The 72,089-nt window shown below is 45.4% G+C and overlaps 1 protein-coding gene across 2 annotated transcripts; it reads right to left on the bottom strand.

The window, feature by feature from the left end:
- Nucleotides 1-35,150: 35,150 nt before the first annotated feature.
- Nucleotides 35,151-70,964, bottom strand: trim65 (tripartite motif containing 65). 2 transcript variants are annotated; one of them, XM_029684862.2, is made up of 8 exons: nt 70,802-70,952; nt 56,820-57,294; nt 56,456-56,551; nt 45,147-45,377; nt 40,897-41,065; nt 40,019-40,108; nt 39,571-39,788; nt 35,151-39,437 (listed from the first exon to the last, which is right to left on the bottom strand). In XM_029684862.2, exons 2-8 carry the CDS (start codon nt 57,252-57,254, stop codon nt 39,129-39,131), a joined length of 1,548 nt encoding a protein of 515 aa, XP_029540722.1. In that variant the 5' UTR covers nt 57,255-57,294; nt 70,802-70,952; the 3' UTR covers nt 35,151-39,128. The 2 variants fall into 2 exon arrangements, with proteins under 2 accessions (XP_029540722.1, XP_029540723.1); XM_029684863.2 differs by having other exon boundaries at nt 39,257-39,437; nt 39,534-39,788; nt 70,802-70,964.
- Nucleotides 70,965-72,089: the final 1,125 nt, after the last annotated feature.

The following is a 72,089-nucleotide window of genomic DNA, read 5'->3' as shown; positions in this document are numbered from 1 at the left end:
AAGCTTATTTCTCTAAAATGTTGTGTACAAATGTGTTTACGTCCCTGTTAGTGAGCATTTCTCCTTTGTCAAGATAATTAATCCGCCTGACAAGTCTGGCTGATTAAACAGCATGATCATTACACAGGTGCACCTTGTTGTGGGGACAATAAAAAGACACAAAAAATGTGCAGTTTTGTCACAACACAATGCCACAGATGTCTCAAGTTTTGAGGGACCATACAATTGGCATGCTGGCTCCAGGAATGTCCACCAGAGCTGTTGCCAGAGAATTGAGTGTTCATTTATCTACCATAAGCTGCCTCCAACATTGTTTTAGAGAATTTAGCAGTACGTCCAACCGGTCTAACCACGGCACACCACATGTAACCACACCAGCCCAGGACCTCCACATCCGGCTTCTTCACCTGCAGAATCATCTGACACCAGCCCCCCGGTCAGCTGATGAAACTGATGAGTATTTCTGTCTGTAGTAAAGCCCTTTTGTGGGGAACAATTAATTCTGACTGGCTAGGCCTGGCTCCCCAGTGGGTGGGCGTATGGCCTCCCAGGCCCACCCATGGCTGTGCCCCTGCTAATTGATGTTAAATCCATAGATTAGAGCCTAATTAATTAATTTCAATTGACTGCTTTCCTTATATGAACTGTAACTCAGTAAAATTGTTGAAATTGTTGCATGTTGTGTTTATATTTTTGTTCAGTATAGTATTTTATTAACTTAAGATTCTCACCAAGACAGGCTGACAGTTCAGACAGACAAACAGTACAGTAGGCTATACACTGCACATGAAGAGTACAGGCTATTTTAAGAGATTTAGAGAATGAATGCAAATGTATGCTGCTAATGAACAATAACTAGGCCCAATCGATTACCCTTGCAACTATCCTCTTTGAACTGCCAGATCTGAATAAATGGTTTGGATGGATGGCTTTGATTATCCAGCAATCGAAATGCAAATCGTTCATAAACTAATAATCCAAATATTCTCCTTAAAAAGACCTTGCACTGCTACACTCAGCATTCATTATTCTTAGAGGTACACAAATGACCACAATGACAAGATACACTGTCAATGACATACTGAAATCAATAAAACGAATGACCCGTGTCTTAAAGCAACCAATAGCCAGGGTTGGGGAGTAAGGGATTACATGTAATCCGTTACATGTAAGGGATTACAAAAAAACGGTAAATGTTCCGTTCTGTTACCAGCTAAAATATTGTGGGTAATCAGATTGCCGATACTTTTAAAAACTAGATGATCACTTTGAGGATTACTTTTAAATTCAGAAAGGATGTTTGCGAGAAAAAAATTGAATGGACACATGCTCAAATTTGCACACTTTTGATATACTTAAAGGGGCAATCTGTAGTTGCTACATCCATTTTTGGACTTATAAATTATATACACCCATTGATTCTTGAAGAATATAATTTATAAATGCCCTAGTTTTGAGTTTAGTTCAACTGCATACTCCATGAGAACCCAACTGCATACTCCATGAGAACCCAACTGCATACTCCATGAGAACCCAACTGCATACTCCATGAGAACCCAACTGCATACTCCATGAGAACCCAACTGCATACTCCATGAGAACCCAACTGCATACTCCATGAGAACCCAACTGCATACTCCATGAGAACCCAACTGCATACTCCATGAGAACCCAACTGCATACTCCACGAGAACCCAACTGCATACTCCACGAGAACCCAACTGCATACTCCACGAGAACCCAACTGCATACTCCACGAGAACCCAACTGCATACTCCACGAGAACCCAACTGCATACTCCACGAGAACCCAACTGCATACTCCACGAGAACCCAACTGCATACTCCATGAGAACCCAACTGCATACTCCATGAGAACCCAACTGCATACTCCATGAGAACCCAACTGTATACTCCATGAGAACCCAACTGTATACTCCATGAGAACCCAACTGCATACTCCATGAGAACCCAACTGCATACTCCATGAGAACCCAACTGCATACTCCATGAGAACCCAACTGCATACTCCATGAGAACCCAACTGCATACTCCATGAGAACCCAACTGCATACTCCATGAGAACCCAACTGTATACTCCATGAGAACCCAACTGCATACTCCATGAGAACCCAACTGCATACTCCATGAGAACCCAACTGCATACTCCATGAGAACCCAACTGTATACTCCATGAGAACCCAACTGCATACTCCATGAGAACCCAACTGCATACTCCATGAGAACCCAACTGCATACTCCATGAGAACCCAACTGTATACTCCATGAGAACCCAACTGCATACTCCATGAGAACCCAACTGCATACTCCATGAGAACCCAACTGCATACTCCATGAGAACCCAACTGCATACTCCATGAGAACCCAAAATAGAAGCTTGTTTTTCTCCAATGTTTGTAAACATTATACATGTAAACAAACACTTTATAGCCTCAAAAACATGGTTAAAACAACAGTTGTTATATCATGGATGGTCAGTCCTTGCATCTGTAGCTCTGTCTATTCATCTGGGAGTGGTAACATTTCTCCAGGCTCATCCCTCAGTTTTTTGGACTAAAATAGAGGTGGGGCATCTGTGGATGTGTCTTTTAAACATCAACATATTATCAATATATCAAAGTGTCACCAACAGAAAGGTAAACAACAGGCCTATAGCAAATGCAGCATATATGGTATTCTTTTTTACACATGTAAATGGCACTTTTCATTAATGCTCAAAGCATGCCATTCCATGAGCGCAGGACTTATTTTTCCAACTTGAATCAATGAACCCAATCAGTCCATGACAACAGAATCATAAACAACAGAGTAGGCTAATAAATCATTAGTCTTGGGGTTTTTCTCAGGTAAAACAATTTGGCTAATCGATACTTCCATATTTCCAAGTTCTATCCTTGAAGATCAAGGGGTATAACTTGTATTGGAATGACTGGAATTCTGATAGACTTTGGTTTTCAATGTGAAGATATCATTCAATCGTATTATTATATGTAGTAAAAAGCGATGGGTTAGAAGAAGCCTTTTACGTGGGGCAGAGCAGGTGAACCCAAGTGCAGACTTAGACGAGGAGACAGGGATAAGGTTACCAAGGTATTTATTGAAAAGCAGGGGGAGATGGGGTGCAGGCAAGGGGGAGCTCGGGCGGTTAGCAGTGAACCAGGAACTGAGGCTGGGGCAAGGGGAGTAGGGGCAGGGTAAGCAGGTCTGGAGCGGAATCCAAGGAAGCAGTAGAGAGGGGGTCCAGGGCAGGGAAGCAGTCAGCGGACGGAAATGTAGCGGAGAGAAAAGCAGCGTTAGGCTAGGGAAAACAGGCACCACAGGATAATAAGATCTATGCAGAAACAAACGGCTTGAAATGCAGACTGACTGAGCAGAGGCTATCATCAGGCAGTGTGGAAGTGGCACGGCTGAGTATTTGTAGAGGTCTTGATATGGAACAGGTTGCAGCTGGTGGGGATCTGCTCTGACTCCAGCACACCTGTCTCCACTCACACGATCAGATACACCCACACAGAGAGAGAGAGAGGGAAAGAGCACTGGGGGAGTGGCGGCAGGTTAGGGAGACACAGGATGAGAAGTAGAGGGCATGGCAGGGGCAGATGTAACAAAGCCTACAATAACAACCCATAAAGTAAAATGTAACATCCATATATGGCCAGCTATGTAAACTTTAACATAGATTTATCCTGCAATAGATGTAGTTCAATTGGTAACATACATTTTTGTCTTCTTCTAATGCCTCTTAAGGGGAAAGTAATCTAAAAGTAACAGAATGTAATCAGATTACGTTACCGAGTTTGAGTAATCAAAAAGTTACATTACTGATTACAATTTTGGACAGGTAACTAGTAACTGTAACATATTACATTGAGAAGGTAACCTACCCAACCATGAATATGAGATTGTTAGGTCACGGTCATTCCCTTTCTCACCCCCCTCCTGAAGGGAGGTCCTCGACAGCTGTGCTGGACTGTGGAGGCCAACGAAGCCTTTCGTGCGCTCAAGGAACGTTTTACTAACGCATCTGTTCTGGCTCACCCTGAACTGTCTCGGTTGGAGTAGGGGCTGTTCTCTCCCAACGCACTGGATTGCTGCCTAAACTCCACCATGCGCCTTCTACTCACGGAAGCTGTCTCCAGTGGAGTGGAATTACGACGTGGGCGATCGTGAGTTGTTGGCTGTCAAGAAGGCACTGAAAGCATGGCGGCACTGGCTGGAGGGTGCTAAACACCCATTTGTTGTCTGGATGGACCACAGGAACTTGGAGTACATTCAAGCAGCGAAGAGGCTGAACCCGCGTCAGGCCTGGTGGGCCCTATTCTTCATCTAGGTTTGATTTTACCCTTTCCTACCAGCCGAGATCAAAGAACGTTAAGGCCGATGCGTTGTCCCGGGTGCATGACACAGAGGATTGGAGGGAGATAGTGACACCCATTATTCCCCTGTCCCGCATTGTGGCTCCTGTGATGTGCAATGTGGACGCGGACATCCATTGAGCCCTGCCACAGGAGCCCTCACCTGCCCACTGTCCCGAGGGGCATATCTACGTGCCCTCTGATGTGCAGGACCGTCTCCTCGCCTGGGCACACACAGCACCTGTGTCGGGGCACCATGGTATAGCCTGTACTATCGACTGTCTCTCTGCCTTGACCCGGGACGTCCGGGTTTACGTCTCTCCCTGCTCCACCTGTGCACAGAGCAAGACACCTAGACACCTCCCCTATGGCAAACTCCACCCGCTGCCGGTTCCTCAATGACTCTGGTCCCATGTTTCCATGGACTTTGTCACAGACCTTCCCCCCTCGGAGGGACACATCACCACCCTGGTTGTTGTGGACCGGTTTTCCAAAGCCTGTCGTTTGATTCCTCTGCCTGGTCTCCCTACGGCCCTGCAGACCGCGAAGGCTCTCTTCTCTCACGTCTTCTGGCACTACAGTATCCCAGAGGACATTGTGTTTGACCATGGTCCTCAGTTCCCTTCCCGTGTCTGGAAGGCCTTCATGGAATGACTGGGGGTCATGGTCAGCCTCACCTCCGGGTACCGTCCCCAATCAAATGGGCAGGTGGAATGGGTAAATCAGGAACTGGGTAAGTACCTTCATAATTACTGTCAGGACCGGCCGGGGGAGTGGGCTGCATTTCTGCCTTGGGCAGAATACGCACCAAACTCCCTCCATCACTCCTCCACTAACCTCATACCCTTTCAGTGTGTTCTAGGCTATATGCCGGCCCTGGCACCCTGGCACCAGAGTCAGATCGAGGCTCTTGTGGTGGACGATTGGTTCCGGCGCGCCGAGGAGGTATGGAACACCCGTCTCTAACCTGTCATACTCTGGTTAAAGGTGCAGGCCGTTCGACACAGTAGTGTGGCCCCGGTCTTTCACCCGGTGACAGGGTCTGGCTTTCTATGAAGGGCCTGCCCCTCCGCTTGCCCTGCCGGAAGCTGAGCCTGCGGTTTGTGGGGCCAATCAAGGTCCCGAGGAGAGTCAATGAGGTGACGTACAGATTTCAACTCCCCGTCAATTACTGTGCCTTACCCTCATTTCTATCTCTCCTCAGGCCGGTGGCAGCTGGTCCCTTGGCTAATGCTGGACCCCACAATGCACCTCCCCCTCCCTTGGACGTCGTGGGGGCCCTGGCGTACTGTGTCCGCAGCTTGTTGGACTCACTGCGTCGTGGTGGGCTTCTCCAGTACCTGGTCAACTGGGAGGGGTACGGTCCCAAAGAGCGGTGCTGGTTTCCGGTGCAGGATGTCCTGGATCGTTCTCTCATCCGGGACTTCCACGTTGTCCCGATTGACCCGCACCATGTTTCCGGGGTCATCCCTAAGGTGGCGGTGCTCTGCTGCTGGTGCAGTGTCTCGGGCATCGCCGGCCTTCTAGCTGCTGCCGAACCCACTGCTGGCAAACGCCCTTCACTCATCAACCCCGGACTTGTCTCGTCATCAGTTCCAATCCCCACTCTATCACTGTATATATACTCCCTCCGCCATTTATCTTTGTCGGTCACTGTAAATGTTACTTGTTTTCCTGAGAGGAATCTCTCCTACTATTTCCTGAGTACTTAATATTTTGCACTTTAGGTTCGCCCTATGCCTTTTTGTTTATGAAGATATATTTTGAGCACAACAGTGTTTATGTTTCATCCTGCTTTGTTCTATGGAGCTTAAATAAATTCAGTAGTTCTAAACCTGCGACTGCCTCCTGCCTACACCTCTCAACACCTGTGACACTATGCATAATTACATGTGCAAAGAAAAAAACAATGTCTGATAACATGATGATTCCCACTCTCTCTTTGCCTGACTCTATGCCTTCAGGATACTTTTCAGCTGGGTTCCACAAAAATGAAGGCCCTAAAAAACCTTATGCTTTCACCCAGTCTTCAGAGAGGTGTTCCCAAGCCATGTTATTTTCACTTTCCTCCCCTTCTCCTCCTTCCTCCATAGCCACCCAATATACACGTGCAGTAGCCTTAATCCACTTTACCTCATCTTGAGGTAACTCGGCACTGTATTTACACGTTCCAACCTCACTGCCTTCAGAAAATGATATCCCAACAATGCTACTAAAGTAACCCCTGCTACTACTAACACTGCCCATGACGTGTACATCAAAATCCCTCATTTGCACCATAGCCCCATTCCATGTCGTTACTCTAGCATCCTTCAGTTACTGTCCCTACAGTGACTGCCGTGAGAACAACTACTGCATGGAATCTGTCTCCTGCTCTTCTACTGTTCGTGGTTCACTAATAGATTTAGGACGGACCCTTTCATATCTCCCAACTCATACCCAGTCCCCTAGCCACCAACATCTCCAATGACCTCCTGTAATTCTGCTACAGTCTACCTGTGGACAATACTTTCTTGTTTTATTTTAATTTGATTTATTTCACCTTTATTTAACCAGGTAGGCTAGTTGAGAACAAGTTCTCATTTACAACTGCGACCTGGCCAAGATAAAGCAAAGCAGTGTGACACAGGCAACAACATAGAGTTACACATGGAATAAACAATAAACAAGCCAAAAACACAATAAACAAGTCAATGACACAGTAGAAAACAATAAAGTCTATATACAGTGTGTGCAAAAGGCATGAGGAGGTAGGCAATAAATAGGCCATAGGAGTGAATAATTACAAATGAGCAGATTAACACTGGAGTGATAAATGAGCAGATGATGATGTGCATGTAGAGATACTGGTGTGCAAAAGAGCAGAAAAGTAAATAAAAACAGTATGGGGGTGAGGTAGGTAGATTGGGTGGGCTATTTACAGATGGACTATGTACAGCTGCAGCGACCGGTTAGCTGCTCAGATAGCTGATGTTTAAAGTTAGTGAGGGAAATAAAAGTCTCCAACTTCAGCGACTTGTGCTCAGGTTGTGAACACATCGCTCATCCCAAGTCCGATCTACACCCCCACCCCTTTGTGAACACCCTCTTTATAGTGTCAACTTTGTGTCCCAACAGTTGATAAACAGCCACCCTTCTGACACTTTCTGTTTACCGTCACTCGGTCCCAGTCTTCTGGGAGAGATGTCAAGTGTTTGCTCGCTGTTAGAAATGGGTGAGAGATTAGTGACATTGGAAGAGTATCCAACCTTACACAACTCTGTGTCACATGTTTCTTATTCCCACTACTAGGAGATGTGCTGCTATTATTACAGCCTTCCGGTGACGTGGCCTCCTTTATCAGGAATCGGTGGCTAATCTTCAAAGCATTGTCTTCTTTGACAAACCCATAATTGAAATGTGAAAACAGTGTCTGAAATCTGATATGACAACACTATCTCTGCTACTCTCACCGTGATGTGACGTTCAATTTAACGTCATAGTAGTCTATAGTGCACAGTTAGCTGTCGTCTCTCTCCTACGATCTCCTGTAGCAATATACATAGAGGAGTGGTATCATTCCCCACAGACTATCACCCCGTCCTTCATTTATGAGCTCCACATTCACATTCCATTACGCTTTACACCCTTATGTAAACATTCGGTCTCAACCACAGGCCTCGTGTGTACCTCGCCTCCTGCTACAAATACATTTGCACATAAATCATTCCATCTAACCCATAACACATTAGTCACTACTATAGTTATAGCCATACTAAAACATTCTCAAATCAATTAGTCAATACACACCAATCCCTCCTCTGGAACAATGATCACTCTTATGTTCCACCACACCTAAACACATATGGACTTGAACAGGGAAGAGAGGCGATACATGTTTAATCATTTCACACCACCGTTGATGCGACCAAGACAGGGGGAAAAAATGTCCATCCGTTCGGTTCTATGCCCATGTGATGCTGGTCTTCATGCGCGTCTCCTTCATTTTCATCCTTGGGTGTTGACGAAAGACACAGACTATGAGCCTTGTATGCAATTAATTGTACCGTATCATCCAGAAATGTTGATGTATTGATGCAATTTAACATAAAAATTCTGATGACATGGTAAAACAAAACAACCTTCATGGTTGACTCAAGCTATCATCTAGTGTTCTCTAATAACCTCACTATCGGAGGACACGTAAAGAAAAGGTTTCTAGGGAGAAAAAACCTTCCTTAGACCAAATAAATGCACCCACCCCTCACAGTTTGAGAGCAACGCTCTCTCTCTCTTTCTCTCCTTTCCGAATCATAATTTAAAAATTTGATAAATTATCCAACCCAAATTTAGAATGACAGTCCATAGTGCTTTACATTGAGTTTGTCACATCTGCTCCTGCAACGCCCTCTACTGCTCATTCTGTGTGTGTGTGTGTGTGTGATTGTGTGGGCGGAGACAGGTGTGCTGGAGTCAGAGCAGATCCCCACCAGCTGCAACCTGTTCCATAATCAAGACCTCTACAAATACTCAGCCCTGCCACTTCCACGCTGCCAGATCGTAATCTCTGCTCAGTCAGTCTACGCCTCTAGCTATTTGTTACTGTTAGATCCTGTTTCCTTGCCTGACACTGTTTTCCTCTCCACTACAGTTCTGCCCGCTCTGACTCTGGTCTCTGTCTCCTGTCCCACGTCTCGTCACCCTGCTACTCTGTCCTGGATTCCCCAATCTACTACACCCTTGGATTCCCCCTTGACCTGCTTACCCTGTCTCAACCTCTCAGCCTCTGCACCTAGTTTCCAGCAACCCGCCCGAGTTTCCTCTGACCTGCACTCCATCTTCCCCCTGTGTTCCAATAAATTCCTTGGTTACTTCGTCTCCTTGTCTGAGTCTGCTCTTAGGTTCCCCCTTCCCCTCCGCGTAACAGAGTCTATCACTCAAATTCAAGCCCCTCAACTTAGCACACATCATCACGGTAAGAATGTACATTTACAAACGGGACCATATACTACCGGTAATAACTCCTCTCATTGTAACCCCTGTTTATCCCTGTTTTACTGTCGCGGGTGGACTGGTAATTAGTGACAGATCAGTATCTCAATGCTGTCTTAGTCTTCATTACTATAGATTTCAGTGTGCAAACTTCCTCAATAAACCTGACATTCCTTACTAAACTATTAAAGGCACGGTTGAACCCCCCCCCCTTCACGCTGCACTCATCCTTTCAGTGTGTCTTTATTTGGTTCTTCTTCAGACAGTGTTACATCTTCCCATCGGCACATATGTAACTCATGCCTATCACAGTTGATGGCCCTTGATAATGTCCCGATTTCAATATACAAAGAAATTAATCCAAGTGCACAAGTCTCTCACCTGAGCAGCCACCACCATTCTATCTGGTCCATTTTCCCCACCAGTACACCAGCAGCATGAGAGAAGTTTGAACGTGATCTCTCTCCATGCTCACTCCACATGCGCGGTCTCAGGACTCATGGCGCACTCCTGCCGCCCGTACCCAGGTTGATGGCCTGGACTCAGGTCACAGGTGTTAAAAGTCACGGTCATATTGAACGCCTTTGTCGCTCTTTCATCAGCCAGTTAGGGAGGGTTTTTGAGGTTCACACACTATTCGTGGTCAAATGATCCCTTCCATTCATCAAGACACCATCTGTGGTCACCTTCGCCATAACTTGAGTGAGAAGAGAGCAAAAGAAGACACTTCTGAATCTGGAACTCAAGACCATCCATTCACCGTATGACAAATTATTACATTCCCAATTCTCTTAATATTCCCAAAAACTCTAAGACGAATGTCACAGAGCATAACCACAACTGTTGTAACCATTGTCACAATTAGCTTATACACCCTCATGATACTGGCAACCTCTCCGAAGAGCTACCGGGTCAGGGAGTTATAGCGCTAACCCATCGGGAGAAATCCCAACAATACAGCAGACCCATTCTGGTGAGATTTGTATCGAAACAAAGAAAAGAACGACAACAACAGCAATACACACATCACAATCCATTTGGGATAACTCTCAACCATTATTAACATATATTTTTCCTTTTATATGCAGACTGAACTAAATATTTACCGAAGGGCCAGGGCCACAGGTAACAGGTTTTTTACTTTGAACAAGTCTCACATCGTGATTCAAAAACAAACAAGACTGCAGGTTAAATCAATAAAGTTAGAATTACAACTCTCAATAACTCCATAAGGAAATAACGGTATCCCATAACGTAATGGTAAACTAGACTAGAGACTGGTGTCCCTCATGTTATAATTAAATCCCACCTGTCTCGATAATTTCTAGTGAGGTTGATTAGGCCTCACTGTGAGAATGCTATTCATTGACTACAGCTCAGCGTTCAACACCATAGTGCCCTCAAAGCTCATCACTAAGCTAAGGACTATGGGACTAAACACCTCCCTCTTCAACTGGATCCTGGACTTCCTGACAGGCCGCCCCCAGGTGGTAAGGGTAGGTAACAACACATCTGCCACGCTGATCCTCAACATGGGGGTCCATTAGGGGTGCATGCTCAGTCCCCTCCTGTACTCCCTGTTCACTCATGACTGCATAGCCAGGCATGACTCCAACACCACCATTAAGTTTGCCGATGACACAACAGATCACCGACAACGATGAGACAACCTATAAGGAGAAGGTCAGAGACCTGGCCGTGTGGTGCCAGGACAACAACCTCTCCCTCAACGTCATCAAGACAAAGGAGATGATTGTGGACTACAGGAAAAGGAGGACTGAGCACGCCCCCATTCTCATCGACAGGGCTGTTGTAGATCAGGTTGAGAGCTTCAAGTTTCTTGGTGTCCACATCAACAACAAACTATCATGGTCCAAACACACCAAGAAAGTCGGGAAGAGGGCACGACAAAGCCTATTCCCCTCAGGAGACTGAAAAGATTTGGCATGGGTCATCAGATCCTCATAAGTTATACAGCTGTACCATCGAGAGCATCCTGACTGGTTAAATCACTGCCTGGTATGGCAACTGCTTGGCCTCTGACCACAAAGCACTGCAGAGGGTAGTGCGTACAGCCCGGTACATCACTGGGGCCAAGATTCAGAGCGCATCTAACCCGGAAGCCAGCCGCACCAATGTGTCGGAGGAAACACCGTGCACCCGGAGACCTTGGTTAGCGTGCACTGCGCCCGGCCCGCCACAGGAGGTGGTGAGACAAGGATATCCCTACCGGCCAAACCCTCCCTAACCCGGACGATGCTAGGCCAATTGTTCATCGCCCCACGGACCTCCCGGTCGCGGCCGGCTGCGACAGAGCCTGGGCGCGAACCCAGAGTCTCTGGTGGCACAGCTAGCACTACGATGCAGTGCCCTAGACCACTGCATCACTGGGAGGCCCTTGTTGCTGCTCTTTTGACAAATATGCAAACGCTTGCATGACAGCATTTCCTCCGAATGCAGCAGGCTCCATTCCCACCTTACACTCCCTTTTCTAATGACCAACAGCCCCACTGTTGCGATATTGTATTTAGAGGTAGGTGAAGAAGTCAAGCACAGGAGAGCAGAGATGTCCAAGTATAGTTTTTTAATAGGCAAGTCCACAAGAACAGGATCAGGTACAATACCAAAATAAATGGCCACGACAAAAGAGAACACAGTTACTCACGGAAGGAAGAAAAACAACGCTCCTTAAACTTATACACACTCGGTATGTACCTGAAAATCTCATTTATTTATATAGCACTTCTTACATCAGCTGATATCTCAAAGTGCTGTACAGAAACCCAGCCTAAAACCCCAAACAGCAAGCAATGCAGGTGTAGAAGCACGGTGGCTAGGAAAAACTCCCTAGAAAGGCCAAAACCTAGGATGAAACCTAGAAAGAAACCTGGCTAGTCCTTTTCTGGCTGTGCCGGGTGGAGATTATAACAGAACATGGCCAAGATGTTGAAATTTTCATAAATGACCAGCATGGTCAAATAATAATAAGCACAGTAGTTGTTAAGAGTATCTGTACCGCTCCTGCTGTCTCTAGAGAGTTGAAAACAGCAGGTCTGGGACAGGTAGGACATCCGGTGAACAGGTCAGGGTTCCATAGCCGCAAGCAGAACAGTTGAAACTGGAGCAGCAGCACGGCCAGGTGGACTGGGGACAGCAAGGCGTCATCATGCCAGGTAGTCCTGAGGCATGGTCCTAGGGCTCAGGTCCTCCGAGATAGAGAAAGAAAGAGAGAATTAGAGAGAGCATACTTACATTCACACAGGACACCAGATAAGACAGGAGAAGTACTCCAGATAAAGCAGACTGACCTAGCCCCCCGACACATAAAAACTGCAGCATAAATACTGGAGGCTGAGACAGGAGGGGTCAGGAGACACTGTGGCCATATCCGATGATACCCCCGGACAGGGCAAAACAGGCAGGATATAACCCCACCCACTTTGCCAATGCACAGCCCCCACACCACTAGAGGGATATCTTCAACCACCAACTTACCATCCTGAGACAAGGCCGAGTATAGCCCACAAAGATCTCCGCCACGGCACAACCCAAGGGGGGCGCCAACCCAGACAGGAAGATCACGTCAGTGACTCAACCCACTCAAGTGACACACCCCTCCTAGGGACAGCATGGAAGAGTACCAGTAGGCAAGTGACTCAGCCCTTGTAATAGGGTTAGAGGCAGAGAATCCCAGTGGAGAGAGGGGAACCGGCCAGGCAGAGACAGCAGGGTGGTTAGTTGCTCCAGAGCCTTTCCGTTCACCTTCACACTCCTGGGCCAGACTACACTCAATCATATGACCTACTGAAGAGATGAGTCTTCAGTATAGACTTAACGGTTGAGACCGAGTCTGCATCTCTCACATGGGTAGGCAGACCATTCCATGAAAATGGAGCTCTATAGGAGAAAGCCCTGCCTCCAGCTGTTTGCTTAGAAATTCTAGGTACAATTAGGAGGCCTGCGTCTTGTGACCGTAGAGTACCAAATCGGAGAAATAGGTAGGAGCAAGCCCATGTAATGCTTTGTAGGTTAGCAGTAAAACCTTGAAATCAGCCCTTTTCTTAACAGGAAGCCAGTGTAGGGAGGCTAGCACTGGAGTAATATGATATTTTTTTTTGGTTCTAGTCAGGATTCTAGCAGCCGTATTTAGCGCTAACTGAAGTTTATTTAGTGCTTTATCCGGGTAGCCGGAAAGTAGAACATTGCAGTAGTCTAACCTAGAAGTAACAAAAGCATGGATGAATTGTTATGCATCATTTTTGGACAGAAAGTTTCTGATTTTTGCAATGTTATGTAGATGGAAAAAAGCTGTCCTTGAAACAGTCTTGATATGTTCGTCAAAAGGGAGATCAGGGTCCAGAGTAATGTCGAGGTCCTTCACAGTTTTATTTGAGACAACTTTACAACTATCAAGATTTAATTGTCAGATTCAACAGAAGATATCTTTGTTTCTTGGAGCCTAGAACAAGCATCTCTGTTTGGCCGAGTTTAAAAGTAGAACGTTTGCAGCCATCCACTTCCTTATGTCTGAAACACATGTTTCTAGTGAGGGCAATTTTGGGGCTTCACCATGTTTCATTGAAATATACAGCTGTGTGTCATCCGCATAGCAGTGAAAGTTAACATTATGTTTTGAAGTTAAAGTTTTGAAAAACGTATTTGTTATTCAAATTAAAAGCCCAATGTATACTCGCCTTTGTGTAATGATTTAACTCCCACCGTTTATGGGACATTTATTTTGAAGGCACGTATAAAATAACAACTGCACAAGGACAGACAGTGACTGACAGGCTGACACACACGTCACAGTTACAAATAGTAGCTAGCTAGAAATTGCGCAAAAAATATTTTTTCAAAGATTTCAAAGGAAAGTAGACAATGAATGGTGTTCCAGCATGAGTGGACATCAAAATATTTTCTTTATTGAGGTATCAGGGAAAGCTGTGTGCAAAGAGAGCATTGTTGCCTTGAAAGACTACAACTGAAAAGAAAAACTACAATAGTCCCGACACTTCCAGATGAGGCATGCATAGAATTTTAGGAATATGTCTTCTGAGCAGAGGGCAAGTGCATCGAAATATTTGCTTTCTCAGTTGCAAAAGCAGCACGGACTTTTCACAAAACTGTATTCAGCAAACGACGGAATTGCGAGAGATAGCTATGTACTGTCCCACAAAATTGCTAAACATAGCAAGCCATTCACTGAGGGCGAATTCAATAAAGAATGTTTAATTCACTCCGCAGCAATACTTTGCCCCGACAAGAAAGAGCTGTTACAAGGTAAAGGATTTCACCGATTTCTTCTTGGCCCTGGATGAGAGCAGTGATGCACAGTTGTTGATATTCTTACGAGGCATAACTCCCAGACCCTAAAACAGAGGAGCTTGCCTCAGTGCAGTCAATGAAGAGCACAGTCACAGGGAAAGATTTATTGGAGGAGGTTAATAAGTGTGTATCAAAGCTGGGACTGAGTTTTGAAAAGTTCTCCAGTGTGACCACTGACGGGTCCCCAAACTTGACAGGAAAAAACGTTGGCCTTTTGAAAAGGATACAAGATCAGGTAACTGAGCTGAAACCAGATCAGAAAATGATTTTCCTGCATTGCATTATTCATCAGGAGGTGCTCTGTAAATGTGTTCTGAAAATTAGCCATGCTGTGGATACAGTCACTAAAGTGGTAAACTTCATAAGAGCAAAATCTTTAAACCATAGGCAGTTTGTCTCACTGTTGGAAGAGACTGTCGGGGTCATGCAGATCTTCCCTACCATACAAATGTGAGATGGTTGAGTTTGGGGAAGGTGCTTAAAAGGGTGTGGGACCTGAAGTCGGATATTGCTGAATTTTTGTAAATTCAAGGAAAATATGTGGATTTCCCTCAACTGCAAGATAAATAATTGTTGACTGATTTTGCCTTCACCGTTGACATCATGGCCCTCATGAATGAACTGAATTCTAAACTACAAGGGAAGGGCCTTTTTGCACATCAGATGTACAGCCTTGTCAAAGCCTTCAATGGAAAATTACTCCTCCTGACCCGCCAAGTAGAAGTCAACAATCTCACCCACCTTCCGACACTACTAGTCTGTTCCCTATCAGATGACAACAATCTCACCCACCTTCCGACACTACTAGTCTGTTCCCTATCAGATGACAACAATCTCACCCACCTTCCGACACTACTAGTCTGTTCCTTATCAGATGACAACAATCTCACCCACCTTCCGACACTACTAGTCTGTTCCCTATCAGATGACAACAATCTCACCCACCTTCCGACACTACTAGTCTGTTCCTTATCAGATGACAACAATCTCACCCACCTTCCGACACTACTAGTCTGTTCCTTATCAGATGACAACAATCTCACCCACCTTCCGACACTACTAGTCTGTTCCTTATCAGATGACAACAATCTCACCCACCTTCCCACACTACTAGTCTGTTCCTTATCAGATGACAACAATCTCACCCACCTTCCGACACTACTAGTCTGTTCCTTATCAGATGACAACAATTTCACCCACCTTCCGACACTATTAGTCTGTTCCTTATCAGATGACAACAATCTCACCCACCTTCCGACACTACTAGTCTGTTCCTTATCAGATGACAACAATCTCACCCACCTTCCGACACTACTAGTCTGTTCCCTATCAGATGACAACAATCTCACCCACCTTCCGACACTACTAGTCTGTTCCTTATCAGATGACAACAATCTCACCCACCTTCCGACACTACTAGTCTGTTCCTATCAGATGACAACAATCTCACCCACCTTCCGACACTACTAGTCTGTTCCTTATCAGATGACAACAATCTCACCCACCTTCCGACACTACTAGTCTGTTCCCTATCAGATGACAACAATCTCACCCACCTTCCGACACTACTAGTCTGTTCCTTATCAGATGACAACAATCTCACCCACCTTCCGACACTACTAGTCTGTTCCTTATCAGATGACAACAATCTCACCCACCTTCCGACACTACTAGTCTGTTCCTTATCAGATGACAACAATCTCACCCACCTTCCGACACTACTAGTCTGTTCCTATCAGATGACAACAATCTCACCCACCTTCCGACACTACTAGTCTGTTCCTTATCAGATGACAACAATCTCACCCACCTTCCGACACTACTAGTCTGTTCCTTATCAGATGACAACAATCTCACCCACCTTCCGACACTACTAGTCTGTTCCTTATCAGATGACAACAATCTCACCCACCTTCCCACACTACTAGTCTGTTCCTTATCAGATGACAACAATCTCACCCACCTTCCGACACTACTAGTCTGTTCCTTATCAGATGACAACAATCTCACCCACCTTCCGACACTACTAGTCTGTTCCTTATCAGATGACAACAATCTCACCCACCTTCCGACACTACTAGTCTGTTCCTTATCAGATGACAACAATCTCACCCACCTTCCGACACTACTAGTCTGTTCCCTATCAGATGACAACAATCTCACCCACCTTCCGACACTACTAGTCTGTTCCTTATCAGATGACAACAATCTCACCCACCTTCCGACACTACTAGTCTGTTCCCTATCAGATGACAACAATCTCACCCACCTTCCGACACTACTAGTCTGTTCCTTATCAGATGACAACAATTTCACCCACCTTCCGACACTACTAGTCTGTTCCCTATCAGATGACAACAATTTCACCCACCTTCCGACACTACTAGTCTATTCCTTATCAGATGACAACAATCTCACCCACCTTCCGACACTACTAGTCTGTTCCCTATCAGATGACAACAATCTCACCCACCTTCCGACACTACTAGTCTGTTCCCTATCAGATGACAACAATCTCACCCACCTTCCTACACTACTAGTCTGTTCCCTATCAGATGACAACAATCTTACCCACCTTCCGACACAACTAGTCTGTTCCCTATCAGATGACAACAATCTCACCCACCTTCCGACACTACTAGTCTGTTCCTTATCAGATGACAACAATCTCACCCACCTTCCGACACTACTAGTCTGTTCCTATCAGATGACAACAATCTCACCCACCTTCCGACACTACTAGTCTGTTCCTTATCAGATGACAACAATCTCACCCACCTTCCGACACTACTAGTCTGTTCCCTATCAGATGACAACAATCTCACCCACCTTCCGACACTACTAGTCTGTTCCTTATCAGATGACAACAATCTCACCCACCTTCCGACACTACTAGTCTGTTCCTTATCAGATGACAACAATCTCACCCACCTTCCCACACTACTAGTCTGTTCCTTATCAGATGACAACAATCTCACCCACCTTCCGACACTACTAGTCTGTTCCTTATCAGATGACAACAATTTCACCCACCTTCCGACACTACTAGTCTGTTCCTTATCAGATGACAACAATCTCACCCACCTTCCGACACTACTAGTCTGTTCCTTATCAGATGACAACAATCTCACCCACCTTCCGACACTACTAGTCTGTTCCTATCAGATGACAACAATCTCACCCACCTTCCGACACTACTAGTCTGTTCCTTATCAGATGACAACAATCTCACCCACCTTCCGACACTACTAGTCTGTTCCCTATCAGATGACAACAATCTCACCCACCTTCCGACACTACTAGTCTGTTCCTTATCAGATGACAACAATCTCACCCACCTTCCGACACTACTAGTCTGTTCCTTATCAGATGACAACAATCTCACCCACCTTCCGACACTACTAGTCTGTTCCCTATCAGATGACAACAATCTCACCCACCTTCCGACACTACTAGTCTGTTCCTTATCAGATGACAACAATCTCACCCACCTTCCGACACTACTAGTCTGTTCCCTATCAGATGACAACAATCTCACCCACCTTCCGACACTACTAGTCTGTTCCTATCAGATGACAACAATCTCACCCACCTTCCGACACTACTAGTCTGTTCCTTATCAGATGACAACAATCTCACCCACCTTCCGACACTACTAGTCTGTTCCCTATCAGATGACAACAATCTCACCCACCTTCCGACACTACTAGTCTGTTCCTTATCAGATGACAACAATCTCACCCACCTTCCGACACTACTAGTCTGTTCCTTATCAGATGACAACAATCTCACCCACCTTCCGACACTACTAGTCTGTTCCTTATCAGATGACAACAATCTCACCCACCTTCCGACACTACTAGTCTGTTCCTTATCAGATGACAACAATCTCACCCACCTTCCGACACTACTAGTCTGTTCCTTATCAGATGACAACAATCTCACCCACCTTCCGACACTACTAGTCTGTTCCTATCAGATGACAACAATCTCACCCACCTTCCGACACTACTAGTCTGTTCCTTATCAGATGACAACAATCTCACCCACCTTCCGACACTACTAGTCTGTTCCCTATCAGATGACAACAATCTCACCCACCTTCCGACACTACTAGTCTGTTCCTTATCAGATGACAACAATCTCACCCACCTTCCGACACTACTAGTCTGTTCCTATCAGATGACAACAATCTTCACCCACCTTCCGACACTACTAGTCTGTTCCTTATCAGATGACAACAATCTCACCCACCTTCCGACACTACTAGTCTGTTCCCTATCAGATGACAACAATCTCACCCACCTTCCGACACTACTAGTCTGTTCCTATCAGATGACAACAATCTCACCCACCTTCCGACACTACTAGTCTGTTCCCTATCAGATGACAACAATCTCACCCACCTTCCGACACTACTAGTCTGTTCCCTATCAGATGACAACAATCTCACCCACCTTCCGACACTACTAGTCTGTTCCTTATCAGATGACAACAATCTCACCCACCTTCCGACACTACTAGTCTGTTCCCTATCAGATGACAACAATCTCACCCACCTTCCGACACTACTAGTCTGTTCCTTATCAGATGACAACAATCTCACCCACCTTCCGACACTACTAGTCTGTTCCTTATCAGATGACAACAATCTCACCCACCTTCCGACACTACTAGTCTGTTCCTTATCAGATGACAACAATCTCACCCACCTTCCTCACTACTAGTCTGTTCCTTATCAGATGACAACAATCTCACCCACCTTCCGACACTACTAGTCTGTTCCCTATCAGATGACAACAATCTCACCCACCTTCCGACACTACTAGTCTGTTCCTTATCAGATGACAACAATCTCACCCACCTTCCGACACTACTAGTCTGTTCCTTATCAGATGACAACAATCTCACCCACCTTCCGACACTACTAGTCTGTTCCCTTATCAGATGACAACAATCTCACCCACCTTCCGACACTACTAGTCTGTTCCTTATCAGATGACAACAATCTCACCCACCTTCCGACACTACTAGTCTGTTCCTTATCAGATGACAACAATCTCACCCACCTTCCGACACTACTAGTCTGTTCCTTATCAGATGACAACAATCTCACCCACCTTCCGACACTACTAGTCTGTTCCTTATCAGATGACAACAATCAGATTCCGACAACTAATCAGATGACAACAATCTCACCACCTTCCGACACTACTAGTCTGTTCCTATCAGATGACAACAATCTCACCCACCTTCCGACACTACTAGTCTGTTCCTATCAGATGACAACAATCTCACCCACCTTCCGACACTACTAGTCTGTTCCTTATCAGATGACAACAATCTCACCCACCTTCCGACACTACTAGTCTGTTCCTATCAGATGACAACAATCTCACCCACCTTCCCACACTACTAGTCTGTTCCTTATCAGATGACAACAATCTCACCCACCTTCCGACACTACTAGTCTGTTCCTTATCAGATGACAACAATCTCACCCACCTTCCCACACTACTAGTCTGTTCCTTATCAGATGACAACAATCTCACCCACCTTCCGACACTACTAGTCTGTTCCCTATCAGATGACAACAATCTCACCCACCTTCCTACACTACTAGTCTGTTCCCTATCAGATGACAACAATCTCACCCACCTTCCGACACTACTAGTCTGTTCCTTATCAGATGACAACAATCTCACCCACCTTCCGACACTACTAGTCTGTTCCTTATCAGATGACAACAATCTCACCCACCTTCCGACACTACTAGTCTGTTCCTTATCAGATGACAACAATCTCACCCACCTTCCGACACTACTAGTCTGTTCCTTATCAGATGACAACAATCTCACCCACCTTCCGACACTACTAGTCTGTTCCCTATCAGATGACAACAATCTCACCCACCTTCCGACACTACTAGTCTGTTCCTTATCAGATGACAACAATCTCACCCACCTTCCGACACTACTAGTCTGTTCCTTATCAGATGACAACAATCTCACCCACCTTCCGACACTACTAGTCTGTTCCCTATCAGATGACAACAATCTCACCCACCTTCCGACACTACTAGTCTGTTCCTTATCAGATGACAACAATCTCACCCACCTTCCGACACTACTAGTCTGTTCCCTATCAGATGACAACAATCTCACCCACCTTCCGACACTACTAGTCTGTTCCTTATCAGATGACAACAATCTCACCCACCTTCCGACACTACTAGTCTGTTCCTATCAGATGACAACAATCTCACCCACCTTCCGACACTACTAGTCTGTTCCTTATCAGATGACAACAATCTCACCCACCTTCCGACACTACTAGTCTGTTCCTTATCAGATGACAACAATCTCACCCACCTTCCGACACTACTAGTCTGTTCCTTATCAGATGACAACAATCTCACCCACCTTCCGACACTACTAGTCTGTTCCTATCAGATGACAACAATCTCACCCACCTTCCGACACTACTAGTCTGTTCCTTATCAGATGACAACAATCTCACCCACCTTCCGACACTACTAGTCTGTTCCCTATCAGATGACAACAATCTCACCCACCTTCCGACACTACTAGTCTGTTCCTTATCAGATGACAACAATCTCACCCACCTTCCGACACTACTAGTCTGTTCCCTATCAGATGACAACAATCTCACCCACCTTCCGACACTACTAGTCTGTTCCTTATCAGATGACAACAATCTCAGTCTGTTCCCACCTTCCCCACCTTCCGACACTACTAGTCTGTTCCTATCAGATGACAACAATCTCACCCACCTTCCGACACTACTAGTCTGTTCCTTATCAGATGACAACAATCTCACCCACCTTCCGACACTACTAGTCTGTTCCCTATCAGATGACAACAATCTCACCCACCTTCCGACACTACTAGTCTGTTCCCTATCAGATGACAACAATCTCACCCACCTTCCGACACTACTAGTCTGTTCCTTATCAGATGACAACAATCTCACCCACCTTCCGACACTACTAGTCTGTTCCTTATCAGATGACAACAATCTCACCCACCTTCCGACACTACTAGTCTGTTCCCTATCAGATGACAACAATCTCACCCACCTTCCGACACTACTAGTCTGTTCCCTATCAGATGACAACAATCTCACCCACCTTCCGACACTACTAGTCTGTTCCTTATCAGATGACAACAATCTCACCCACCTTCCGACACTACTAGTCTGTTCCCTATCAGATGACAACAATCTCACCCACCTTCCGACACTACTAGTCTGTTCCTTATCAGATGACAACAATCTCACCCACCTTCCGACCTACTAGTCTGTTCCTATCAGATGACAACAATCTCACCCACCTTCCGACTACTAGTCTGTTCCTTATCAGATGACAACAATCTCACCCACCTTCCGACACTACTAGTCTGTTCCTTATCAGATGACAACAATCTCACCCACCTTCCGACACTACTAGTCTGTTCCCTATCAGATGACAACAATCTCACCCACCTTCCGACACTACTAGTCTGTTCCTTATCAGATGACAACAATCTCACCCACCTTCCGACACTACTAGTCTGTTCCTATCAGATGACAACAATCTCACCCACCTTCCGACACTACTAGTCTGTTCCTTATCAGATGACAACAATCTCACCCACCTTCCGACACTACTAGTCTGTTCCCTATCAGATGACAACAATCTCACCCACCTTCCGACACTACTAGTCTGTTCCTTATCAGATGACAACAATCTCACCCACCTTCCGACACTACTAGTCTGTTCCCTATCAGATGACAACAATCTCACCCACCTTCCGACACTACTAGTCTGTTCCTTATCAGATGACAACAATCTCACCCACCTTCCGACACTACTAGTCTGTTCCCTATCAGATGACAACAATCTCACCCACCTTCCGACACTACTAGTCTGTTCCTTATCAGATGACAACAATCTCACCCACCTTCCGACACTACTAGTCTGTTCCTATCAGATGACAACAATCTCACCCACCTTCCGACACTACTAGTCTGTTCCTTATCAGATGACAACAATCTCACCCACCTTCCGACACTACTAGTCTGTTCCTTATCAGATGACAACAATCTCACCCACCTTCCGACACTACTAGTCTGTTCCTTATCAGATGACAACAATCTCACCCACCTTCCGACACTACTAGTCTGTTCCTTATCAGATGACAACAATCTCACCCACCTTCCGACACTACTAGTCTGTTCCTTATCAGATGACAACAATCTCACCCACCTTCCGACACTACTAGTCTGTTCCTTATCAGATGACAACAATCTCACCCACCTTCCGACACTACTAGTCTGTTCCTTATCAGATGACAACAATCTCACCCACCTTCCGACACTACTAGTCTGTTCCTATCAGATGACAACAATCTCACCCACCTTCCGACACTACTAGTCTGTTCCTATCAGATGACAACAATAGTCTGTTGTTCCCTATCAGATGACAACAATCTCACCCACCTTCCGACACTACTAGTCTGTTCCCTATCAGATGACAACAATCTCACCCACCTTCCGACACTACTAGTCTGTTCCTATCAGATGACAACAATCTCACCCACCTTCCGACACTACTAGTCTGTTCCTTATCAGATGACAACAATCTCACCCACCTTCCGACACTACTAGTCTGTTCCCTATCAGATGACAACAATCTCACCCACCTTCCGACACTACTAGTCTGTTCCTTATCAGATGACAACAATCTCACCCACCTTCCGACACTACTAGTCTGTTCCTATCAGATGACAACAATCTCACCCACCTTCCGACACTACTAGTCTGTTCCTTATCAGATGACAACAATCTCACCCACCTTCCGACACTACTAGTCTGTTCCCTATCAGATGACAACAATCTCACCCACCTTCCGACACTACTAGTCTGTTCCTATCAGATGACAACAATCTCACCCACCTTCCGACACTACTAGTCTGTTCCTTATCAGATGACAACAATCTCACCCACCTTCCGACACTACTAGTCTGTTCCTTATCAGATGACAACAATCTCACCCACCTTCCGACACTACTAGTCTGTTCCTTATCAGATGACAACAATCTCACCCACCTTCCGACACTACTAGTCTGTTCCTTATCAGATGACAACAATCTCACCCACCTTCCGACACTACTAGTCTGTTCCTTATCAGATGACAACAATCTCACCCACCTTCCTACACTACTAGTCTGTTCCCTATCAGATGACAACAATCTCACCCACCTTCCGACACTACTAGTCTGTTCCTTATCAGATGACAACAATCTCACCCACCTTCCTACACTACTAGTCTGTTCCTATCAGATGACAACAATCTCACCCACCTTCCGACACTACTAGTCTGTTCCCTATCAGATGACAACAATCTCACCCACCTTCCGACACTACTAGTCTGTTCCTATCAGATGACAACAATCTCACCCACCTTCCGACACTACTAGTCTGTTCCTTATCAGATGACAACAATCTCACCCACCTTCCGACACTACTAGTCTGTTCCCTATCAGATGACAACAATCTCACCCACCTTCCGACACTACTAGTCTGTTCCTTATCAGATGACAACAATCTCACCCCCACACTACTAGTCTGTTCCCTATCAGATGACAACAATCTCACCCACCTTCCGACACTACTAGTCTGTTCCCCTATCAGATGACAACAATCTCACCCACCTTCCGACACTACTAGTCTGTTCCTTATCAGATGACAACAATCTCACCCACCTTCCGACACTACTAGTCTGTTCCTTATCAGATGACAACAATCTCACCCACCTTCCGACACTACTAGTCTGTTCCTTATCAGATGACAACAATCTCACCCACCTTCCGACACTACTAGTCTGTTCCTTATCAGATGACAACAATCTCACCCACCTTCCGACACTACTAGTCTGTTCCTTATCAGATGACAACAATCTCACCCACCTTCCGACACTACTAGTCTGTTCCTTATCAGATGACAACAATCTCACCCACCTTCCGACACTACTAGTCTGTTCCCTATCAGATGACAACAATCTCACCCACCTTCCGACACTACTAGTCTGTTCCTTATCAGATGACAACAATCTCACCCACCTTCCGACACTACTAGTCTGTTCCTTATCAGATGACAACAATCCATCTTCCAATCTCACCCACCTTCCGACACTACTAGTCTGTTCCTTATCAGATGACAACAATCTCACCCACCTTCCGACACTACTAGTCTGTTCCCTATCAGATGACAACAATCTCACCCACCTTCCGACACTACTAGTCTGTTCCTTATCAGATGACAACAATCTCACCCACCTTCCGACACTACTAGTCTGTTCCTTATCAGATGACAACAATCTCACCCACCTTCCGACACTACTAGTCTGTTCCTTATCAGATGACAACAATCTCACCCACCTTCCGACACTACTAGTCTGTTCCTTATCAGATGACAACAATCTCACCCACCTTCCGACACTACTAGTCTGTTCCTTATCAGATGACAACAATCTCACCCACCTTCCGACACTAGTCTAGATCAACAATCTCACCCACCTTCCGGTTACTACTAGTTGTTCCTATCAGATGACAACAATCTCACCCACCTTCCGACACTACTAGTCTGTTCCTTATCAGATGACAACAATCTCACCCACCTTCCGACACTACTAGTCTGTTCCCTATCAGATGACAACAATCTCACCCACCTTCCGACACTACTAGTCTGTTCCTTATCAGATGACAACAATCTCACCCACCTTCCGACACTACTAGTCTGTTCCTTATCAGATGACAACAATCTCACCCACCTTCCGACACTACTAGTCTGTTCCCTTATCAGATGACAACAATCTCACCCACCTTCCGACACTACTAGTCTGTTCCTTATCAGATGACAACAATCTCACCCACCTTCCGACACTACTAGTCTGTTCCTTATCAGATGACAACAATCTCACCCACCTTCCGACACTACTAGTCTGTTCCTTATCAGATGACAACAATCTCACCCACCTTCCGACACTACTAGTCTGTTCCTTATCAGATGACAACAATCTCACCCACCTTCCCACACTACTAGTCTGTTCCTATCAGATGACAACAATCTCACCCACCTTCCGACACTACTAGTCTGTTCCCTATCAGATGACAACAATCTCACCCACCTTCCGACACTACTAGTCTGTTCCTATCAGATGACAACAATCTCACCCACCTTCCGACACTACTAGTCTGTTCCTTATCAGATGACAACAATCTCACCCACCTTCCGACACTACTAGTCTGTTCCTTATCAGATGACAACAATCTCACCCACCTTCCGACACTACTAGTCTGTTCCTTATCAGATGACAACAATCTCACCCACCTTCCGACACTACTAGTCTGTTCCTTATCAGATGACAACAATCTCACCCACCTTCCGACACTACTAGTCTGTTCCTTATCAGATGACAACAATCTCACCCACCTTCCGACACTACTAGTCTGTTCCTTATCAGATGACAACAATCTCACCCACCTTCCGACACTACTAGTCTGTTCCTTATCAGATGACAACAATCTCACCCACCTTCCGACACTACTAGTCTGTTCCTTATCAGATGACAACAATCTCACCCACCTTCCGACACTACTAGTCTGTTCCTTATCAGATGACAACAATCTCACCCACCTTCCGACACTACTAGTCTGTTCCTTATCAGATGACAACAATCTCACCCACCTTCCGACACTACTAGTCTGTTCCTTATCAGATGACAACAATCTCACCCACCTTCCGACACTACTAGTCTGTTCCTTATCAGATGACAACAATCTCACTACTAGTCTGTTCCTATCAGATGACAACAATCTCACCCACCTTCCGACACTACTAGTCTGTTCCTTATCAGATGACAACAATCTCACCCACCTTCCGACACTACTAGTCTGTTCCTTATCAGATGACAACAATCTCACCCACCTTCCGACACTACTAGTCTGTTCCTTATCAGATGACAACAATCTCACCCACCTTCCGACACTACTAGTCTGTTCCTTATCAGATGACAACAATCTCACCCACCTTCCGACACTACTAGTCTGTTCCTTATCAGATGACAACAATCTCACCCACCTTCCGACACTACTAGTCTGTTCCCTATCAGATGACAACAATCTCACCCACCTTCCGACACTACTAGTCTGTTCCTTATCAGATGACAACAATCTCACCCACCTTCCGACACTACTAGTCTGTTCCTTATCAGATGACAACAATCTCACCCACCTTCCGACACTACTAGTCTGTTCCTTATCAGATGACAACAATCTCACCCACCTTCCGACACTACTAGTCTGTTCCTTATCAGATGACAACAATCTCACCCACCTTCCGACACTACTAGTCTGTTCCTTATCAGATGACAACAATCTCACCCACCTTCCGACACTACTAGTCTGTTCCTTATCAGATGACAACAATCTCACCCACCTTCCGACACTACTAGTCTGTTCCTTATCAGATGACAACAATCTCACCCACCTTCCGACACTACTAGTCTGTTCCTTATCAGATGACAACAATCTCACCCACCTTCCGACACTACTAGTCTGTTCCTATCAGATGACAACAATCTCACCCACCTTCCGACACTACTAGTCTGTTCCTATCAGATGACAACAATCTCACCCACCTTCCGACACTACTAGTCTGTTCCTATCAGATGACAACAATCTCACCCACCTTCCGACACTACTAGTCTGTTCCTTATCAGATGACAACAATCTCACCCACCTTCCGACACTACTAGTCTGTTCCCTATCAGATGACAACAATCTCACCCACCTTCCGACACTACTAGTCTGTTCCTTATCAGATGACAACAATCTCACCCACCTTCCGACACTACTAGTCTGTTCCTTATCAGATGACAACAATCTCACCCACCTTCCGACACTACTAGTCTGTTCCTTATCAGATGACAACAATCTCACCCACCTTCCGACACTACTAGTCTGTTCCTTATCAGATGACAACAATCTCACCCACCTTCCGACACTACTAGTCTGTTCCTTATCAGATGACAACAATCTCACCCACCTTCCAGATGACACTACTAGTCTGTTCCTATCAGATGACAACAATCTCACCCACCTTCCGACACTACTAGTCTGTTCCCTATCAGATGACAACAATCTCACCCACCTTCCGACACTACTAGTCTGTTCCTATCAGATGACAACAATCTCACCCACCTTCCGACACTACTAGTCTGTTCCTATCAGATGACAACAATCTCACCCACCTTCCGACACTACTAGTCTGTTCCTTATCAGATGACAACAATCTCACCCACCTTCCGACACTACTAGTCTGTTCCTTATCAGATGACAACAATCTCACCCACCTTCCGACACTACTAGTCTGTTCCTTATCAGATGACAACAATCTCACCCACCTTCCGACACTACTAGTCTGTTCCTTATCAGATGACAACAATCTCACCCACCTTCCGACACTACTAGTCTGTTCCCTATCAGATGACAACAATCTCACCCACCTTCCGACACTACTAGTCTGTTCCTTATCAGATGACAACAATCTCACCCACCTTCCGACACTACTAGTCTGTTCCTTATCAGATGACAACAATCTCACCCACCACCTTCCGACACTACTAGTCTGTTCCTTATCAGATGACAACAATCTCACCCACCTTCCGACACTACTAGTCTGTTCCTTATCAGATGACAACAATCTCACCCACCTTCCGACACTACTAGTCTGTTCCCTATCAGATGACAACAATCTCACCCACCTTCCGACACTACTAGTCTGTTCCTTATCAGATGACAACAATCTCACCCACCTTCCGACACTACTAGTCTGTTCCTATCAGATGACAACAATCTCACCCACCTTCCGACACTACTAGTCTGTTCCTTATCAGATGACAACAATCTCACCCACCTTCCGACACTACTAGTCTGTTCCCTATCAGATGACAACAATCTCACCCACCTTCCGACACTACTAGTCTGTTCCCTATCAGATGACAACAATCTCACCCACCTTCCGACACTACTAGTCTGTTCCTATCAGATGACAACAATCTCACCCACCTTCCGACACTACTAGTCTGTTCCCTATCAGATGACAACAATCTCACCCACCTTCCGACACTACTAGTCTGTTCCTATCAGATGACAACAATCTCACCCACCTTCCGACACTACTAGTCTGTTCCCTATCAGATGACAACAATCTCACCCACCTTCCGACACTACTAGTCTGTTCCTTATCAGATGACAACAATCTCACCCACCTTCCGACACTACTAGTCTGTTCCTATCAGATGACAACAATCTCACCCACCTTCCGACACTACTAGTCTGTTCCTATCAGATGACAACAATCTCACCCACCTTCCGACACTACTAGTCTGTTCCTTATCAGATGACAACAATCTCACCCACCTTCCGACACTACTAGTCTGTTCCTTATCAGATGACAACAATCTCACCCACCTTCCGACACTACTAGTCTGTTCCTTATCAGATGACAACAATCTCACCCACCTTCCGACACTACTAGTCTGTTCCCTATCAGATGACAACAATCTCACCCACCTTCCGACACTACTAGTCTGTTCCTATCAGATGACAACAATCTCACCCACCTTCCGACACTACTAGTCTGTTCCCTATCAGATGACAACAATCTCACCCACCTTCCGACACTACTAGTCTGTTCCTATCAGATGACAACAATCTCACCCACCTTCCGACACTACTAGTCTGTTCCTATCAGATGACAACAATCTCACCCACCTTCCGACACTACTAGTCTGTTCCTATCAGATGACAACAATCTCACCCACCTTCCGACACTACTAGTCTGTTCCTATCAGATGACAACAATCTCACCCACCTTCCGACACTACTAGTCTGTTCCTATCAGATGACAACAATCTCACCCACCTTCCGACACTACTAGTCTGTTCCTTATCAGATGACAACAATCTCACCCACCTTCCGACACTACTAGTCTGTTCCTTATCAGATGACAACAATCTCACCCACCTTCCGACACTACTAGTCTGTTCCTATCAGATGACAACAATCTCACCCACCTTCCGACACTACTAGTCTGTTCCTTATCAGATGACAACAATCTCACCCACCTTCCTACACTACTAGTCTGTTCCTTATCAGATGACAACAATCTCACCCACCTTCCGACACTACTAGTCTGTTCCCTATCAGATGACAACAATCTCACCCACCTTCCGACACTACTAGTCTGTTCCTTATCAGATGACAACAATCTCACCCACCTTCCGACACTACTAGTCTGTTCCTATCAGATGACAACAATCTCACCCACCTTCCGACACTACTAGTCTGTTCCTTATCAGATGACAACAATCTCACCCACCTTCCGACACTACTAGTCTGTTCCTTATCAGATGACAACAATCTCACCCACCTTCCGACACTACTAGTCTGTTCCTTATCAGATGACAACAATCTCACCCACCTTCCGACACTACTAGTCTGTTCCTTATCAGATGACAACAATCTCACCCACCTTCCGACACTACTAGTCTGTTCCCTATCAGATGACAACAATCTCACCCACCTTCCGACACTACTAGTCTGTTCCTTATCAGATGACAACAATCTCACCCACCTTCCGACACTACTAGTCTGTTCCCTATCAGATGACAACAATCTCACCCACCTTCCGACACTACTAGTCTGTTCCTTATCAGATGACAACAATTTCACCCACCTTCCGACACAACAATACCCACCTTCCGACACTACTAGTCTGTTCCCTATCAGATGACAACAATCTCACCCACCTTCCGACACTACTAGTCTGTTCCCTATCAGATGACAACAATCTCACCCACCTTCCGACACTACTAGTCTGTTCCTATCAGATGACAACAATCTCACCCACCTTCCGACACTACTAGTCTGTTCCCTATCAGATGACAACAATCTCACCCACCTTCCGACACTACTAGTCTGTTCCCTATCAGATGACAACAATCTCACCCACCTTCCGACACTACTAGTCTGTTCCTTATCAGATGACAACAATCTCACCCACCTTCCGACACTACTAGTCTGTTCCAGATTATCAGATGACAACAATCTCACCTAGTCTGTTCCTATCAGATGACAACTAGTCTGTTCCCTTATCAGATGACAACAATCTCACCCACCTTCCGACACTACTAGTCTGTTCCTTATCAGATGACAACAATCTCACCCACCTTCCGACACTACTAGTCTGTTCCTTATCAGATGACAACAATTTCACCCACCTTCCGACACTATTAGTCTGTTCCTTATCAGATGACAACAATCTCACCCACCTTCCGACACTACTAGTCTGTTCCTTATCAGATGACAACAATCTCACCCACCTTCCGACACTACTAGTCTGTTCCCTATCAGATGACAACAATCTCACCCACCTTCCGACACTACTAGTCTGTTCCTTATCAGATGACAACAATCTCACCCACCTTCCGACACTACTAGTCTGTTCCCTATCAGATGACAACAATCTCACCCACCTTCCGACACTACTAGTCTGTTCCTTATCAGATGACAACAATTTCACCCACCTTCCGACACTACTAGTCTGTTCCTTATCAGATGACAACAATCTCACCCACCTTCCGACACTACTAGTCTGTTCCCTATCAGATGACAACAATTTCACCCACCTTCCGACACTACTAGTCTATTCCTTATCAGATGACAACAATCTCACCCACCTTCCGACACTACTAGTCTGTTCCTTATCAGATGACAACAATCTCACCCACCTTCCGACACTACTAGTCTGTTCCCTATCAGATGACAACAATCTCACCCACCTTCCGACACTACTAGTCTGTTCCATCAGATGACAACAATCTTACCCACCTTCCGACACTACTAGTTCCCTATCCAATCTATCAGATGATGACAACAATCTCACCCACCTTCCGACACTACTAGTCTGTTCCTTATCAGATGACAACAATCTCACCCACCTTCCGACACTACTAGTCTGTTCCTTATCAGATGACAACAATCTCACCCACCTTCCGACACTACTAGTCTGTTCCTTATCAGATGACAACAATCTCACCCACCTTCCCACACTACTAGTCTGTTCCTTATCAGATGACAACAATCTCACCCACCTTCCGACACTACTAGTCTGTTCCTTATCAGATGACAACAATCTCACCCACCTTCCGACACTACTAGTCTGTTCCCTATCAGATGACAACAATCTCACCCACCTTCCGACACTACTAGTCTGTTCCCTATCCGATGACAACAATCTCACCCACCTTCCGACACTACTAGTCTGTTCCCTATCCGATGACAACAATCTCACCCACCTTCCGACACTACTAGTCTGTTCCCTATCAGATGACAACAATCTCACCCACCTTCCGACACTACTAGTCTGTTCCCTATCAGATGACAACAATCTCACCCACCTTCCGACACTACTAGTCTGTTCCCTATCCGATGACAACAATCTCACCCACCTTCCGACACTACTAGTCTGTTCCCTATCCGATGACAACAATCTCACCCACCTTCCTACACTACTAGTCTGTTCCCTATCAGATGACAACAATCTCACCCACCTTCCGACACTACTAGTCTGTTCCTTATCATATGACCAGCGGGGAGAAGTATACGTTGCTGCCGCGTGCTTTGAACGGGGAGTTTTCTTGTCGTTTTGAGGATTTCAAAGTGTTGGAAAATGACATGCTGTTGGTTTCCTCTCCTTTCACGTTCCCACTGACCTGCAACTTGAGTTTATCGATCTTTAGATTAGGAGTCATGCTCAGAAGATGTTTGCACTGTTTGGGTCAACCTATGTATGTGAACAGACATTTTCATTGAAATATAACAAGTCAAGGCACAGATCATCTCTTACTGACTCTCACCTCTCAGCAATCCTGCGCATCGCGACGTCAGAAACTATACCTGACATCACCTCTCTAGGCAATGCCCATCAGAGACTTCACTCCTCACACTGAGTATTTTAAATGCAATGTTGAGCTCTCTCTCCTTGTGTTTTTGTGCATACCCGTTAACAAGAGTTCTGTCTGTGGTGCTGAATGCACAATGTACTTTTCCCTCCATGTAGTTCATTGCATGTTTAATAATGAAAATACCTACCAAAAGGAGAACATGGATGTGGTTTATTTCTTTTCATGTTAAAACAGTAAGTAGCAAAGCTGGATGTGATTTACAGTAGATATATCTGTCAACACAGTCATACACATGATGTACAAACCTGTAATATGACTCTGGCCCGCAATGGCAAAAATATATTCTAACATGGCCCTCCATGGAAAATAATTGCCCAGGCCTGTCCTAGACTATAGCACTCAATATTTCAAAAGGAGACCTGATAATTAACAATATTCCAATTTTAGGAGTCAGAACCCAGAATCAATCAACATCAAGGAATTAAAAAAATAATCCTTGCATCAAATCACTCTGCAGTGTTCCAGACTAACACTAACTGACTAGATCACTGATCTCAATTGAAAATACTTTGGAAGATTGAAATACTGCTTGTTTTCTCTGAAAACGGCCCTTTTCGTCCTCATGCTATCTAGCAGTAGCCACCACAGCCATTTTGTCAGTCAATCAGCTCCTTTGTTCAACGCGACGTGCCATTCCACAAAAGGACGAAAAGGGCAGTTTCCAGAAAAGTAGCAGTATTTCAATCTTCTCGATGTACAGTTTGGATAAAGGTAAAATTTGGAGTATTCCGTGGTTTCTTAATCTAACCATGATGGCATTCCGGCCCCAGTGCAGTTCAGAGAAACAAATGTAACGTAACGGATCTTTTGGTGAAGTTAACAAGTAATATATGGCTACATACAGTGCATTCGGAAAGTATTCAGACCCCTTCACTTTTTCCACATATTGTTACATTGATAAAATTATTTTTCTCAACAATCTACACACAATACCCCATAATGACAAAGCGGTAACAGGTTTAAAAATGTTTGGACTGGAAATATCACATTTACATATCTATTTAGACCCTTTGCTATGAGACTCGAAATTGAGCTCAGGTGCATCCTGTTTCCATTGATCATCCTTGAGATTTTATACAACTTATTTGGAGTCCACCTGTGGTAAGTTTAATTGATTGGACATGATTTGGAAAGGCACATAACTGTCTATATAAGGTCTCATCAGTTGATAGTGCATGTCAGAGGAAAAACAAAGCCAGAGGAAAAACAAAGCCATGGGGTCTAAGGAATTGTCCGTAGAGCTCCGAGACAGGATTTTGTCGAGGCACAGATCTGGGGAAGGGTACCAAAAAATGTCTACAGCATCGAAGGTCCCCAAGAACACAATGGCCTCCATCATTCTTAAATGGAAGAAGTTTGGAACCATCAAGACACTTCCTAGAGCTGGCCGCCCGGCCAAACTGAGCCATCGGGGAGAAGGGCCTTGGTTAGGGAGGTGACCAAGAACCCGATGGTCACTCTGACAGAGCTCTAGAGTTCCTCTGTGGAGATGGGAGAACCTTCCAGAAGGACAGCCATCTCTGCAGCACTCCACCAATCAGGCCTTTATGATAGAGGGGCCAGATGGAAGCCACTCCTTAGTAAAATGCACATGACAGCCCACTTGGAGTTTGCCAAAAGGCACCTAAAGGACTCTGACCATGAGGAACAATATTCTCTGGTCTAATTAAACCAAGATTGAACTCTTTGGCCTGAATGCCAAGCGTTCCGTCTGAAGGAAACCTGGCACCATTCCTTCGGTGAAGTTTGATAGTGGCAGCATCATGCTGTGGGGATGTTTTTCAGCGGCAGGGACTGGGCGACTAGTCAGTATCGAGGGAAAGATGGACTGAGCAAAGTACAGAGAGATCCTTGATGAAAACCTGCTCCAGAGCACTCAGGATTTCAGACTGGGGTGAAGGTTCACCTTCCAAAAGGACAACAACCCTAAGCACACAGCCAAGACAATGCAGGACTGGCTTCAGTACAAGTCTATGAATGTCCTTAAGTGGCCCAGCCAGAGCCTGGACATAAACCCGATCGAACATCTCTGGAGAGACTTGAAAATAGCTGTACAGCGATACTCCTCATCTAACCTGAGAGCTTGAGAGGATCTGCAGAGAAGAATGGGAGAAACTCCCCAAATACAGGTGTGCCAAGCTTGTAGCGTCATACCCAAGAAGACTAGATGCTGTAATCGCTGCCAAAGGTGCTTCAATAAAGTACTGAGTTAAAAGGTTTGAATATTTATGTGATATTTCAGTTTATTTGCAAAAAAAATTCTAAAAACCTGTTTTTGCTTTTTCATTATGGGGTATTGTGTGTAGATTGATGGAAAAAAAAAATCATTTTTTAAATCTTTTTTAAAATAAGGATTAGTAACATGTGGAAAAAGTCAAGGGGTCTGAATACTTTCCGAATGCACTGTATTTATTTCAAATTCACATTAATTTATTGAGTAATTAAAATGTTCAAATATAATATTGAAAAGACAAAACAAAAGCAAAGCATGGTCTCAATTGTAACTAATATGCATTGAATTGGGTTTTATCAAACTGATCTTGTGTGATGTGAAGTGTGTCCATTTTTTAAATTTGACTGTGTTGAATTTTTCTGTACACATTGTGATGCTAACCTGGGTACCTGACTATTTCTGAATTTATGTGCTACATCATTGCCTTGTTTGACAAAATGACAAGTTGGCTAAATCAGAAACAGGCTGGCACCAAGTCTACATTAATTCCATACTTATGTCCAGCTCCAACTTCCAACACAAAGTTGTTCTAAACATTTAACATCATCTCCAGTACAATTCCAACAGGAACTTTTGTGACATTTCCTCAGCCTCTAGCAGCCCTAGAGATGTGATTTTCCATTCTCTCACAGAAAACCGGTTTCTCGTACAGTAGTCCTTTCCAGTTCCTAACGGTGCTTCTGGTTCTCCACATCAATATCCCAAAGACTAGTCTGCTTTACCGAGTCTGATCCCATGTTCTCTGAACATTAACATTCCAGAAGATTCCTGTGACACAGCTGTACTTACTAATCTCTCCCATTTAAGTCAGTGTCCCACAACTGGACTGTACAAAACATCTGTACAGTAAGGTGACATCACAGCACTATCCTCAGCTTTACATGTTAGGGACAGCAATGTGAAGGAGAGTGGTTTGTATTCTTGTTAAGGTTCCAATTAGGAGCGGTCTCTTTTAACTCACATTTGGCAACTACACAACTAGATTTAATTAACATCTAGCTCTGGCCTAGAATGTTTTTCTTGATTCTTTTTTTCTTCTATGTAATCAATACATCTTAGAGAAGACTGGACACACAACAAATGCTACTAAGATATACATCTGGATCTAAGGAGATGAACTATGTCGTGTTTGACATGAGTTTAGGGTCAGTTGCATTTTTGCAACCAGGGGTCTCACCAGGTTAAGGATTTTGATTATAAAATGCTGACTGCTACATTATCTCACTATGGGAAAATGAGGGTTGCAGACTACAGTCGGAGAATGAAAGGTCTCACATGGGATAGGTCCCTAATACACATTTTATTTTTTACTTTCCTACATACATCCTAGTACCTTCCCAAACCAACGCATCTTAAAAGTCTGGATAGGTGAACAGAATATGGAGGCAACTCCGCTGAGCATAATGGAAAACCATATTGCTTTCACCCATCCAGGCATCAGTGTCCTAGTATCCAACTGGGACAGCGGCTGGAATTCAATCCAAAAAGCTCACTTTCTTCCCTCTATATGTGATGACTCCCTAAGATCAAGGTTAGTGACCACAAGTATAGACAATATGGTTCTAGCTCTACCTAGGCCATAGAGAATGATAGAGATATCATATTTATACATGTCCCATAATGGCGTCTGTGCCTGCACAGGCAGCGCCATTGAGGCAATCTCTATTTTGGAAGTAGTATATTTTCTTGTTCTACTACTTCTGAGTTGACAAACAAACAGAAAGGGTGCATACTGCCACCTAGAGTGTGTTGTCTGAACAGTTATAAAGCCAAGGTTGGTGATTTACTGTCACCTACAGTTGTGGAATGTTCATGAGTAGGCTATAATTAATTGGCTGACCCTCCTGATGACCTGGATGGAATCATGTGATCTGTCCTTAACCCATAGGAAGTCCCACCCAGTTGACTACTATAAAATGGTGGGAGCCCTCAATGGCAATGCCCATGACAAAACAGGTTTTATCCATCTAGAGTCCTCTATCTAACACTACAACCTAGTCAATTAATTATACTCATTAGGAAACATTCCATAACTGCAGGTGGCAGTAAACCACCAACCTTGGCTTCACACCGGTTCAAACAATACACTCTAGGTGGCAGTGTGCACCCTCTGTTTGTTTTACCAACTCACAGAAGTAGTAGTAGATGAAAATTAGATGGCTTCAACTGAGCTGCCTTTTGAGATCTTTGCTTCATCCTATCCTGGATCCTTGGGACATACTGTGTACGACTCCCTTCACAGAACAGTGCAAACTGGCTCTAACCAGAATAGAAAGAGGAGTGGGAGAACCCGGTGCGCAACTGAGCAAGAGGACAAGTACATTAGTGTCTAGTTTGAGAAACAGACGCCTCACAAATCCTCAACTAGCAGCTTCATTAAATAGTACCCGCAAAACACCAGTCTCAACGTCAACAGTGAAGAGGCGACTCCGGGTTGCTGGCTTTCTAGGCAGAGTTGCAAAGAAAAAGCCATATCTCAGACTGGCCAATAGAAAGAAAAGATTAAGATGGGTAAAAGAACACAGACACTGGACAGAGGAACACTGTTGATGTTGAGACTGGTGTTTTGCGGGTACTATTTAATGAAGCTGTCAGTTGAGGACTTGTGAGGCGTCTGTTTCTCAAACTAGACACTCTAATGTACTTGTCCTCTTGCTCAGTTGTGCACCGGGGCCTCCCACTCTTTCTATTCTGGTTAGAGCCCGTTTGCGCTGTACGGTGAAGGGAGAAGAACACAGCATGGTACGAGATCTTCAGTTTCTTGACAATTTCTCACATGGAATAGCCTTCAATTCTCAGAACAAGAATAGATTGATAAGTTTTAGAAGAAAGTTATTTGATTCTGGCCATTTTGAGCCTGTAATCGAACCCTCAAATGCTGATGCTCTAGATACTCAACTAGTCTAAAGGCCAGTTTTATTGCTTCTTTAATCAGGACAACAGTTTTCAGATGTGCTAAGATAATTGCAAAAGGGTTTTCTAATGATCAATTAGCCTTTTAAAATGATAAGCTTGGATTAGCTAACACAACGTGCCATTGGAACACAGGAGTGGTGGTTGCTGATAATGGGCCTCTGGATACCTATGTAGATATTCCATTCAAAATAAGCCGTTTCCAGCTACAATAGTCATTTACAACATTAACAATGTCTACACTGTATTTCTGATCAATTTGATGTTATTTTAATGGACAAAAATGTGCTTTTCCTTCAAAAACAAGGACATTTCTAAGTGACCCCAAACTTTAGAACGGTGGTGTACATGAAAACTATTAACCTCTCGTTGAATGACAACATACACTTAATTGAAAAATCACTACTGTTGACCAATCACCGACAAAGGGGTGTAAACTTCGGCTTCGAACTTCAGGCTTGTCTCTAGAAAATATGTATGCACGAACAGCTGAAAACGATCTACCCCCCCAACCCTAACTCAAAATGTTTAAAATTCAACTTCAATGGGATGATGTCAGAGTTGGGACATCCCTAGGATCTCGTTTAGACTTTTCCGTGCTCTCAGACGCCATAATTGGACAGATACAATGATGCAATGTCTATGGTTCTCGAAAAATAACTGAACCTGTTGCCATAAGCCCCGTTTTTACCTGGTTCTAAATTGTGTCCTTTGTCCTGATCCTGTCAACATCCTGATTGTGCCCACATTTTTAGACAGGTGTTGACAATCAAGACACATTGTAATTTGATTGTGACTGGAGGTCGTCAGACACACAGTGTCTGGATATTTTACAAGTGTAGACAGATCCGGACAGAGAAACCATTTAAATCATAATTATTCCACTCTCTAAAATCATTGACAGGTGGCACCATTGACTGATTATAGACTGATTACATAAATATGTGTCTTAAATAAATATTATTTTGAAAGCTGTGAAATAATTTGCATAAAGGGACAAGGATATCTGGTCAAAATGGAGACACAATGGACCAACCACAGGCACATTTTAATAGCATACTGTATGCTGACACATTTCTGGAAATGTAGGCACAATCAGAATGTAGGCAAGATCAGGACAAAGGACCCATGTTAGCACCAGGTATAAACAGGGTTATAGTTTCCCAAGACTAGTCCTATAAGAGATTGTTAGATCACGGTCATTCCCTTTCGTGTTGTCGTCATGGCGAGCAGAGGGTGATGCTCACGCCCTCCCCTATCCAACAGGCGGGGAACAGCTCCTGAGTGAAGGCACAGTGGAAGGCATGCAGCCGCGTATGCCCGTCTCCATAGTACGTCAGTGTTCCAGCCTCGTAGTCCAGCAGAATTCCGATGCGGGAGTGGTGGGAGTGGCCAGCCACCGTCTCCCGGCGGCCGTTGTGCCAGGCACTCAGCTGGCGCTCATCCAGCTGGAGGCTCCAGGACAGATCGTTCATTCCCACCATGCACCTTTTCCCCTTTTCCTTCCTGGGGATGCCCTCGTAAGTCACCTGGGGGAGAGATGCAGGGGTCAAAGGTAGGAAGAGGTGCAGTCAAAATTTCTAAAGACACGGGCACAATTCTATACAGTATATACAAATATTTACATATCATTCGGCTGCCATGGCCTTCACATCTTCTTACCCCCAGGTAGGCCCATGGCTTGGACAACTCCAGCTCCCAGTAGTGCTTTCCGTGTTTGAAGCCCTGGAAGCAGAGCACCTGCCAGGTGTGGTCAAAGCGAGCTTCGTGGGCTGGGACAGGGCGCGGCCCAGAGGTCAGGTGTTCCGCCCGTAGGTTCTCCTGGCAGAGGAGCAGGTGACTGTTGGCTGTGCGAGGGTCAAAGGTCAGGGTGCAGCGGTCTGAGGAGGTGGGAGGTAGCATGTGAGAAGACTTTTTTTTAGGTGTAGAGTTTATCAGTCTAAATTAGCTCTAAAACAAAGGGTAGGTGATAGATCGCTTATGTTGGTAAACTTCTGAACATCATTCAGGTTACTAATTATAGATTCCAGAAAAAATATATATGTTGTTATTTACAGTTACTGTGTTGATATCTGAACGTTTTATCTTAAAGTAAGGAACGACCACATACATTCACTGAGGCCCTCCTTCCCAGCGGGGTGGCATGGAGCAGCAGGACTGGGGACCACAGCCAGGACAGGGCGCTTATCCTGGGGAGAACCTAGGGAAGAGATGAGGTGGGGGGATGGGGAAAAGGAGGGAGATCCACAGACAGACATTTTAAAAGTTTAGAGATGACTATCCATTAAAACAACACACACAGCTCCAGCTAAATATAGAGCAGCTAAATATAGAGCAGTTACCTCGGCAAAGTAAGACAATATGCTCCTCATACAATAAGGTTACCTTGTCCTGACCTTACACACAGCCTTCTCCTTCATACAGTGAGGTTAGGTTACCTTGTCCTGACCTTACACACAGCCTCCTCCTTCATACAGTGAGGTTAGGTTACCTTGCTTGTCCTGACCTTACACACAGCCTCCTCCTGCATACAGTGAGGTTAGGTTACCTTGTCCTGACCTTACACACAGCCTCCTCCTTCATACAGTGAGGTTAGGTTACCTTGTCCTGACCTTACACACAGCCTCCTCCTTCATACAGTGAGGTTAGGTTACCTTGTCCTGACCTTACACACAGCCTCCTCCTGCATACAGTGAGGTTAGGTTACCTTGTCCTGACCTTACACACAGCCTCCTCCTTCATACAGTGAGGTTAGGTTACCTTGCTTGTCCTGACCTTACACACAGCCTCCTCCTTCATACAGTGAGGTTAGGTTACCTTGCTTGTTCCGACCTTACACACAGCCTCCTCCTGCATACAGTGAGGTTAGGTTACCTTGCTTGTCCTGACCTTACACACAGCCTCCTCCTTCATACAGTGAGGTTAGGTTACTTTGCTTGTTCTGACCTTACACACAGCCTCCTCCTTCATACAGTGAGGTTAGGTTACCTTGCTTGTCCTGCCCCACAGCTGTAGACACAGCCTTCTCCAGGTCCTCAGACACTAGCTTGGAGATCCGTGAGAGGACGTCTGTCACCCCGCTGAGCCTCTCCTGCAGGTTAGGGGTCACATCCACTGGAATGTCCTTCATGCGAGGGACCTCCACCAGCCGAGACTCCTACAGAGCAAAGGAGGAAAATGATATAGTTTGATTGTCAATAATAATACAATATGGGAATTTTATCCCAAAGCTACTTAGTGCTAACATGTACATATATTTTATGTATGATTTATGCAGTGTTGTAGTACTCAAGTACAGGACTCGAATCCCAATGTTTTAAATATATATATATATTTTTTTTATGTCTTGTGACTAAACTTGGTCTCGGCCATTGGGGACTCGGACTTGCCTTCCGATGACTGGTATTTTCACTTGGGACTGGATAGGCTACTATGATAATGTCGTGACTTAACTTTAATATTAATCTGAAGACTGTTTAACCAACTATGTGTAATTGTTACCCATTTGAATTAACCATGTAACAATTAGCTCATTAGGATCTGGGGCACCACGACAGTGGTTATTTAAAGAGTTACCATCTCCTGAATTCAACTCTAAAAGGTCTTTAGCTATCACATCTATAACCAGACAACTTATTTATCATAACCTCGTATCATATCATCATTTTTGAACAGTCGTAACCTCCTTGCAACTGCAAAAACCTGAGCCTTAGCCTCCCGGGTGGTGCAGTGGTTAAGCAGAGACTCTGGGTTCGCGCCCAGGCTCTGTCGTGACCGGCTGCGACCGGGAGGTCCGCGGGGCGACGCACAATTGGCCTAGCGTCGTCTGGGTTAGGGAGGGTTTGGCCGGTAGGGAAATCCTTGTCTCATCGCGCACCAGCGACTCCTGTGGCGGGCCGGGCGTAGTGCGTCCTAACCAAGGTTGCCAGGTGCACGGTGTTTCCTCCGACACATTGGTGCGGCTGGCTTCTGGGTTGGATGGCGCTGTGTTAAGAAGCAGTGCGGCTTGGTTGGGTTGTATATCGGAGGACGCATGACTTTCAACCTTCGTCTCTCCCGAGCCCGTACGGGAGTTGTAGCGATGAGACAAGATAGTAGCTACTAAACAATTGGATGCCACAAAATTGGGGAGAAAAAGGGGGTAAAATTCACAAAGAAAAATAACAAGCACGACACAAATTGGTTAGATTATTTATTTACTAGCTAATTAAATGGGAACACAGGATAAACATACACTCTGCACCGGTTATTAACTGGAGACCTAATACGCTGAAAACAGGTCCCTAGCGGATTGACAACAACATGGATGCTTGATAAAGAAGAGATGGAGAGAGACAGACACTTAACATAGTCACATTCAGAAACTACTCTCACCTATAATAACCATATACTTTGCACACGAACCTGCGCCCACATTGAGAAAGAAATCATGAATGTATTTCATGGGACTTGGGTTCGCCGGGGGTCTCTCGGCCGTTTCCAGCTACAATAGTCATTTACAACATTAACAATGTCAACATTAACAATGTCTACACTATATTTCTGATCAATTTGATGTTATTTTAATGGACAAAAGACAATTTTTTAAAATTTTCCTTCAAAAACAAGGACATTTCTAAGTGACCCCAAACTTTTGAACGGTAGTGCATATACACTGTGGCATACAGCAGGTCAGCCACCAGGGGGAGACTCGTCGAGGCCTGGTCGATGCCTGGTGAAAGACTGAGTATACATCACGAGGCGATGGCTCCATCTGCTGGAGGTGCCAGGTCTCGACGAGCTCTTCGGCCAGGGCTGATTGGGAGCTGGTGAGTAATCAAGGGCTGATTGCTCACCAGCTGTGCAAGGCCCATAAAGCTGCCAGAAGGGCAGCACACGAGAGAGTGGGGGAAGAAAGGACTCCTGTATAGTTGGTGACAGAGGTATGAGGAGGGAGTTCAGTTTTTGTGCCAGACAGGATACAGCAAGACGGTATCCCGGAGAGGGTCTCATGGGGGAGACCTATCCTTTTCTTTTTTTGATTTATTGTTTAAATAAACACCCTTGAAACCGAGCTAATCATACTGTCCGTGTCTGATCTGTGTAAATGTCTTGACCAAACCCCCTGGTCTGCCACAATACATCCTCACACACTAACCGTACAAAACATTAAGAACACCTGCTCTTTCCATGACAGACTGACCAGGTCAGTCCAGGTGAAAGCTATGATCCCTTATTGATGTCACTTGTTAAATCCACTTCAATCTGTGTAGATGAAGGATCGAGATGGATTTTTAAGACAATTGAGACATGTATTGTGTATGTGTGCCATTCAGAAGGTGAATGAACCAGACAAAAGATGTAAGTGCCTTTGAACGGGTATGGTAGTAGGTGCCAGGTTTGACTCAAGAACTGCAACGCTGCTGGTTTTTTCACACAACAGTTTCCTGTGTGTAACAATAATGATTCACAACTATGGGAAGCATTGGAGTCAACATGGTTCAGCATCCCTGTGCCTTTCGACACCTTGTAAAGTCCATGACGTGACGAATTGAGGGTATTCTGAGGGTAAAAGGGCGGTGTACGACTCAATATTAGTAGGGTCTCCTAATGTTTGGTATACTCCGTATACAGTGCCTTCGGAAATAATTCCGGAAATAATTGGTAGTGGCCCAGCCAGAGCCTGGACTTGAACCCAATTGAACTTCTCTGGAGAGACCTGAAAATAGCTGTGCAGCGACGCTCCACATCCAACCTGACAGATCTTGAGGGGATCTACAGAGAAGAATGGGAGAAACTCCCCAAATACAGGTGTGCCAAGGTTGTAGCGTCATACCCAAGATGACTCAAGTCTGTAATAGATGCCAAAGGTGCTTCAAGGGTCTGAATACTTATGTAAATGTGCTATTTCAGTTTTTCTTTTTTTTTTTGTGCTAAAATAAAAATAAAAAACAGTTTTTGCTCTGTCATTATGGGGAATTGTGTGTAGATTGAAGATATTTTTTGTTTTAATCCATTTTAGAATAAGGCTGTAATGTAACAAAATGTGGAAAAAGTCAAGGGGTCTGAATACTTTCTGAATGCACTGTAAGACTGTAAAAACACCAGGAAATCAGCTCCAAGTGTTCCAGCTCCAACTATTCCCACACATAATAGACAAATGTGATCGTAAACAATGCTTGAAATGATTATGTTTTAGTCAAATATTTTATATGTTTGGGCTTCTTGCTGTCATTTTGCAGTCTACAAATGATAAGTAAATATGTTCTATTACCTGCACCTGAATCTAGTTGATGCTCTAGAGTATTTGGAGACTAATGAAGTACAGTCCCAGGCTTCCCCAAACAATGGTAGTGTTACGTCTGCCCCTGCCACGCCCTCTACTTCTCATCTTGTGTCTCCCTAACCTGCCACAAGCCCTCCAGTGCTCTCTTTGTGGGTGTATCTGATTGTGTGAGTGGAGATGGGTGTGCTGGAGTCAGAGCAGATCCCCACCAGCTGCAACCTGTTCCATAATCAAGACCTCTACAAATACTCAGGACTGCCACTTCCACGCTGCCAGATTGTAACCTCTGCTCAGTCAGTCTGCATTTCAAGCTGTTTGTTTCTGCATAGATCTTATTATCCTGTGGTGCCTGTTTTCCCTAGCCTGACGCTGCTTTTCTCTACTCTACAGTTCCGTCTGCTCTGACTCTGGTCCCTGTCGCCAGTCCCTCGTCTCGTCAATCCTGCATCCCTGCCCTGGACCCCCGCTCTACTGCTTCCTTGGATTCCGCTCCGGACCTGCTTACCCTGCCCCTACTCCCCTTACCCCAGCCTCGGTTCCTAGATTCCTGCTACCCGCCCGAGCTCCCCCTGGCCTGCACCCCATCTCTCCAGCTTTTCAATAAATACCTTGGTAACCTTATCGCTGTCTCCTCGTCTGAGTCTGCACTTGGGTTCAATCTTGTTATATCCTGATGTGATTTGTTTACTGGGGAGTAGAATATATCAATGGTCTGTAAAAAGAGGATGCTGCCTGAATCAGGAGGGAACGGCGTCAGTGCTAAATATCAAGATTATCAATCTTTTTAAACATTTCTATTACTCTGCTCTGTGCACACTAGGCTTGAGTCTCCTAACCGACAAGTTTTATAGCAGTGAATGCATACATGTAAAACCAGCTCTGAGATAAATGATCAGCATATTGTTTTTGGGGATAGGACATTCTGTATGCCGGTAAAAATCCAATCTATTTGGGAAAATATGTCAATGCTAACCTGTATTAGCTGGATGTCGGGCAGGTTGCGAAGAGTTGCGATCTGGCTCTGGCGCTCCCCGAGTTGCTTGGCCCTCTCCTGTAGCTCCTCCAACCTAGCCTCCCCCTGGGAGAGGGAAGCCTCCTTCTCCTGCTCAATGAAGTTCTCTGTAGACTCCTGTTTCTCTGCTAGCACGTTCAACAGCATGGAGAACTTGGCATTCACCCAGTGGGAGGTCTGCTGCAGGGTCACCTACAGAGGGGGAGAAGTTGGAAGTGAGAACAGTAAGAGGGGAAACATTTACCATATGGAGACAAGGATAGTAGTAGTATTTAGGATTGTAGTTTTGACTGCAGTGAGAGGTGTCAACTTTCCAATAAACCAATATTGAAATTAGGGCTGGCTTGTGTAGCTGCAGATTATAGATGAAATTTTTAAAAACTCATTACGTTTACATTTATTTTAAACGAACAGCTGAATGCATTCGTGCGGCTGAGTGTTTCCACAGTTACATATTTTTTTACATGTGCATCTTTCCCTTTCAAGTGGATTCAATTCGTACCTAGATACATTGGCTCCGATACGATACAGGAATGATACGTTTTAGTTTTAAGTGAACCGGTTTGAATAGAGAACTAATTGATGCGATTAGTTGCGATTCGATGAACGAACATTTGTTGCATAGACACATTCATTTTCCAATACAAATCTGCTGCTGATGGAGCTCATGAGCTGGGCCTCTCTGAGCTGGATTTGTCTGATTTGATGTGTGTGTGAACTTGTTTTCCTATCTTGTCAGGACCAGCTATTTTAGGTTTAAAGGTTCAGGGTTAAAGGGACACTTCGGGATTTTTGGCAATGAGGCCCTTTATCTACTTCACCAAAGTTAGTTGAACTCATAGACTTCCAGCCATTGCGCTAACGCGAGTTAGCAATTAAACTGGCACTAGTTAGCAACTTCCTTTAAACTGCACGCAGAGACATAAAAATGGTATCCACAAGTTCATCTGACCCTAGGAATGTAGACAAGGGCCTCATTGTGTGTGTGTGTGTGTGTGTGTTTGTGGAGGTGGAAGTGTTTAACTATTCTTTTGGGGATCAGAAGTCCCCACAAGAATAGTAAACAAAGATTTGACAAACTCTGGAGATTTTGTTAGTCAAATGCTATTTCTAGGGGGTTTAGGCTTAAGGTTAGAATTAGTGTTAGAATTAGGAGCTAGGGTTAGTTTTAGGATTAGGAGCTAGTGTTTAGGGTTAAGGTTAGGTTTTGGGGTTAGGTTAAGAGTACGGGTTAGGGAAAATAAGATTTTGAACTGGACTGAATTGTGTGTCACAAGACTGTGTGCATGTGCGCGCGTGTAGCATACCACCCTGCATCCCCATGCTGGCTTCCCACTGAAGCTAAGCAGAGTCGGTCCCTGGATGGGAGACCAGATGCTGCTGAAAGTGGTGTTTGAGGGACAGTAGGAGGAACTCTTTCCTCTGATCTAAAAAAATATCTCAATACCCCCTGGCAGTGATTCGGGACATTGCCCTGTGTAGGGTGTGCTGTATTTCGGATGGGATATTAAACAGGTGCCCTGACTCTGTGGTCACCAAAGGACCAATGGACATAAGAGTAGGGGTGTTAACCCCGGTGTCCTGGGTAAATTTCCAATCTGGCCCACACCACCATCATCCCCAGCTTCCAATTGGCTCATTCATCTCCCACCTCTCCCCTGTAACTACTCCCCAGGTTGTTGCTGTAAATGATAATGTTTTCTCAGTCAACTGACCTGGTAAAATGAGGGTTAAATAAAATAAAAAGTGTGTGTGAATGTAAATGATGTATGTACTATGTAAGGACCTGAGCTGTGCCATAAAACGAGACTAAACATCTACCACCCCACTATCAGATTAAGGGGGTGTTTTTTTTGTTGGTCCGACCACTTTGGTTCGGAAATCACCATCACCCACAATTAATTTTTGCAGATTAAGTGTTTGGCCTAGTGTTGTGTAACATGTATTGTTTACAGATTAACATTCTAATTTCCACTAGAATGGAGTCGGAGGGGATGGCTGCCATTTTATGGGCATCTAACCAACTGTGCTATTTTGTTTGTTTTATTGCAACTTATTTTTTGACTTATTCACTACATAATGTTGCTGCTAATGTTTCTTATGACCGAAAATAACAGCGATTACTCACCTCTAACTGGACAAAGATTTTTTATTTAACGAGTTTGACGCGAAGGATATACGATTTCTCGGGAACGGGCCCAAATCCCTATCATTTGCGTGAAGAAAAGAAGGAGAAAAAGGGGGCGGAGGTCAGGCTGCCTTCTGAGAATTTGTAGGCGAGTGAGTAAACTCCTACGATCATCCGTTCTACTGGCCAACGTGCAATCATTGGAAAGCAAAATGGATGATATACGATCAAGCCTATCCTACCAACGGGACATTAAAAACTGTAATATCTTATGTTTCACCGAGTCGTGGCTGAACGACGACACGGGTAATACAGAGCTGGCGGAATTTTCCATGCATGAGCAGGACAGAGAAGCTACGTCTGGTAAGACGAGGGCCAGGTGTGTGTGTCTATTTGTCAATGACAGCTGGTATGTGATGTCTAATATAAAAGAAGTCTTGAGGTATTTCTCGCCTGAGTATATTATGATAAGATGTAGACCACACTATCTACCAAGAGAGCTCTCATCTATATTATTCGTAGCTGTCTATTTACCACCACAAACCGATGTTGGCACTAAGACCACTCTCAACCAGCAGTATAAGGCCATAAGCAAACAAGAAAATGCTCATCCAGAAGTGGCGGTCCTAGTGGCCGGGGAGTTTAATGCAGGCAAACTTAAATCCGTTTTACCTCATTTCTACCAGCATGTCACATGTGCAACCAGAGGGGAAAAAAACTCTAGACCACCTTTACTCCACACAGAAAGGCATACAAAGCTCTCCCTCGCCCTCAATTTGGCAAATCTGACCACAATTCTATCCTCCTAATTCCTGCTTACAAGCAAAAACTAAAGCAGGAAGTACCAGTGTCTCGCTCAATACGTAAGTGGTCAGATTTACATTTACATTTAAGTCATTTAGCAGACGCTCTTATCCAGAGCGACTTACAAATTGGTGCATTCACCTTATGACATCCAGTGGAACAGTAGTGCATCTAAATCTTTTAAGGGGGTGAGAGGGATTACTTTATCCTATCCTAGGTATTCCTTAAAGAGGTGGGGTTTCAGGTGTCTCCGGAAGGTGGTGATTGACTCCGCTGTCCTGGCGTCGTGAGGGAGTTTGTTCCACCATTGGGGGGCCAGAGCAGCGAACAGTTTTGACTGGGCTGAGCGGGAACTGTACTTCCTCAGTGGTAGGGAGGCGAGCAGGCCAGAGGTGGATGAACGCAGTGCCCTTGTTTGGGTGTAGGGCCTGATCAGAGCCTGGAGGTACTGAGGTGCCGTTCCACTCACAGCTCCGTAGGCAAGCACCATGGTCTTGTAGCGGATGCGAGCTTCAACTGGAAGCCAGTGGAGAGAGCGGAGGAGCGGGGTGACGTGAGAGAACTTGGGAAGGTTGAACACCAGACGGGCTGCGGCGTTCTGGATGAGTTGTAGGGGTTTAATGGCACAGGCAGGGAGCCCAGCCAACAGCGAGTTGCAGTAATCCAGACGGGAGATGACGAGTGCCTGGATTAGGACCTGCGCCGCTTCCTGTGTGAGGCAGGGTCGTACTCTGCGGATGTTGTAGAGCATGAACCTACAGGAACGGGCCACCGCCTTGATGTTAGTTGAGAACGACAGGGTGTTGTCCAGGATCACGCCAAGGTTCTTAGCGCTCTGGGAGGAGGACACAATGGAGTTGTCAACCGTGATGGCGAGATCATGGAACGGGCAGTCCTTCCCGGGAGGAAGAGCAGCTCCGTCTTGCCGAGGTTCAGCTTGAGGTGGTGATCCGTCATCCACACTGATATGTCTGCCAGACATGCAGAGATGCGATTCGCCACCTGATCATCAGAAGGGGGAAAGGAGAAGATTAATTGTGTGTCGTCTGCATAGCAATGATAGGAGAGACCATGTGAGGTTATGACAGAGCCAAGTGACTTGGTGTATAGCGAGAATAGGAGAGGGCCTAGAACAGAGCCCTGGGGGACACCAGTGGTGAGAGCACGTGGTGTGGAGACGGATTCTCGCCACGCCACCTGGTAGGAGCGACCTGTCAGGTAGGACGCAATCCAAGCGTGGGCCGCGCCGGAGATGCCCAACTCGGAGAGGGTGGAGAGGAGGATCTGATGGTTCACAGTATCGAAGGCAGCCGATAGGTCTAGAAGGATGAGAGCAGAGGAGAGAGAGTTAGCTTTAGCAGTGCGGAGCGCCTCCGTGATACAGAGAAGAGCAGTCTCAGTTGAATGACTAGTCTTGAAACCTGACTGATTTGGATCAAGAAGGTCATTCTGAGAGAGATAGCGGGAGAGCTGGCCAAGGACGGCACGTTCAAGAGTTTTGGAGAGAAAAGAAAGAAGGGATACTGGTCTGTAGTTGTTGACATCGGAGGGATCGAGTGTAGGTCGGAGGGATCGAGTGTAGGGGTGCAACTCTCGCTCTCTTGAAGACGGAAGGGACGTAGCCAGCGGTCAGGGATGAGTTGATGAGCGAGGTGAGGTAAGGGAGAAGGTCTCCGGAAATGGTCTGGAGAAGAGAGGAGGGGATAGGGTCAAGCGGGCAGGTTGTTGGGCGGCCGGCCGTCACAAGACGCGAGATTTCATCTGGAGAGAGGGGGGAGAAAGAGGTCAGAGCACAGGGTAGGGCAGTGTGAGCAGAACCAGCGGTGTCGTTTGACTTAGCAAACGAGGATCGGATGTCGTCGACCTTCTTTTCAAAATGGTTGACGAAGTCATCTGCAGAGAGGGAGGAGGGGGGGGGGGAGGGGGATTCAGGAGGGAGGAGAAGGTTGCAAAGAGCTTCCTAGGGTTAGAGGCAGATGCTTGGAATTTAGAGTGGTAGAAAGTGGCTTTAGCAGCAGAGAGAGAAGAGGAAAATGTAGAGAGGAGGGAGTGAAAGGATGTCAGGTCCGCAGGGAGGCGAGTTTTCCTCCATTTCCGCTCGGCTGCCCGGAGCCCTGTTCTGTGAGCTCGCAATGAGTCGTTGAGCCACGGAGCGGGAGGGGAGGACCGAGCCGCCCTGGAGGATAGGGGACATAGAGAGTCAAAGGATGCAGAAAGGGAGGAGAGGAGAGTTGAGGAGGCAGAATCAGGAGATAGGTTGGAGAAGGTTTGAGCAGAGGGAAGAGATGATAGGATGGAAGAGGAGAGAGTAGCGGGGGGAGAGAGAGCGAAGGTTGGGACGGCGCGATACCATCCGAGTAGGGGCAGTGTGGGAAGTGTTGGATGAGAGCGAGAGGGAGAAGGATACAAGGTAGTGGTCGGAGACTTGGAGGGGAGTTGCAATGAGGTTAGTGGAAGAACAGCATCTAGTAAAGATGAGGTCGAGCGTATTTCCTGCCTTGTGAGTAGGGGGGGAAGGTGAGAGGGTGAGGTCAAAAGAGGAGAGGAGTGGAAAGAAGGAGGCAGAGAGGAATGAGTCAAAGGTAGACGTGGGGAGGTTAAAGTCGCCCAGAACTGTGAGAGGTGAGCCGTCCTCAGGAAAGGAGCTTATCAAGGCATCAAGCTCATTGATGAACTCTCCGAGGGAACCTGGAGGGCGATAAATGATAAGGATGTTAAATACACCTCTGCTGTCTTCAACCAAGATCTCAGCGATCACTGCCTCATTGCCTGCATCCGTAATGGGTCAGCGGTCAAACGACCTCCACTCATCACTGTAAAACGATCCCTGAAACACTTCAGCGAGCAGGCCTTTCTAATCGACCTGGCCGGGGTATCCTGGAAGGATATTGATCTCATCCCGTCAGTAGAGGATGCCTGGATATTTTTTTTAAATGCCTTCCTAACAATCTTAAATAAACATGCCCCATTCAAGAAATTTAGAACCAAGAACAGATATAGCCCTTGGTTCTCCCCAGACCTGACTGCCCTTAACCAACACAAAAACATCCTATGGCGTTCTGCATTAGCATCGAACAGCCCCCGTGATATGCAGCTGTTCAGGGAAGCTAGAAACCGTTATACACAGGCAGTTAGAAAAGCCAAGGCTAGCTTTTCAAGCAGAAATTTGCTTCCTGCAACACTAACTCAAAAAGTTCTGGGACACTGTAAAGTCCATGGAGAATAAGAACACCTCCTCCCAGCTGCCCACTGCACTGAAGATAGGAAACACTGTCACCACTGATAAATCCACCATAATTGAGAATTTCAATAAGCATTTTTCTACGGCTGGCCATGCTTTCCACCTGGCTACTCCTACCCCGGTCAACAGCACTGCACCCCCAACAGCAACTCGCCCAAGCCTTCCCCATTTCTCCTTCTCCCAAATCCATTCAGCTGAAGTTCTGAAAGAGCTGCAAAATCTGGACCCCTACAAATCAGCCGGGCTAGACAATCTGGACCCTTTCTTTCTAAAATTATCTGCCGAAATTGTTGCCACCCCTATTACTAGCCTGTTCAACCTCTCTTTCGTGTCGTCTGAGATTCCCAAAGATTGGAAAGCAGCTGCGGTCATCCCCCTCTTCAAAGGGGGGGACACTCTTGACCCAAACTGCTACAGACCTATATCTATCCTACCATGCCTTTCTAAGGTCTTCGAAAGCCAAGTCAACAAACAGATTACCGACCATTTCGAATCTCACCATACCTTCTCTGCTATGCAATCTGGTTTCAGAGCTGGTCATGGGTGCACCTCAGCCACGCTCAAGGTCCTAAACGATATCTTAACCGCCATCGATAAGAAACATTACTGTGGGAAATGATGTAAATATATCACTAGCCACTTTAAACAATGCTACCTTATATAATGTTACTTACCCTACATTATTCATCTCATATGCATACGTATATACTGTACTCTATATCATCGACTGCATCCTTATGTAATACATGTATCACTAGCCACTTTAACTATGCCACTTTGTTTACTTTGTCTACATACTCATCTCATATATATATACTGTACTCGATACCATCTACTGTATGCTGCCCTGTACCATCACTCATTCATATATCCTTATGTACATATTCTTTATCCCCTTACACTGTGTATAAGACAGTAGTTTTGGAATTGTTAGTTAGATTACTTGTTGGTTATTACTGCATTGTCGGAACTAGAAGCACAAGCATTTCGCTACACTCGCATTAACATCTGCTAACCATGTGTATGTGACAAATAAAATTTGATTTGAACACTGTCCAGTTTGAGTGTTTGTTGCAGCTCGTTCCAGGCGATAGCTGCAGCGAACTGAAAAGACGAGCGACCCAGGGATGTGTGTGCTTCAGGGACCTTTCAGAGAATGTGACTGGCAGAACGGGTGTTGTATGTAGAGGATGAGGGCTGCAGTAGATATCTCATAGGGAGGAGTGAGGCCTATGAGGGTTTTATAAATAAGCATCAACCAGTGGGTCTGCGATGGGTATACAGAGATGACCAGCTTACAGATGAGTACAGAGTGCAGTGATGTGAACATTTATTACTTTAAAATTGAGATGGGCTCAATGGCTCTGCCCATGCTGTCATGTCATCTCCATGGTCTGTTGTTGACACACGTATTTGCTCACTCATTGGTTAGAATGGTCCCACCTGATCTCGCCTCTTCCCGCATGCCTTCCATCTTTAAGGACATGTATTTCCATTGTTAGAGCAGTCACTCAAATATATTGTCAATATAATAGACAATCTTTGAGTATAGCCAGATGAGAGTTGTCTCCAGTTGTCTTACATGTAGTACTTTTATTTCGGGCAAAACACAATTTTCAACAGTGCATAGATAATAACCTAGCAAATTACATAGGTTGTAATTTGAAAAATAAAACCTAGTATCAGGCATGCCATTTTAGCATTTGAATAAAAAGGTGCCACTCATATGTGCAAGATCAGGAATAGGCCTCCTACCTCGCGCCGGTCAGTGAGTGATGCTAGGCACAATGCGCAGTTTGACTAGGCTACTGATATTGCCTGGGGTTGTTCGGCATGCAAAATGACTTGTAGATAAATGACTGTCAACACAGTTACATGTAGTTCTGACAGTGAAGGGGAGGATGCATCAAATCTAATTTTATTTGTCACATGCGCCGAATACAACTGGTGTAGACTTTACTGTGAAATGCTTAATTATGAGCCCTTCCCAACAATGCAGAGTTTAAAAATAAAATAGTAACACGAGGAATAAACTAAAATACACAAGAATGGAGCTATATACAGCGAGTACCAGTACCAGGTACAGAGAGGAGAACAAGTATTTGATACACTGCCGATTTTGCAGGTTTTCCTACTTACAAAGCATGTAGAGGTCTGTAATTTTTATCATGGGTACACTTCAACTGTGAGAGACGGAATCTAAAACAAAAATCCAGAAAATCACATTGTATGATTTTTAAGTAATTAATTTGCATTTTATTGCATGACATAAGTATTTGATCACCTACCAACCAGTAAGAATTCCGGCTCTCACAGACCTGTTAGTTTTTCTTTAAGAAGCCCTCCTGTTCTCCACTCGTTACCTGTATAAAAGAAACCTGTCCACACACTCAATCAAACAGACTCCAACCTCTCCACAATGGCCAAGACCAGAGAGCTGTGTAAGGACATCAGGGATAAAATTGTAGCCCTGCACAAGGCTGGGATGGGCTACAGGACAATAGGCAAGCAGCTTGGTGAGAAGGCAACAACTGTTGACGCAATTATTAGAAAATGGAAGAAGTTCAAGATGACGGTCAATCACCCTCGGTCTGGGGCTCCATGCAAGATCTCACCTCGTGGGGCATCAATGATCATGAGGAAGGTGAGGGATCAGCCCAGAACTACACGGCAGGACCTGGTCAATGACCTGAAGAGAGCTGGGACCACAGTCTCAAAGAAAACCATTAATAACACACTACGCCGTCATGGATTAAAATCCTGCAGAGCACGTAAGGTCCCCCTGCTCAAGCCAGCGCATGTCCAGGCCTGTCTGAAGTTTGCCAATGACCATCTGGATGATCCAGAGGAGGAATGGGAGAAGGTCATGTGGTCTGATGAGACAAAAATATAGCTTTTTGGTCTAAACTCCACTCGCCGTGTTTGGAGGAAGAAGAAGGATGAGTACAACTCAAAGAACACCATCCCAACCGTGAAGCATGGAGGTAGAAACATCATTCTTTGGGGACAGGATGACTGCACCGTATTGAGGGGAGGATGGATGGGGCCATGTATTGCGAGATCTTGGCCAACAACCTCCTTCCCTCAGTAAGAGCATTGAAGATGGGTCGTGGCTGGGTCTTCCAGCATGACAACGACCCGAAATACACAGCCAGGGCAACTAAGGAGTGGCTCCGTAAGAAGCATCTCAAGGTCCTGGAGTGTCCTAGCCAGTCTCCAGACCTGAACCCAATAGAAAATCTTTGGAGGGAGCTGAAAGTCCGTATTGCCCAGCGGCAGCCCCGAAACCTGAAGGATCTGGAGGTCTGTATGGAGGAGTGGGCCAAAATCCCTGTGGCAGTGTGTGCAAACCTGGTCAAGAACTACAGGAAATGTATGATCTCTGTAATTGCAAACAAAGGTTTCTGCACCAAATATTAAGTTCTGCTTTTCTGATGTATCAAATACTTATGTCATGCAATAAAATGCAAATGAATTACTTAAAAATCATACAATGTGATTTTCTGGATTTTTGTTTTAGATTCCGTCTCTCACAGTTGAAGTGTACCTATGATAAAAAATTACAGACCTCTACATGCTTTGTAAGTAGGAAAACCAGCTAAATCAGCAGTGTATCAAATACTTGTTCTCCCCACTGTATATGTGCAAAGGTACGAGGTACTTGAGGCCAGAAAGCAGAGTAAAGTGACTAGGCATCAGGATAGATAATAATAAGAGTAAAATAAAGAACAAGAGCAGCAGCAGCAAATGATGAGTATAAAAATGTGTGTGTATATATTTGATGGGTTCTGATTTCTAAACTTGAAATATTGTTAACCATCAGGTATCCTATTGAAATGAGGAGTGCTACAGTCTGGTTTCTACACCAGAAGTTAATCTGTAGGAGGAATGTATATGGTGGAGTCAAATAAGCTTGGAATGTACTGGGTAAAGTTAAGGCAATCACATGGTTGCAGTCACTGATAAGGGTGGAGAGCTGTGGTTTAGGTCAGGTCAGGTCACATTAAGGGAGAAGGAACAGTTTTTTACCCGCATCACTTAACTTCCTGCCTAGCAATAAAGATGTCATGTTTAGAGGGAAGGAAGAGACTTCACCCAAATTGAGGTATATACACTTGTGCTGGTGGAAACACATCTTTGTCTGTTCAGCTGTCTGACCCTTTGTGTGAATAAACTTGGTTTGAGTTTTTATAGTTGTCCGTCTGTTTTTACCCTGTTATTTAGAACCTAACACAGTGTATGCGTGTGGGCTGTCAATGTTGTGTGTGAGTGAGTGTGTGTGTGTATATGGTTTGTGTTTATATAGTCTAGTGAGTGTGTGTAGGGTCAGTGCAAGACAGAGTCAGTGCAGATAGTTTGGGTACCCTTAATTGACTATTTAGCAGCCTGGCTATTTAGAAGTCTTAAGGCTTGGGGGTGGAAGCTGCCTCGGAGCCTGGTCGTCCGAGAGCCAATGCTCTGGTACCGTTTGTCGAACAGTAGCTGAGTGAACAGTCTATAGCTTGGGTGGCTGGAGTCATTGACAGTTGTCACAAAAGATGAGAGGTATTTTCAGAAGGAAGAAAAATGTACAAAACATTTTTGTGAACCGGCATTTTTGTGAACATTTTGAATAAATTTTTCTGACCGATCGATGCATGCTACATTTTGATCGGTTTGGGGTCCATAGACTGATGCACTTGTATCTTAAACATTTGAATCATGGACAGATGCCTATGTGAAGCGTTACATCCCCATTTACAACGTGATTAAACTTTGCTGAAACAAGCAAGGTGTTGTAGAAAACGAGTCTTAGGCTGCCTAGACAAGCACCCCTTTCAGCAGTAGCACCTGCATTCAGGAGTAGAGAACAAAATATGCGTCTTAAATATATACTGAATGATTATAAAGTGGCTGCAGTCATATGGCTGACAAATAACCTTCATCCAAATGTCCATGACCGTCACGGCCCTAATTTGAAACAATGCGACTAATATCCGACAAATCTACTTTGGAAGTAGAGGAAACCTTTTCACAATGAACCATAAGGCCTATCCATTGACTATGGTACTTTCAATATGAAGATGTAGGGACGGTCACTGTAAAAATCAACTTTACCTTGGCTTTGGTGATGTTCTCTGTCAGCTCAGCGATGCTCCTCTCAGTCTTCTCCATACATATTCCCACCTCCACACTCTTCCTCCTCAGTAGTAACTGTTCAGATAGACAATACCACAATGAGTGTGTAGGATATGCAGCAGAGTATGAATTCAATTTCACGACATTTGCAGCACACAAATGTTGACCTGTCAGAGAGAATATAGTGTGTATATATATATATATATATATATAGTATCGGTATTTTCCAGGAGTTAGTGTTGGGTCACAGGCAGCCAATGGGGCTGTGGCAGATTTTGTTTTTGTTCATCTCTGTGACAGTCACAAGAACATAGGAGCCACTTACGGTCTGTCTGACACTCACCTCTCGGTTCTCCTTCTCAGCCTCCACCAGCACTTTCTCGTGGTTCTTACACTCGGAGATGGCACACTCGCAGCACACACACATGTTGTCCTTCCGGCAGTAGTACACCAGGGGCTTCTTGTGTCGGTCACACAGAATCAGGGGCGTGGCTCTGGCCATGTCGCCCCTCATAACCGGTACAGTGTCTCTACCGAATGCACCGGCACTGTTCGCTGTGGCCTCAGCCAGGACGGACAGGGACACGTTGCGTTTCAGGATGGGTCTAGTGGGGAATTTCTCATTGCAGATAGGGCAATGCGGCCCGATGTCGGACTTGGACTTGGTGTCCCAGTGAATCGTGATGCAGTCTCGACAGAAGGTGTGACCACATGGGATGGTGACTGGGACTTTGAAGCGGTCCAAGCAAATGGCACAGGACAAATTATGGGTCTCCATCCCTCCAGTAGATCTGTAAACAGAACACACCTCTTCAGATCTGTGGAGAGAAATGAATGTGAGAAGTTGGACATGATGTAGGTTGCTGATACAGTAGCTACATAACATGCATATGGATTTCAATCTTGATTCTAAGATTGCTTCATGCTGTAGCTAGCCATGATACTGTCACCTTATTGTGTACTGGCCTACTGTAACATGTTCATTTATTTATTATCGACAGCATCACGAGACAAAGAGCCATTTAGGACAGGGGTCTTAAACCTTTCTTGCCCAGGGACTACCGCCCAGGCAAACCGGCGACCCCCATCATATGTTAGCAAAAAATATATAATTCACATCTTATCATCAGGTGAATGCCAAGGAGAAGTAATCAACATTTTAAAATGAATAGATTTTGCATTATTCTGACCTCCCCACACTACAATTGGAAAAGGAAGTGTAAACTCTAACATAGCCAGTGGAGGATGCCGAGGGAGGACGGCTCATACTAATGGCTGGCTAACCATGTATTTGATACCATTCCACCAATTCCGCTCCAGCCATTACCACGAGCCCATCCTCCCCAATTAAGGTGCCACCAACCGCCTGTGAACACAGCCTATTAGATATTAGGAGTTGAGAAGTAAAGTTGACATCGTGAGAAAGATGTTCTCCTCTTCTCTACTATAGGTATGTAATTCAAGGTGTGTTTATTCTATTAGCGATAGTCACAATTTTTCTTTATTTAGACTATTTTCTACATTGTAGAATAATAGTGAAGACATCAAAACTATGAAATAACACATGGAATCATGTAGTAAGCAAACAAGTGTTCAAAAAATGAAAATATATTTTAGATTCTTCAAAGTAGCCACCCTTTGCCTTGATGACAGCTTTGCACACTCTTTGCATTCTCTCTACCAGCTTCATGAGGAATGCTTTTCCAACAGTCTTGAAGAAGTTCCCACATATGCTGAGCACTTGTTGGCTGATTTTCCTTCACTTGCGGTCCAACTCATCCCAGACCATCTCAATTGGGTTGAGGTCAGGTGATTGTGGAGGCCAGGTCATCTGATGCAGCACTCCATCCCTCATCCAAATAGCCCTTACACAGCCTGGAAGTGTGTTTCATGTCATTGTCCTGTTGAAAAACAAATGATAGTGGGACTAAGTGCAAACCTCCTCCATGCTTCAGGGTGGGAACCACACATGTGGAGATCATCCATCCGTTCACCCACACCGCGTCTCACAAAGACAGGGCGGTTGGAACCAAAAATCTCAAATTTGACTCATCAGACCAAAGGACAGATTTCCACTGGTCTAATGTCCATTGCTTGTGTTTCTTGGCCCAAGCAAGTCTCTTCTTCTTATTGGTGTCCTTTAGTAGTGGTTTCTTTGTAGCAATTCGACCATGAAGGCCTGATTCTTGCAGACTCCTCTGAACAGTTAATATTGAGATGTGTCTGTTACTTGAACTCTGTGAAGCATTTATTTGGGCTGCAATCTTTATGTGCAGATAGATAACTTGAATTAACTTATCCTCTGCAGCAGAGGAAAAAAATCTGGGTCTTCCTTTCCTGTGGCGATCCTCATGAGAGCCAGTTTCATCATAGCACTTGATTGCAAAAAAAACATCAAATTTTCCAGATTGACTGACCGTCATGTCTTAAAATAATGATGGACTGTAATTTCTCTTTGCTTATTTGAGCTGTTCTTGCCATAATATGGACTTGGTATTGTACCAAATACGGCTGCTATCTTCTGTATACCACTCCTACCATGTCACAACACAACTGATTGTCTCAAACATATTAAGGAAAGAAATTCCACAAATTAACTTTTAACACGGCGCACCTGTTCATTTAAATGCATTCCAGGTGACTAAGTCATGAAGCTGGTTGAGAGAATGCAAAGCGTGTGCAAAGCTGTCATCAAGGCAAAGGGTGGCTACTTTGAAGAACACTTTTTTGGTTGCTACATGATTCCATATGTGTTATTTCATAGTTTTGATGTCTTCACTATTATTCGACAATGTAGAAAATAGTAAAAATAATAATATATATATATATATATACACATAATATATATATATATTATATATATTATATAATATATATATATATATTATATATAAGAATCATAAAACACGGGACGAGATGTTAAAAACTGTCCATTGTGCCAATAGATGGAATGCACTCACATGAGATTTGCCGTGATGTTGACAGAGTGGCATGGGAGGTTTATTTCTTAGACTGGGGTAAGATGTCAATTTTGGGACACATCCTCAGTAGTGTGCCTTCGAATCAGTGGGTGTTTCGGCCTTTAATCACTAAACACCCTCATCAAAGGTGGCCAGCTAAAGGGTAATCAAGCCTTAGCTTGTGTCCCATGCCCAATTAAGATGTCCCACGGGACTATGCAAGGCAGGGGCGTCCTCTTCCCTGAGCCAGCCATACAGCTGACCGCATACCTCATATGCCCTCCTCAAGTTGGAGGGATCTGAATTGGGTTCTCAGGTGGGGGTGGGGGTCATGAAGTTATAGCCCAGCAAGGGTCCTTCCGTTTGATCCAGATCCACTGGCTGCCTCTTTCAGCTGCTTGAGAAACTGCTCTGACGGTCTGCCGCAGAGCCTGTCCATGGATTCCAAGTTCTTTCAGCAACCTGATGATGGAAGAAGCCACGAATCCTCTGCATCCCACTTCAACTGGCCAGACCTTTGCATTCCAGCCACGCTGAGTTGCGTCTGCTGCCAACTCTGTGTAACGAAGTTTCTTACGCTCGTAGGCCTCTTCAACCGAGTTTTCCCACGGGACTGTGAGCTCTATGATGTACACAGCCTTTCGTGAAGGGGACCAGAGTACCATGTCTGGCCTAAGGTTGGTAGAAGCAATCTCTGGTGGAAAAATGAGTTGCTGGCCAATATCGACAAGCATCTTCCAGTCCCGGGCCATGGCTAGGTGTCCAGTTTCTGGCTTTGTAGGAGGATACTTGGGCCTTTTCTGTCCCTCCCGGATGAATGTTGTTGTTTTGACGGGATTGCTTGTTTTTGGAGGTAATGAATTGGTTGCACTCCTCTTGGTCTCAAGTGCTGCAGCCAGGCTCTTGAGGACCTGATTGTGCCTCCAGGTGTAGCGGCCTTGTGAGAGGCTGGTCTTGCAACCTGTCATTATATGCCTGAGAGTCGCTGGAGCTGGGCAGAGGGGGCAGGTCGAGTCCTCGCCATACCATTGATGTAGATTTTTGGTGATGGAAGCACATCATAAACAGCTCTTATGATGAAACTGATGTTGCTTGCCTCCATTTGCCAAAGCTCACTCCAGTTGATCTTTCTCCTCTCCAGGCCTTCCCACCGCGTCCATTGCCCTTGTTTAGCAAGAGAGACAGCCTTTGCACTTCTTGCAGTCTCCTCCTGTCTGCGCACCTCCTCGACCACCAGCTTCCTGCGTTCAGATGTTGTTGCCTCATGGAACGTTGGTTTGCTTGCTGCCAGGCCAAAGCCTCCTCTTCCATGCTGGATATTCCCACAATGTCTTGGTGTCTCAGGGCTGATGTTGCTTGCTGCACAGCCTTGGATGATGTCCATTTCCGTCCAGTTTGTAGGAGAGGTGCAGCCTTGCTAATGGTCTGGTCTTTGGAGTCCTTCAATGTCATCTGAAGTCTTACTTTAGAGCACTTGTACTCCTCCGTTAGACTTGTAAGAGGTAGTTCAAGGACCCCTTTGCCATACAGGCCGATGTTACTCAGGCATCGTGGGACACCCAGCCATTTCTTCACGTATGAGGTAATGGTTCGCTCCATCTTCTCCACTGTTGTTATTGGGACCTCATAGACGGTGAGTGGCCACATTACCCGGGGAGAAGTCCAAACTGTAGGCACCAAAGCTTGAGCCTCCCAGGCAGTAGGGTCTTGTTGATGTTCTCAAGACCGTCGGCGATGTCCTGCCTTACTTGCTGCACTTGATCTTTATCCCGGAGGCTTTCGTTGTACCATCTACCCAGGCTCTTGATGGGTTGCTCAGACACCGTTGGTATCGGGTCATCTCCAATGCAGAACCTCACATCTTTAAGCTGTCCCTTGACTATGGAGATGCTTCGAGATTTGCTTGGCTTGATTTTCATCCGGGCCCACTTGATGTTATCCTGCAGTTTTGCAAGTAGCCGCCTGGTGCATGCTGCAGTGGTGGTCAGTATAGTCATGTCATCCATGTATGCTCGGATAGGTGGGAGACGGAGCCCTTCCTTAGTTCTCTCACCGCCGACCACCCATCTCGATGCCCTGATGATGACTTCCATGGCCATAGTGAATGCCAGAGGAGAAATTGTACAGCCTGCCATTATGCCTACTTCCAAGCGCTGCCATGTTGTTGTGAAGTCAGGTGTTGTGAAACACAATTGCAGGTCTTGGAAATAGGCCTTTACCAGTGTAGTGATGGGTTCTGGTACGTGGAAAATGTTGAAGGATTCCCAGAGGAGTTCATGGGGAACTGAGCCAAAGGCATTGGCCAGGTCGAGGAAGATGACATAGAGGTCTCTCTTGTCCTTCTTAGCGGTTTGGATCTGGTGCCAAATCATACTAGTATGTTCCAGGCAACCAGAGAAACCAGGAATGCCTGCTTTCTGTACAGATGTATCAATGTAGTACTTGTTCCTTTCCAGATAAGTGGACAGCCTCTGTGCTATTATACTGAAAAGATCTTCCCTTCGACGTTGAGAAGGGAGATTGGTCGGAATTGACTGATGTCTGTCGCATCCTTCTCTTTCGGGATTAGCACACCACCAGCCCTTCGCCATGCCTTTGGTATTATTTCCTTCTGCCACACTATCCTCATGAGCCTCCAAAGAAAGCGTAGGACATCCGGGGCGTTCTTGTAGAGCTTGTATGGTACTCCATTAGGACCAGGAGCAGAGGCCGCTCTTGCTCTTCGGACAACGTTCTCTACTTCCCTCCATTTTGGAGGGTCAGTGTCCAGATTGAATTCTGGTGGTTGAATAGGTGGGATGTCATGTGGGATGACTATCTGCTCATGCCTTTTCATGTCCTGGTGGACCTTTTCCAGATGTTCTTCCAGTTCAGGCTTTGGAGTTTTTAGGATTCCACACTTTTCCTTTGCGAAGAGATCTTTGACAAACTTAAAGGGGTTTTTATAGAACCGTGTTCTTGAGTGTACCTTCTTCCTACGAAGTTTCCTTAAGTTTTCCGCTCTTCGCAAGGTTGCCAGCCGACATTTAATGTCTGCTTGGAGTAGCATGAGACCTTCTCTCTCTGCATCAGAGGCCTTCTTCCACTGCTTCCTCAGCTGCCTTCTCTCTCTGACAAGTATCTCGATCTCCTGCTGTCTCCTAGATTTGGCTGGCAGGGGTGGTGTCTTGCCACTTCTCCTTTCGTTTACTCCAAAGCGCTCTTCTCCGTAGTGGTAGATAATGTCTCCCATCCTTTCAAGCTTTTTCTCTGCTGTTCCTACCTGTTGTTCCAAGATTTTTGTCAGGTCGTTGTTGATTGTTTCCCACTCTCTCTTTTCAACAGCTTTGGGCCACTTCACACTTGGTCTGTGCCCTTTGATTTTTTCCTCTTTTAGAGGTCTCTGTGGTTGGGTGAGTTCATCCACCGGCATTTCTGTGCTTGTGTTATCCTCCTCAGTTACAGGGGTGCTGATGCTCTGCGAACTTTGGTTTGCGTCCCGTCGCTGTGCTTCATTCGACTGATTTGACTGGCTGCTTCGTAAGAAGTACTGGTCAATGCGAGGTCCCTGTCTCTGCTCTCCCAAGCACCTTTTCCTCCCTTGATGGATCCTTAACCCCCTTGCCGATGTTACTCTCTCCCAACCACAGCTGCACACCTGAAGTGTGTGTCCTGCTGCTGTTATGGTTGTCTCATGTGCTGTGTTCCTACTCGTAGTCGTTTCCGTTCCTGGGTCCGTAACCGTGTGATCAGTCGTTGAGCCATCTTGCGCCCCAGCTCTCGCAGGCTCTAGGGGTATGTTCCTTTGTTGACTTTCAGTAGCACTTAGCGGGTGTCTCCAACATACTGAAACAGCGTCGGAGACTGCCAACATGGGTAGCTAGCCCATGACAGCCCCAGTGGGGTCTATTCCCTCCGGTCAGCTGTCTCTCCAAGCTGTCACACAGACTTTCCTATGTTGTCAGCTGTCCTTTCACAGCAGTCACTGGACTGGTCCAGATGATCAGAATCATAAAACACGGGACGAGATGTTAAAAACTGTCCATTGTGCCAATAGATGGAATGCACTCACATGAGATTTGCCGTGATGTTGACAGAGTGGCATGGGAGGTTTATTTCTTAGACTGGGGTAAGATGTCAATTTTGGGACACATCCTCAGTAGTGTGCCTTCGAATCAGTGGGTGTTTCGGCCTTTAATCACTAAACACCCTCATCAAAGGTGGCCAGCTAAAGGGTAATCAAGCCTTAGCTTGTGTCCCATGCCCAATTAAGATGTCCCACGGGACTATGCAAGGCAGGGGCGTCCTCTTCCCTGAGCCAGCCATACAGCTGACCGCATACCTCATATGCCCTCCTCAAGTTGGAGGGATCTGAATTGGGTTCTCAGGTGGGGGTGGGGGGTCATGAAGTTATAGCCCAGCAAGGGTCCTTCCGTTTGATCCAGATCCACTGGCTGCCTCTTTCAGCTGCTTGAGAAACTGCTCTGACGGTCTGCCGCAGAGCCTGTCCATGGATTCCAAGTTCTTTCAGCAACCTGATGATGGAAGAAGCCACGAATCCTCTGCATCCCACTTCAACTGGCCAGACCTTTGCATTCCAGCCACGCTGAGTTGCGTCTGCTGCCAACTCTGTGTAACGAAGTTTCTTACGCTCGTAGGCCTCTTCAACCGAGTTTTCCCACGGGACTGTGAGCTCTATGATGTACACAGCCTTTCGTGAAGGGGACCAGAGTACCATGTCTGGCCTAAGGTTGGTAGAAGCAATCTCTGGTGGAAAAATGAGTTGCTGGCCAATATCGACAAGCATCTTCCAGTCCCGGGCCATGGCTAGGTGTCCAGTTTCTGGCTTTGTAGGAGGATACTTGGGCCTTTTCTGTCCCTCCCGGATGAATGTTGTTGTTTTGACGGGATTGCTTGTTTTTGGAGGTAATGAATTGGTTGCACTCCTCTTGGTCTCAAGTGCTGCAGCCAGGCTCTTGAGGACCTGATTGTGCCTCCAGGTGTAGCGGCCTTGTGAGAGGCTGGTCTTGCAACCTGTCATTATATGCCTGAGAGTCGCTGGAGCTGGGCAGAGGGGGCAGGTCGAGTCCTCGCCATACCATTGATGTAGATTTTTTGGTGATGGAAGCACATCATAAACAGCTCTTATGATGAAACTGATGTTGCTTGCCTCCATTTGCCAAAGCTCACTCCAGTTGATCTTTCTCCTCTCCAGGCCTTCCCACCGCGTCCATTGCCCTTGTTTAGCAAGAGAGACAGCCTTTGCACTTCTTGCAGTCTCCTCCTGTCTGCGCACCTCCTCGACCACCAGCTTCCTGCGTTCAGATGTTGTTGCCTCATGGAACGTTGGTTTGCTTGCTGCCAGGCCAAAGCCTCCTCTTCCATGCTGGATATTCCCCACAATGTCTTGGTGTCTCAGGGCTGATGTTGCTTGCTGCACAGCCTTGGATGATGTCCATTTCCGTCCAGTTTGTAGGAGAGGTGCAGCCTTGCTAATGGTCTGGTCTTTGGAGTCCTTCAATGTCATCTGAAGTCTTACTTTAGAGCACTTGTACTCCTCCGTTAGACTTGTAAGAGGTAGTTCAAGGACCCCTTTGCCATACAGGCCGATGTTACTCAGGCATCGTGGGACACCCAGCCATTTCTTCACGTATGAGGTAATGGTTCGCTCCATCTTCTCCACTGTTGTTATTGGGACCTCATAGACGGTGAGTGGCCACATTACCCGGGAGAAGTCCAAACTGTAGGCACCAAAGCTTGAGCCTCCCAGGCAGTAGGGTCTTGTTGATGTTCTCAAGACCGTCGGCGATGTCCTGCCTTACTTGCTGCACTTGATCTTTATCCCGGAGGCTTTCGTTGTACCATCTACCCAGGCTCTTGATGGGTTGCTCAGACACCGTTGGTATCGGGTCATCTCCAATGCAGAACCTCACATCTTTAAGCTGTCCCTTGACTATGGAGATGCTTCGAGATTTGCTTGGCTTGATTTTCATCCGGGCCCACTTGATGTTATCCTGCAGTTTTGCAAGTAGCCGCCTGGTGCATGCTGCAGTGGTGGTCAGTATAGTCATGTCATCCATGTATGCTCGGATAGGTGGGAGACGGAGCCCTTCCTTAGTTCTCTCACCGCCGACCACCCATCTCGATGCCCTGATGATGACTTCCATGGCCATAGTGAATGCCAGAGGAGAAATTGTACAGCCTGCCATTATGCCTACTTCCAAGCGCTGCCATGTTGTTGTGAAGTCAGGTGTTGTGAAACACAATTGCAGGTCTTGGAAATAGGCCTTTACCAGTGTAGTGATGGGTTCTGGTACGTGGAAAATGTTGAAGGATTCCCAGAGGAGTTCATGGGGAACTGAGCCAAAGGCATTGGCCAGGTCGAGGAAGATGACATAGAGGTCTCTCTTGTCCTTCTTAGCGGTTTGGATCTGGTGCCAAATCATACTAGTATGTTCCAGGCAACCAGAGAAACCAGGAATGCCTGCTTTCTGTACAGATGTATCAATGTACTTGTTCCTTTCCAGATAAGTGGACAGCCTCTGTGCTATTATACTGAAAAAGATCTTCCCTTCGACGTTGAGAAGGGAGATTGGTCGGAATTGACTGATGTCTGTCGCATCCTTCTCTTTCGGGATTAGCACACCACCAGCCCTTCGCCATGCCTTTGGTATTATTTCCTTCTGCCACACTATCCTCATGAGCCTCCAAAGAAAGCGTAGGACATCCGGGCGTTCTTGTAGAGCTTGTATGGTACTCCATTAGGACCAGGAGCAGAGGCCGCTCTTGCTCTTCGGACAACGTTCTCTACTTCCCTCCATTTTGGAGGGTCAGTGTCCAGATTGAATTCTGGTGGTTGAATAGGTGGGATGTCATGTGGGATGACTATCTGCTCATGCCTTTTCATGTCCTGGTGGACCTTTTCCAGATGTTCTTCCAGTTCAGGCTTTGGAGTTTTTAGGATTCCACACTTTTCCTTTGCGAAGAGATCTTTGACAAACTTAAAGGGGTTTTTATAGAACCGTGTTCTTGAGTGTACCTTCTTCCTACGAAGTTTCCTTAAGTTTTCCGCTCTTCGCAAGGTTGCCAGCCGACATTTAATGTCTGCTTGGAGTAGCATGAGACCTTCTCTCTGCATCAGAGGCCTTCTTCCACTGCTTCCTCAGCTGCCTTCTCTCTCTGACAAGTATCTCGATCTCCTGCTGTCTCCTAGATTTGGCTGGCAGGGGTGGTGTCTTGCCACTTCTCCTTTCGTTTACTCCAAAGCGCTCTTCTCCGTAGTGGTAGATAATGTCTCCCATCCTTTCAAGCTTTTTCTCTGCTGTTCCTACCTGTTGTTCCAAGATTTTTGTCAGGTCGTTGTTGATTGTTTCCCACTCTCTTTTTCAACAGCTTTGGGCCACTTCACACTTGGTCTGTGCCCTTTGATCTTTTCCTCTTTTAGAGGTCTCTGTGGTTGGGTGAGTTCATCCACCGGCATTTCTGTGCTTGTGTTATCCTCCTCAGTTACAGGGGTGCTGATGCTCTGCGAACTTTGGTTTGCGTCCCGTCGCTGTGCTTCATTCGACTGATTTGACTGGCTGCTTCGTAAGAAGTACTGGTCAATGCGAGGTCCCTGTCTCTGCTCTCCCAAGCACCTTTTCCTCCCTTGATGGATCCTTAACCCCCTTGCCGATGTTACTCTCTCCCAACCACAGCTGCACACCTGAAGTGTGTGTCCTGCTGCTGTTATGGTTGTCTCATGTGCTGTGTTCCTACTCGTAGTCGTTTCCGTTCCTGGGTCCGTAACCGTGTGATCAGTCGTTGAGCCATCTTGCGCCCCAGCTCTCGCAGGCTCTAGGGGTATGTTCCTTTGTTGACTTTCAGTAGCACTTAGCGGGTGTCTCCAACATACTGAAACAGCGTCGGAGACTGCCAACATGGGTAGCTAGCCCATGACAGCCCCAGTGGGGTCTATTCCCTCCGGTCAGCTGTCTCTCCAAGCTGTCACACAGACTTTCCTATGTTGTCAGCTGTCCTTTCACAGCAGTCACTGGACTGGTCCAGATGATCAGAATCATAAAACACGGGACGAGATGTTAAAAACTGTCCATTGTGCCAATAGATGGAATGCACTCACATGAGATTTGCCGTGATGTTGACAGAGTGGCATGGGAGGTTTATTTCTTAGACTGGGGTAAGATGTCAATTTTGGGACACATCCTCAGTAGTGTGCCTTCGAATCAGTGGGTGTTTCGGCCTTTAATCACTAAACACCCTCATCAAAGGTGGCCAGCTAAAGGGTAATCAAGCCTTAGCTTGTGTCCCATGCCCAATTAAGATGTCCCACGGGACTATGCAAGGCAGGGGCGTCCTCTTCCCTGAGCCAGCCATACAGCTGACCGCATACCTCATATGCCCTCCTCAAGTTGGAGGGATCTGAATTGGGTTCTCAGGTGGGGGTGGGGGGTCATGAAGTTATAGCCCAGCAAGGGTCCTTCCGTTTGATCCAGATCCACTGGCTGCCTCTTTCAGCTGCTTGAGAAACTGCTCTGACGGTCTGCCGCAGAGCCTGTCCATGGATTCCAAGTTCTTTCAGCAACCTGATGATGGAAGAAGCCACGAATCCTCTGCATCCCACTTCAACTGGCCAGACCTTTGCATTCCAGCCACGCTGAGTTGCGTCTGCTGCCAACTCTGTGTAACGAAGTTTCTTACGCTCGTAGGCCTCTTCAACCGAGTTTTCCCACGGGACTGTGAGCTCTATGATGTACACAGCCTTTCGTGAAGGGGACCAGAGTACCATGTCTGGCCTAAGGTTGGTAGAAGCAATCTCTGGTGGAAAAATGAGTTGCTGGCCAATATCGACAAGCATCTTCCAGTCCCGGGCCATGGCTAGGTGTCCAGTTTCTGGCTTTGTAGGAGGATACTTGGGCCTTTTCTGTCCCTCCCGGATGAATGTTGTTGTTTTGACGGGATTGCTTGTTTTTGGAGGTAATGAATTGGTTGCACTCCTCTTGGTCTCAAGTGCTGCAGCCAGGCTCTTGAGGACCTGATTGTGCCTCCAGGTGTAGCGGCCTTGTGAGAGGCTGGTCTTGCAACCTGTCATTATATGCCTGAGAGTCGCTGGAGCTGGGCAGAGGGGGCAGGTCGAGTCCTCGCCATACCATTGATGTAGATTTTTTGGTGATGGAAGCACATCATAAACAGCTCTTATGATGAAACTGATGTTGCTTGCCTCCATTTGCCAAAGCTCACTCCAGTTGATCTTTCTCCTCTCCAGGCCTTCCCACCGCGTCCATTATATTATATATTATATATATATTATATATATATACCCACACACACACACACAGTGGGGCAAAAAAGTGTTTATTCAGCCACCAATTGTGCAAGTTCTCCCACTTAAAAAGATGAGAGAGGCCTGTAATTTTCATCATATGTACACTTCAAATATGACAGACAAAATGGAAAAAAATCCAGAAAATCACATTGTAGGATTTTTAATGAATTTATTTGCAAATTATGGTGGAAAATAAGTATTTGGTCACCTACAAACAAGCAAGATTTATGGCTCTCACAGACCTGTAACTTCTTCTTTAAGAGGCTCCTCTGTCCTCCACTCGTTACCTGTATTAATGGCACCTGTTTGAACTTGTTATCAGTATAAAAGACACCTGTCCACAACCTCAAACAGTCACACTCCAAACTCCACTATGGCCAAGACCAAAGAGCTGTCAAAGGACACCAGAAACAAAATTGTAGACCTGCACCAGGCTGGGAAGACTGAATCTGCAATAGGTAAGCAGCTTGGTTTGAAGAAATCAACTGTGGGAGCAATTATTAGGAAATGGAAGACATACAAGACCACTGATAATCTCCCTAGATCTGGGGCTCCACGCAAGATCTCACCCCGTGGGGTCAAAATGATCACAAGAACGGTGAGCAAAAATCCCAGAACCACACGGGGGGACCTAGTGAATGACCTGCAGAGAGCTGGGACCAAAGTAACAAAGCCTACCATCAGTAACACACCACGCCGCCAGGGACTCAAATCCTGCAGTGCCAGACGTGTCCCCCTGCTTAAGCCAGTACATGTCCAGGCCCGTCTGAAGTTTGCTAGAGAGCATTTGGATGATCCAGAAGAAGATTGGGAGAATGTCATATGGTCAGATGAAACCAAAATATAACTTTTTGGTAAAAACTCAACTCGTCGTGTTTGGAGGACAAAGAATGCTGAGTTGCATCCAAAGAACACCACACCTACTGTGAAGCATGGGGGTGGAAACATCATGCTTTGGGGCTGTTTTTCTGCAAAGGGACCAGGACGACTGATCCGTGTAAAGGAAAGAATGAATGGGGCCATGTATCGTGAGATTTTGAGTGAAAACCTCCTTCCATCAGCAAGGGCATTGAAGATGAAACGTGGCTGGGTCTTTCAGCATGACAATGATCCCAAACACACCGCCCGGGCAACGAAGGAGTGGCTTCGTAAGAAGCATTTCAAGGTCCTGGAGTGGCCTAGCCAGTCTCCAGATCTCAACCCCATAGAAAATCATTGAAAGTCCATGTTGCCCAGCAACAGCCCCAAAATATCACTGCTCTAGAGGAGATCTGCATGGAGGAATGGGCCAAAATACCAGCAACAGTGTGTGAAAACGTTGTGAAGACTTACAGAAAACGTTTGACCTCTGTCATTGCCAACAAAGGGTATATAACAAAGTATTGAGATAAACTTTTGTTATTGACCAAATACTTATTTTCCACAATAATTTGCAAATAAATTCATAAAAAATCCTACAATGTGATTTTCTGGATTTTTTCTCTCTCATTTTGTCTGTCATAGTTCAAGTTTACATATGATGCAAATTACAGGCCTCTCATATTTTTAAGTGGGAGAACTTGCACAATTGGTGGCTGACTAAATACTTTTTTGCCCCACTGTATATATAAATATATATATAACCTAATATATACTGTATATATACACGGTATATATACAGTATATTTAGGAGAATGACCATGGTGACAGTTGGACATTATGAGCAACTCGACCATTACAAAGGAATTAACGTTATACACTATGAGATGTTGTCATTTGATGCCATACAGTGAGTGGGTCAAACGATGCTACATAGGCTATAGCAAAGCCAGGAGTTTGTAGCTATCCTAGCTATATCAAATGAATGACATCACAGTAGATACTATCCATGGCGCTAACGTTAACACATAGCTAATGTAGCTAGCTAACGTTACTTTGTAACCATGATTACAGTAAAAAGACAGCTATCAAGTAGAAATATGAGTAACGTTACAGTTTTATGATACTAGCCAAACGGATTTAAGGTACAACTTTTCACATATATAATTCTAGCTAACATTCCACTTAAAAGTAAATGTAGCTCACCAGTGCAATATAATAAATTAGGGCATCTGACGTAAATACAGTTGCTGAGAATCCGCCTTGCCGAAATACAGCGTTCAAGACAACTGCGAATTCGGAAAAAACGAGGTAAAATCACGACGTCGGTGATCTGCAGTTCGGAAAGTCGGAGCTCTGGAAAGAGGCCCGATTTGGAATTCATAGTTGGATGATCATCCATTTTTCTCAGTCGGAGTTTGTTTTTCCGAGTTCCCAGTTGTCTTGAATAAACTGAAGTCCAGGCTGTATCACAACCGGCCGTGATTGGGAGTACCATAGGGCGGCGCACAATTGGCCCAGCGTCGTCCGGGTTTGGTCAGTTTATACCGTTGTTGTAAATAATAATTTGGTCTTAACTGACTTGCCTAGTTAATTAAAGTTTAAATAAGAAATATATTTTTAAAGTCGGAAGACAGAGATTTCCGAGTTGGTTTGAACGCAGCAGACGCTCCACATGATGACGAAGTACGCATACACATACCTATTCCCACTTACCGGATGTTACAGTTTGCGTTTCTTCATTCACCAAAGTCAGACAGCGCCCGGTGGAAGTCTTGTGCGATTCTCTTGGCGCGAGTACAGTTGGTGAAAATGTGTGAACGGTGGTGAAGAAGAGTAGAGTAAAAGTGGCTAAAGTTGGAAATGAACAGCAGTTTATGGTGTGAGTGCTATTCACGAGCAATGATATATTTTTTGGTTGACCCAGTTTACGGTCTCGAAGATGGTGAATGACGAATTAGGTCAAGTGGAATCGGTCAGAGTGATCAGGACTCATGAGCGGTATGATGTTGATTTCGTGTGTCAAAATCGCAAAATAGGAAAGCTCTCTGGCTCTTCAAGATGTCGACATATGATGTGCAAAGCTTTGCCTTTCAGAGTATATCACCGGTTAAAGGTGTTGTCTCTGGTGTCTCGTTTGACCGAGGTAAAGACAGTTTCAGGTTGAACAGCAGTTAGGGACCGTCAACATGGTGACAAATCAAACATGTAAAATTTCAATTACTCCTAAAATGTTAGAAACTTGTTCTAGCTAACCCGAAGGCATAGACACACTGCACACTTTTTTGGTCGATTTTTATATATTTGGTTTATTGTCGATCTTGCACTATATTACATTTTTGAATTTCAATAGCTCTTTGTCATTTTATTTCACCTTTATTTAACCAGGTAAGCAAGTTGAGAACAAGTTCTCATTTACAATTGCGACCTGGCCAAGATAAAGGAAAGCAGTTCGACACATACAACGACACAGAGTTACACATGGAGTAAAACA

This window comes from Oncorhynchus nerka, linkage group LG16 (assembly GCF_034236695.1).
Source record: "Oncorhynchus nerka isolate Pitt River linkage group LG16, Oner_Uvic_2.0, whole genome shotgun sequence".
NCBI lineage: Eukaryota > Metazoa > Chordata > Actinopteri > Salmoniformes > Salmonidae > Oncorhynchus > Oncorhynchus nerka.
The sequence above is the reverse complement of the archived record's forward strand: the minus strand, read 5'-3'. Positions and strand labels throughout refer to the sequence as shown.

Bases quoted from the DNA above. Each gene is read 5' to 3' on its own strand.
- trim65 (XM_029684862.2), bottom strand. From the start codon at position 57,254: ATGGAGACCCATAATTTGTCCTGTGCCATTTGCTTGGACCGCTTCAAA. The intron at 40,109-40,896 runs GTAACCTAACCT...TCTCTTCCCTAG, and splicing joins TGTGGGGCAGGACAAGCAAG to GTTCTCCCCAGGATAAGCGC. The intron at 39,438-39,570 runs GTAAGAAGATGT...TCTCTCCCCCAG, and splicing joins AGCCATGGGCCTACCTGGGG to GTGACTTACGAGGGCATCCC.